Source organism: Lissotriton helveticus, chromosome 10 (genome assembly GCF_964261635.1).
Source record: "Lissotriton helveticus chromosome 10, aLisHel1.1, whole genome shotgun sequence".
Lineage (NCBI taxonomy): Eukaryota > Metazoa > Chordata > Amphibia > Caudata > Salamandridae > Lissotriton > Lissotriton helveticus.
The window spans coordinates 269,016,184-269,088,272 of NC_136071.1; positions in this window are offsets into that span (position 1 = coordinate 269,016,184).

A 72,089-nucleotide genomic window follows, 5' to 3' on the forward strand; every position below is an offset into this window, starting at 1 on the left:
GTATGTGTCTAAATACATCGAGGCAGCGGACGGTCTGGACCCTTCTCAATCTGTGTTCAGACCAAATCACAGCACCGAATCAGCTCTTCTCTCCGTGAACGATACTATCCGGATGGCACAGGAATGAGGAGGATCCATGATTCTGGTGCTGTTGAATTTGTCCGCTGCCTTTGACACGGTGTCACATGGCATTCTCATCAGTCGTCTGAAGAGGGTAGGGATAGGCGGAACTGCTCTGGCATGGCTAGGAAGTTTCATCACTGGCCGCTCACAAAGTGTTCGACTGGGCTCCCATTTTTCCATCTCTAGGGAGCTCACCAAGGGTGTTCCACAGGGCTCATGCCTAAGCCCCACATTGTTTAATGTGTATGTGGCCCCTTTGGCTGAAATTGTGAGAGAATATGGGTTCACACCAATATGATACGCAGACGACACTCAGCTGCTGTTTCCTTTTCAGACAATGACGCCAGCAGTTAAAAACTCTTTTGCTGCAGGGATGAGAGCTGTATCCCTTTGGATGACCTCCAATTGCCTGCAATGCAATGTGAGCAAGACGGAGGTCATGCTTTTTGGAGAGGCCCCGCTCTTATGGTCACCAGAGTGGTGGCCTCCCGAATTAGGCTCTGTCCCCAGTCCTAAAGAGATAGTAAAGAACTTGGGAGTTCGACTTGATCAATCACTGACACTCAAAGATCAGGTTAATCAGGTAACTGGATCTTGTTTTGGGGTCATTGGCCTTCTGAGAAGGGTGTTTCCCTATCTAGCCGACAGCTGCAGGAAAACTCTAGTCCAGGCATTGGTAATTAGTAGACTGGACTACTGTAATGGGCTGCTTATTTCTGCCATTGAGGAACAACTTGGTAGACTACAGGTAGCCCAAAATACAGCTGCTAGACTGATCTTGAATGTTCCATCTAGATCCCCCTCCCGTCCCCTGCTGAACAGGCTACATTGGTTGCCTGTTCGCCAGAGGGTGAAATTCAAGATATGCTGTATAATTCATAAATGTCTGTCTGCTGCTGGTTCTAAGTACCTATCAGAAATGTTTAGACCTTATGAGCCAGGTCGTTCTCTGCACTCCCAGACCCAATCTTTGCTCCAAGTACCACAGATCAAAAAGGAAAGACATGGAGGCCGAGCTCTCTCTTATAGAGGCCCTACCTTCTGGAACTCCCTGCCTCTCACCCTTAGGCAAAATCCTAATTTGACCACCTTTAGGAAATGCTTAAAGACTCACCTGTTTCTGACCATGTAGATACCCTTCCCTGCCTGACGGTATTTTATTTGGAATCAGCTTTGGTAAGAACACAAGCGCAGAGATACCCCTCGGGGGTCGAATTCCTGCGCTATATAAGCAAATAAATAAATAAATAAATGAGGGGTGGCGGTTGGAGGGGGGTTTGAGGTGGGTTGAGGGGGCGAAGGGGGTTTGAGAGCTTGCAAAATAGGTCCACCCTTGCTGGTCACAGCCATCTCGCCTCAGCTGCTTGAGGTTTGTCCAGTCCGTGCTTAGCTTTCCAGGTTCAGGTAGAAGACGTAAACTTGTGATCGTTGTTATTTTTTTTTTTTTTTACAATATTTGCTTTCAAACTACATTTATAATATTTTTCTTGGCTAGTTTTGGTGTCAGTGTGGCTAGCGGTACCTTACAGGTCAGGGAATAACCATGGATATTTTGCACCCAGGGCTCAGCTAGAGCCACTCCATAGTTACACTTCTTGAAAATGTGTTAATTCATCTTAAACATTTTGTCGAGGTATTCTGCTTCCACAGAGATGCACAAGGTTTTGTAACAAAATAATAATGGGTTTTTTTTGCTTAAAAGAAACCATTTCTGAGACTCTTAAGATCACTAAATAAGACATTTTTGAAGTTCTTCCAGTGTTCATGTTCCAGGCTTACAATGTCCACACTTGTTTTGACCCACTCAGACGCCAACATTCTCTGCAATTCTACCATATATGAACACCTGCTTGTAAGACCATGCCCCCAGTCATGGCATGGAGTCAAAATGAGTTTTTCTATTGCAACAATGCCATGAAACTTGCTCACAATGGTTTAGCTGTTGCATTACTCTGTCTAGTTTTAAAGGCAGTATTTATTCTCTGCAACCATGTTTAGAAATATTTACCCCGATAACCAGTATGTAAGTTTTGGCAGCACCAGAGCCTCACTGTCAGATTTACGTTGTCGAATTATAAATACTCTAAAATAAATATCTATATGAATACTCGAGGATCTACCAACTTCTTCAGTCCGTGTATCAAAGGAGGAGGAACATTGATAGGCTAGACAGTTTAAGTTAAAATTGGAGTGGTTGGTAGAGTGGATAAAAAGGTTGACAGATGCCAAAAATATTTAAAGTAAATGTAACAAAGATTGTTGCAGATTAACATTTATGCCACAAAGTTATTCTTTTAAATGGTAATTAAAACTTCGAAAGAAAAAAAATAGGATTAATATCGGAAATTAAATGAATACAGAGAAAGAGAGGAAGAAAAGTGGATCTCTTGAAAACATAGAAGTGAGTCAAATAATTAAGACAAAGAGTAATTGAATGCCTCCAATTTGAATTAAAATAAAGAAGGAAAAGCTGTAGTGAATTACTTCAAAGAAAATTAGAGGGGGGGGGGAATAAAGAAAAACATTAATGAATGCACAGAAAAAGTAAAGAGATACAAAGACCGAAGGGAGTGAGTGGAAGAGGTAAGTAAGTCTGGCACAAGGCAAGTTGGAAAAGGACAAATACACAAGAATAGTAAAAAATTTCAGAATTTTGAAAAATTACGATCTGTAAAGCGTATTTATGGAGCCTAAAAGAGAAATAGAGACAGAAAGATGGACAAGTTAATTGGGAGAAGGGATGATGTGACGAAGTGAGACAAAAAAAGCAAATGACATTGGAAAAAGTGCGTGAACACAAAAAGGGTGAAGGTAAACAGATGACGACGAAAAAATACTTATGAAACAGTGAATGACAGAAATATATGTGAAGAATGTGTGAATGTGTATACAAAATAAATACAAATATAAGCTAACCGAAAATGGAGCAAGCAGGTAAAAAGTGAAAAAATGAGAAATTATAAAAGGGGAGCAAGGAGAGAAAAGTCTCACTTGGACGCTGTACATAAATTTTTTTCTGGCCGCAACGGTGCATACTTTGGAAAGAAAAAAAACCCTATCACTGTGTAAACAACAGATGCCGGAGGAAGGGTGTTGTTCTTTATTTGTCCATTGGCCTTGAAAGGAAACAGCCCTTAGGAAGACTGCATTTTAAAGATAGCGCACAAGAGCTATTTCTATGTGAACACCTTTTCTACTTTCATTAAATATCTACATGTCCTGGTTTTAAATACTGTGATTCTTGCATTGTGGGCTACAACGTCTACTTAGTGGTGACATATTAATAATTAAAAGGAAGTTTTAGACCTTTCAAAATGATTTTTTGACAGGTCGAATTCCAGTTTTTACACTGTTCCCATCAGGTAGGCCTGACGTCATGATTACACTGCCACTGTAGTGAATTACACACTAGTGCAATTAACTTCAAGGCCATGAGTGCAATTGGTACTATATAAAGACTTTTAAGGACTTAGGCAAGCCAAATAATGCCAATTATGAGTATGCCAATTTAACCATCTTAAAACTTGAAGTACAGGCAGGCACTTTTGTAATGCGGAGCAGGGGTAAAGTGCACAGAGTTCTCCAGCCAGCAAAAACAGATAGGGCAAACATCTTGGGGTACACCAAACAAAATATGGCCATTTCCTAGATTGAAAGAGGATATGCTACGTTAACCAGCCATTCATTTTTTTGTTTCTCTGAGGGAGGTAAATTAACTAAAAATAAAGTCAACCCTGAGAATTACAGAAAACAATTCACAGTAAATACCTCTTTTATGTTATTTATTTGAGGGTTTTATATAGCGCGAACAAGACCCTTGCGGGTATCAGAGCGCTTTACAAGGAAGATGTTGGACACAGGTACATGCGTAGAAAAATAGAAATATATGTGATTCCGATAACAGGAAGTAAATTCTGATAATTTGGTTTATAAAACCAAATTGGTCTGAGTTCAGTCTTTGAGTGTGTTACATAATATCTTGCCTGAGTGTGTACAATAAATACTTCGCATTACCCTCTGATAATGCCTTACTGCTCACCCACACTACTGCAAATAGAGAGTAAGGTATTATCTACTTTTACCTCTGCCTACCTTTGGGGTTCCCCTTGACTCTCTGCACTCTATACATCACTTTGGTATGGTATATACAGAACCAGCTTCCTACAAAATCTACCACTAGTTGTTATGTTCTAAGATCTGGAAACACCATCCTCTGATAATCCGAAAGCATTTGGTCTTTTAAGAATACCAAGCTGAGCATGCACAAGGAACAGGCACTCTGCAGCAGACACAATTTTGCTTTTGTTTTCCTGCCACTGCAACTCCACAAGAGTAAAATAAAAAGAGACAGAAGAATTTTAAAAAACACATTTGCGGCCTCAAAGCACTTCCTCCAGTCCCTCACTGTACCACCTGACTTCCGCAGAGTAGGATAAAAACATTATTTTTTCTGTATAAACACGTATAAATTGCACACACTCCACAAACAATATCCTTATAAGACGTCATCCCTTTTGTCTTAAGCCCAGCAGAAGACAAACTACATGGGCAATCGCTGGGGGACCAAGCCCAGATAGGATTCTCAGCATATCATTTCTACAGTTCTTGTCACATTTAAAAACAGGGAACAAACAGGAAGATGCTGGATATAGTATGCATTTTATGACGCCCAGTAGGGCTCGGCAGGTCTTACATTCACACCATTTAAATTACTTTTTTTTTTGTATAGGGGTGAGTTTATCCTCACATGTAACGACTGGGACAAGGTCATAGGAGACTACGTGATGGTTGTACTGTTAGATTCACATACTCACTACCCTATCCCTTGAACCCACTGAGGTGGGGCCACTGTTAGAGTACCCCTCATTGCCTGCCAATTTTTTCATACTTTATATTCTCTTGAAAAAGTTTCTATTCACTGAAATCTGGAGCAGCTCAAGATGGCAGAGCTTTGGCTTCACCAAGTACTTTTCTAATGGAACTCAAAGTTTTCAATTCGATATATTGCATGGTAATGTATTATATGCTACACGTCACATATTAAAGAAAACTGTTTATTAACACCTGGCACACAATTTTCAAAAAACACATCTTACTCCTCTACAGCAGCCTTCATTTGTATGATAAAAGATAAACATTGGCACATAAGACCTGAAACAAGTTTGTGAAACATTACCCATGTTCTTCTGCTGTATGCACTGCACACAGCTGATCTTGCATGTGATTGCCTGGGTTATGTGTGGGTGTACAAACAGTTGGGAAGCCCAAAAAGGAAATTGGTCTCTGACCTGAAGATTGGTTATGGTATTTTTTACCTGCCCACATACAGAGAATATAAGGAGGATAGTATAGGTTATGGAAAAGTAATACTACAGTGCATGAAAGCATAAAATCAATCGTGTCTGCAAGTTCCCACACCCAGCAGATGTTGTTGGAGGCCAACAAGTCAGATTGCAATGCTCCTACCTCTCCTCTGCCCAGTGTAGCATGGGGTCCCACTTGTTCGTCTGAAATTCCACTAATATATATACACATATATCACTGTAAAAATGAAGGTTTAAAGTCACTTTATAGTTAGATGTTGAAATGAGAGCTAACATTTAGAAAATGAAAAAAACACTAGAATTAGTCAATCATATTTTAGTGAACTAACTATATGTCCCCTGTCATGAACTGCTAATTACCTCACATATTACATCATCCATGACATGCTAAATGGCATCATTAATGTCCTCATAAAATATGCATATCACATATTTAGCAATGTATACATTTTAAAAAACATTTTAATTTTAATTTAAGATATAATTTATATATTATACTTTTATAATACATATATATATATATAAATTATTCAAGGTAAATAAAACTACCTATGTGAAACTATGTGTATTATGACTAAAATATTTATTTAAAAATTCTGCAAATAATTTAATTTTTAAAAATAAAATGCATAAACATTTAACAAATACAATTCAAATCAGAACTAAAAAGAGACAAATATAAACCAGAAATCAAATGTATTGAGTACAATCCCTTAAACATTGTTGAACATGCAGAAGTAGGGTAATTAAAAACATATTGTTCTAAACCCAGAGCCACTGCCATTAAAGAATGTGTTAAAATAAAGTGAGCCACATCTAACTAAGGGGGATATTCTCAAGAACGTGTGATATGTACTGCAAAATTAGCTTAACGCAACTCTTCATATCGCAGTCCATTGTGGGAAAATTACGCCGCGTTAAATCAGTATCCACAACACGGAGGTACTATGCAATAGGCCCACGATAACGCGTCAAATGACCGCATTAAAGTCAATGTGACGCGCAAAAATGCGAAACACAAATGCAAAAATAGTAGCGATGAGGCCAATCGTGATACAAACATCAGCATTAACCAGTGACAGGCCTGCGATTACCATGGGTCATGCGTGGAAATGCCCCATAAAAGCAAAGTAAACCATACGGTGAGATGACAACGTACAAGCACAACCCCACAGCTGTGACATAGAACAAATGACCATTGTCCTACATCAGATAGGCATTACCTCACAAACAGGCAGAATGCACATTGACATGCATTCTGTACGCAACCTGCGCCAATGCGGAAACATACATGGGACGCACTGTGAGACCGCATCGCCTCTTCACATAGCAGTGCAACAAACTAACACTCCCTGCACACCCATGTGTAATTTCCATAACCAAACAATAATGAAAGCATGGACTAATGTAGGGGCAGTGAGTCCCCCTCACTTACATGTTGCCCATGTCGTGGGACTTGAGTCACAGGGTGCATCCCTGCATCATGGTGGCACAAATGAGAGCCCAAAAGAAGCCCTGTTGTCATTTGCAGGCCACAAATGACAGCCAAAATAGAATGAATTGGGACACATGTGAAACCCCGAAGAGTGGAATACCGTTCCAACTGTGACACACAGATTTGGCAGGTCCAATACGTGACACCCTAAATAGCCTCACTGCACAAAGGTGACACACCCACCATCCATTACTAATTTCAAAAATTGCAATCTCTACATGTCCGCCCCACACTTGTCTGAGTGATGTGCCTGTACAGATGAGTGACATGCACGCCGGGAATGTTTTTGGAATGCATTTATTTGTACATGCTGTGCCTGTGGTCATTCATCATACTGGCCCCTGATTGCCAAGGACCGTCACAATGTGACGTCAACATGAGAAGAAATTGTCAATGATGGTGTTCCTACGGGCTATTCCTGCTGCTGCTGCAGTGGGGTGTGGTCCACCTGCCTCATCTTCATCATTGTCGTCCGGTGAATCTGGCACTCGTATCCATGGGGCTTTGCTGCGTACACATATGTTGTGCAACACACAACATGCAATGATCATCTTGCACACGATGTCTGGGCTGCAAAGGAGCCTTCCACCTGTGATGTCCAGGCACCTGAAACGTGACTTCAACATACCAAATGTGTGCTCCACGATGCCCCTGGTGCGTTTGTGGGCCAAATTGTACTGCCTCTGGGCCTGTGTGTTCAGGGCTTGGAGGGGTGTCATCATCCCAGCGCAGATTGCATATCCTTGGTCACCTGTGACAGTGCAGAGAGACAGGACAATGCACTGCATGATGTGTTGGCAGGCTCACTGGTTCATTAGTGTGTGATATGTGTGACGTAGTGATTCTTGTATGACATGAACTGCCTGTTGCAAATGAGCGGCATCAATGTGTATTATGTAGCCTGACTGCTGCTCCTCCCTCCCCTCGAGCATAGTCGCTAGTGTGCGTAGCGCTGTTACATCACTTGCACCACTTCGGCACACCATTGTCATGCCTATTTGTGCATGTCCGCAAGCCTGACTATTACACAGTGATGTGCACTGAAGGTGGCCGGCCACATGTGTGTAGGCCCATTATAAGGACAGGACTGACACAGATTTAGATCACCTACCTGGCTGAACTCGCCATGCGGTTGTGGGTAGACATTTAGCGCATGCAGCGCTGATAGCGACGCACAAAATAGTTGGCATGTGTGATCCCTGACCCCGAGCCACATAGCAACATCATCAATTGTGGAACAGGTGGCGCAGACACTACAACAGAGACACACACATCAGTCACTTCCTTGGCAAGGCCCAAACTGAACCACACCCAGATCCACATGTGGAAGAGCCACACCCCTACACTGTACTGCTATATGCCTGTCCACTCCGCCTACTCTCACAGGGAGTTATGACATGGCTACATGTCCCAGGTCTAACCCGCTGCCTGCGGTAACATGGTTGCGCACCCTGTACACAGCACAATGTAATGTGGAATGGCCTGTGGCCCTCGTGCTTACATAATGACCGCACAGACACACTGAGTGAGTTTGTGGACTGACTACTGGCACGTGCGCCCGGTCCCTTTTATTGCCAGGGTCACTTGTCCAGTGACGCCTGTGCTGGACGGGTGTTGGGTAGTGTAAGTCACCCCTCAGGGGTTGGTTGGTGCTGGCAACAACCACAACAGTGATCAAGCAATCAGCAGTACAGTCTGCAAACGGCAAGGGTCCATGACTTGAGCTGCACAGAGTCAGTGGCCCAGGATGCACTGCGGCCGCCACTGGCACACCGCCATGGGACGGTGACTTGCGCTGCACTGAGGTGGAGCCGCACGAGCTGTGCGGTTCCTCGTCGGTGTCCAATGTGAATGTCGGGGAGGGTTGAGGGGGACAGTGGAAGGTGTCCTCCTGTGCATGATGCAGAGGGAAGAAGCAAGCAGAAACAGGCAAATGGCAGAGTGGAATGCTACAGACTACTCTTTACCACCATGTCAGTATAAGCTACATGATGATGAAGATAATCCCCAGCCCATGGACTCAGATGCCACCAAAGTGCAACCAGAGATTGTCCATGAATTTCGCGCCACATGCTTAGTGGCACCAGAGCTGGAAGGGTATGCGGTCTGCGATGAGACCCAAACAATGACATGAACACTGTCATGAAGAAAGCAAAACTCAGTTCTGAATGTGTGACCTAGTTGACCGCAGTGTAGGCCAGAGGCAGAGGTCAGTGCGGGTCAACCGCTGTCCAGCCATCTCCTCCTAGATTTCTAACACACGATGTTGGAATGGCATGTGGAACAGATTTGTGGCTGACGGAGGTAGTGGCACCAGAGTGGAGCGAGTGTTTAGCCAGCGACGATGCTGTGTCCTGCCTGGTACAGACTGAATTGGATAGGTGTGAGAACTGAAAGACCGCAGTGTAGGCCAAAGGCTGAAGACAGCAAGGGCCCACAGACACGTGTGGTTGGAATGCTATGCACGGCGTGGGTGGCACCACATCAATGGGGGAATGGTGATTTAAACACAGCCATAGTAAAATGTTCTCCGCCATTGTGTAATCAAGACACAATGTGTGACCTACATGTCCGCTGTGTCAGCTGGTGGAGTACGTCAATGAGAAAGGAGTACTGTCGGACTTGCTTGCGGAGGCCGTGATGGTCTGAGGAGGCTGCCAGGGTCACAGGCCTCGGGCTTGGAGCTTGCGCCGGCACGTGGTGGGCCCTCTACGACACACGCTGGTGTCGGCAGGTGGGCATTGAGGCTTGGATGCGCCGGTGCAGGCAAGATGGTTTCTGGCACCAGCAGCACAGTGTGCATCAGGCACACAGAATCGCAGGCAACACCGCTCATGGCGTCGGCTTCGTGGCAGGGTGAGAGGTGTCGCTCTGGCAGAGACATTGGGCATCCTGGAAGAGAACCACACCCAGAGTTACGTGCTTTTTATTCACAACCCTACGCTGGCCTGCCGTACGCCTGGCCAGCCCACTCCGCACACGCTTACAGGAGGGGACGTCACAAAAGCTACATTTCTGTGATCTCCCACACTGGTAGGAGTGACATGGTTGCGTCCACTGTCCACTACACTCCATACACCAGCGGTGTATGTAGACATGGATATGTGTGTGGTCGGCATACTGCTGTTGGTCCATCACATCCACACCACACTTGGCATAGTGTATATTTTCATTCATTGGTCACTTGCCTCCTTCACACATGCCCGGTTCCCACCTATCCCCACAATCTGCTATTGTGTGGCTGAGGTGCCATGCCGTTGATGGCTTGTGTACATGGCTAGCCCAGGTTCCCACAGTAAGTTGTGCTGTCGTGTCAGGTGGGTGGACATGTTGTATGTGACTTTGTGACGTGTGCATTCCCAGAGTTGTGAGTAGCATGCTTGTGGAGTTGAGGTGTGTTCATTTGGTACTTACCAATGAGCAGTGCATTTCCATAGGTGCCAACCTGGAAGCGCTGGTTGATGATGGACTGTTGGAAGATGTAGGAATCATACACACTGCCTGGGTAGTTGGCGTCAACGTTGGTGAAGAGTCCCCGGTGGTCCACTATTGCCTGAACATTGATGGAATGCGTGTGCTAACTGTTGCGGTGATTGTGTGCAGTGTCGGCAGGGGGCACAGTAGGACAAGTGTGCAGTCAATTGCCCCCAACATGTGCAGGAATCCATCTATGGTGTAAAAGCCTTGCTTGGTCTCCAGCTGTTCCTGCGCAGTGTGGGGGAAGTATAGGTACTGGGGTACCAAGCTTATGATGGCATCCAGAACAGGTTTGAGGAACTTTGATAGGGCTAGCTGTGAGACTCCTCCAACTCTGACGGTTGTTGGTTGGAAGGTACCAGAGGCCAACAGGTTCAGCACGGCCAGCAGCTTTGTCTGAGGTGGAATGTTGGTCATTAGCTGTGTTGGTACCATCAGCCTGTGGGCAATGATGTTCAGGATGCGGAGGATGGTTGTCCTTTTGAGCCTGTAGTGGACAATGACATACTCTGGTGCTAAGTCTGTGAGGCTGGTGCGTTTTCTGAAGGTCTGCTGTCTGTGTCTGTGCTGCCTCTGTGGTGGTCCGGGGGAGGGGGGACGTCCGGGGGTGTGGCAGTCCTGGGTGTGGTGGCGGTGGGAGTTGTGGCCCAGTGGGATCTCCAAGCTGCATGATCAGTAGCATCTGTTGGTCTTCTAGTGTGGCTGTGAGCTGGGCTCCTATTCCTGGTGCAGGCTGTCGTCCGACTTTACACCAGGTCAGAGCAGGTGTTAAATCCCTGCTGCTAACACGCCTTATCGCATGTTTTGTGATCTGGCTGGTCGTTGAGAATGTTGCGGAGTAGTGCTGTTGCGTTTTTTTGCACGGGAACGCTTACTCTGCATCTCATTAGCGATAGTTGCCGGGGTCATCTGTGGCGATGTTTATTGCGGCTGCTAACGCAGGTAAGCCATAGCCATCCCGGACGGATACAAGATCACCCGGAGGGATAGCGTCAACCAGACCGGAGGAGGCATCGCCATCGTCCACAGGAACACCATCCGAATCACGACCAACTCCGATGACACCCTCACCGCCGCCGAGCACCTTCACTTCCAGATACACACCGACCCCAAGACCACCCTCAGAGGCACTCTCATCTATAGACCCCCGGTCCCACGCACACAATTCAGCGAAGCCATCGCAGACTTCATCGGCCCACACGCCCTCACCTCCTCTGACTACATCCTCCTAGGGGCCCTTAACTTCCACCTAGAGAACAACAAGGACAGCAACACCACCACCCTGCTAGACAACCTCGCCAACCTCGGACTCAAGCAACTGGTGAACACCCCCACCCACTACGCCGGCCACACGCTCGACCCCGTCTTCTCCTCCAGCAAGCACATCTCCTTCAGCCACTCCACCGGACTCCGCTGGACTGATCACAGCTGCGTCCACTTCAGCTTCAGGAGAACCACGACCCACCACCACCCGCAACAGGTTCCCTGCAGGAGCTGGAGCAAAATGACCGCCGACCAGCTCACCACCTCCCTCAGCCAGAACCCTCCAGCCAGCACAACGGACCCCAACGAAGCAGCCCACAACCTCACACAGTGGCTCACCAACTGCGCCGACAACCTCGCACCTCTGAAGAACCCTCCCAGCAGACCCGGCAGCAAGAGAACCTTGTGGTTCACCAACTAACTCAAAACCTCCAAGAAAAACTGCCGCACCCTCGAGAAAGCCTGGCGCCACGACCAGACTACAGAGAACATGACTGCCCTCAAGAACGCCACCCGCACACACCACCAGCTGATCCCCACCACCAAAAGAACAACATACAAAGAACGCCTGGACAACAACACCCACACCAGCAAGGAACTCTTCAGCATCGTCAAAGAGCTCTCCAACCCCAGCGCCAGAAACAATGACATCACACCATCGCAAGACTTCTGCGACTCGCTCGCCTCCTTCTTCCACCGCAAGCTCGCCGACATACACAACAGCTTCGGTCACCGACCACGCACCCAACTACCGAACCAACGCTCCCCACCACCACCCTCAGCAACTGGACCCCGGTCAGCACCGAAGACACCACCCGCACGATGAACACCATCCACTCCGGATCCCCAACAGACCCCTGCCCCCACCACATCTACAACAAGGCCGACTCCATCATCGCACCCCAACTCCGGAACATCATCAACATCTCCTTCAACACCGCCACCTTCCCGGAGAGCTGGAAGCATGCCGAGCTCAGCGCCCTCCTGAAGAAACCGACAGCGGACCCCACCGACCTCAAGAACTTCCGCCCCATCTCGCTCCTCCCTTTTCCTGCCAAAGTCATCGAGAAGACCATCAACAAACAGCTTGCCGCCTTCCTTGAGACAAACGGATCCCTCCACCCCTCACAGTCCAGTTTCCGAGCCAAGCACAGCACCGAGACCGCCCTCATCGCAGCCACCGACGACATCAGATCCCTGCTTGACAACGGGGAAACAGCTGCCCTCATCCTCCTGAACCTCTCTGCAGCGTTCGACACTGTCTGCCACCGCATTCTAATACAGTGCCTCAGCAACATCGGAATCCAAGAGAAGGCACTGGAGTGGATCATCTCGTTCCTCGCCGGAAGAACACAGAGAGTCCGCCTCCCCCCGTTCAGATCCGCGGCCACCGAAGTCATCTGCGGCGTACCACAAGGATCCTCGCTCAGCCCCACCCTCTTCAACGTCTACATGAGCCCCCTCGCAGCCATCGCACGCCAACACAACCTTAACAACATCTCCTATGCCGACGACACCCAGATGATCCTCTCCCTCACCAACGACCCCACCACCGCCAGAGCCAGCCTACACGAAGGAATGAAAGACGTCGCTGAGTGGATGAAGAACAGCCGCCTGAAGCCGAACTCAGACAAGACTTAAGTCCTAATCCTTAGATCATCCCCCTCCGCCTGGGACGACTCCTGGTGGCCCCCTGCCCTGGGCACCACCCCCAAGCCAACGGACCACGCACCCAACCTGGGCTTCATCCTGGACTCCTCCCTCTTGATGACCAAACAAGTCAACGCCGTCTCGTCATCCTGTTTCAACACCCTGCGCATGCTCCGAAAGATCTTCTGATGGATTCCCACCGAAACCAGAAAGACTGTCAACCAGGCACTCGTCACCAGCCGACTGGACTATGGGAACACCCTCTACGCTGGAACCACAGCCAAACTACAGAAAAGACTCCAGCGCATACAGAACGCCTCCGCACGACTCGTCCTGAACATCCCCTGCCACAACCACATCTCCGCCCACCTGAGAGACCTGCACTGGCTCCCTGTCAGAAAGAGGATCACGTTCAGACTCCTCACCCACGCACACAAGGCTCTCCACGACCTGGGCCCCAAGTACCTCAACAACCGCCTCTCTTTCTACACGTCCACCCGCCAGCTGCGATTGACCAGCCTTGCCCTCGCCACCGTACCACGCATTCGCAGAGCCACCGCCGGTGGAAGATCCTTCTACCTGGCGGCTAAGACATGGAACTCCCTCCCCATCCACCTACAACTGACCCAGGACCATCTCTCCTTCAGGAAGCAACTCAAGACCTGGCTTTTCGAGCAGTAACGGACCCCTCCCCCCTAGCGCCTTGAGACCCTACCGGGTGAGTAGCGCGCTATATAAATTATTCTGATTGACTGATTGATTGATAAACTGGTGAGATGAGCTGGTAGCACCAGCTTGTGAATGGGGCGTTAGTTTTATTGCAACTTTGGCTGCGATAAAGTGCTGATAACTCGCCAATAGCTCCTTGAGAATATGCCCCTAAATTTGATAAATGGGGTGCTAATTGCTATTCTAACTCAAGTGCTACAATAATTTTTAAAAGTGCATACAATAAAGAGGGTGTAGTTTATCATTCCAACTTAAATCTCACAAACATCCAATAAACTGCATGAATGCAGGTCAGAGATTTACTAATCAAAACAAAAACAGGGGAAGGAACATAGATAAAAAAAGGTAGTGTAGTGTATTTTTGTAAAGCGCACAGCTGCCCCAGCGGGGCGTCCCGGCGCTGTATAACGCTGTGGAACCCTTCCTGGCTCTCCCTGTGAGATGCCTCTCCTGGGCACCCCCAAGGTGAAGCCAGGCATCCCAGTGTTGTAGGGGCCTTTGTGGAGATTAAGCAAGCTATTGCCCAGAGTTGCAGCGTGGGACCCATGATTAGAGTAGGCGCTGATGCGAGAATTATCAAGTCCGCGGACATTGAGCCCAAGACCCTGCCGCGTCAGGACTTGAACCCTGGTCCCGGGCCCGATCTCTGCTTCAGAGTCTGCCGCTCTAACCAGTGAGCCACACTTCTCCACTCTCTAACCAGTGAGCCACACTTCTCCACTGATTTATTCCAACTCCAGTCCTACATACAATGGGGAAAGTTCTCAAATCTGAGGAGTGAGATTTACTATTCTAATTCTAATTCTTCTAAAATCGGGATGAGTGCATAAACAAAAGGAATGGTATTAACTATTCTAACTCCAGTCCAAGAATAATTTGAGAAAGTACATACATTAAATGGGGATTAGATTTGAAAATTCTAATTCCAGCCTTACAAACATTGGGAAAGTGAATTAGTTGAAAGGGCAACTCCAACTCAACAATAAATAAAAAATTAAATAGTTTAAAAACTATAAAGCTGACAATACTATTCTCACTGCACGCTCACAAACTTTGGAGAAAGTGCATCAATGGGGGTATGCTTGCCATTTAATATTCTACATCACTACAACTAAGATCATGTATACTGTATAAGTTTTGGGGGAGGATGAAATGTATTACCTGTAGTCTAAGACAGTAAACATTATTTACATTTTCAAAAAAGTGTTGCTGGTGTTGATACAAAGTATGTTAAACGTACAGCTTTTTAAAATATAATTTATTATTTATGGTTCGCATATTATATATTTTAAACAAAATACCCTAAATATATTGCATAGTAAAATAAACGAACCTACAATCAAAGTACAAATGGTATAAGTAATTTAGCACATAAATAATGTAAAAATATTAATTTAAGAACATGTTAATGCTTAAAAATCTCAAAGAAATGTACTCCAATGTTATAACTTAATAGGAATTAAGACCACAACTATTTAAAACAACTTTACGATTATTAAGTAAAAAGAGCATCAAAATGCAACACACCAAAGCACCTAGTAGCCCACTTAACCCAAATTTAAACCAGGGGTCTCTAACCCCTTCTGTAGTGAGAGCTACTTCTACTCAAGGAAAGTCCTTCCAACTACTAACAAATGTTATGACTATAAACTGGTGATCACTTACGTTGGCTTTACACTCAGATCACCCTAAGCAGGCTAGTGACCACTCAAGCATGTCAAGTGAGGTAAACAGCGAAAATGTGAGGGAAAGGCTTAGCAAAATTTAGGCCTCCACATGACTAGTGAAACAACAGCCAAAGCATCACCTTCCTTCTAGCACAAAGAACATAATCGCAACAATACATCTCCCCAACCCAGCTTCAATTATCATTCGGTTATCAATTATAAATATGTTTTTCAATAAAATACTACTTTCCATTTTGAAAAAGCAAATTCAATTTTCCAGAGGAAAAGCCTTTCCTGAAAGAACATAATTGTGCCTTCAAAATACCAATTTACATTTTTACAAAACAAACAGACCCTAAACATCAGTTTGTTATTTTCAACTCAAATGTACAAATGCCTCACATGGACTGGTTCTGCTTCAAATGCCCAGGTAGTACAGTCATTGGCCATGGATACTCACTATATCAACAAGGACGATTGTAATATGCCAATAATGCCCAGCAATACACCGGAGCCACTGTTGTGCCAAGGTAGATCACTATGATGGCCAGGATATCCACCATAAATAGGTCTGGCCATTATTATGTGAAGGAGTGCCATCATTATATCACAGATGGCTAAAAGTAGGCCAGGCTTTCCGGCGATGGCTGCCAGTATACCACAACAACACTAAGAATGCCCAGATCATTATTATGCCATTGTCACTACTATGCCGTAAACAAACACAATTGTGACACAGATAAACACCTTATGATTGGAGGTAGCCTATACTTTTGGTGGTCCTTGATATCAGGTATAGTTTCCAGGAAGTGATCCTGTTTATTAGAGAGGGACACATTGTCACACACACCTAATTGTGCTCACATGTAAACACACACAGACATTCAAATACGCATGATGGTTTTAATTGTCTCAGCTCTGGTTCCATACTCTGCTCTCATCAGCTCTTTGGCATCCAGCTAACACATTTTCACTCTGGTGTCTGCAGTCCCGCACTTTAGTGAGTCAGCACTGGTTCCTGCTCAGGCCACTACTGCAACTATTCTATCATGGCCCTTTGGTCACATACATGGTTTGAGAGCAGGACCTAAGACATGGTCAGTCGTCTTGTAACTTATCTCTTCAGAGTGGAGACAGTGTGTCATGTGGTACACAACATAGGCTGATACAGTGTGTGTTGGACTGTTATCGTGAGGATCTGCCATTGGTTTGGCTGGCAGCCACTCTAATGGTCTAGAAATGAGCAGTGCTGTCTTCTTTAAAATGCAGAGTTATTCCGATCTAGGAACTAGGCTTGGCTTCAGCATCTAAAGAGCCCAGTATTCCACTTGGCATATTGTTGAGGTTATTTTGGTCTGCTATGTCAGCTAGTGGGCTTATGAACTTGCCCCACAGGTCCCAGGCCATCGAACAGTTCCAGAACATATGTGCCAAGTCAGCATCAAGCTCTCTACACTGTGGACAAGTCGAAGCAGATCTGAATATTCTGTGGAGTTTCACCAGGGTGAGATAAACCCTGTGTAGAGTGTTGTGTATAGATTGAAATGTAGTGTTACAATAAGCTTTGTGCAGGTGTAGGAGTGCTCTATCTTATTCTTTCTGTTTCAATTCCCAACCTATGTCCCTCTGCTTATTCCTGCAGAATGCCAATAAGGTTCCTGTAAAGTGCAGAATAGGGCAAGCATTAGCCAAGTTATCAGGCAACGGCACTCACCTATAGAGTGCAAGGTATGTAAGAGTGGGTACCAATCAGGTTCTGTGTCGACGATTTGAGACAGCTGGCCCAGTTCGGCCACCAACCAGACATGAGCTAGGAAAGGTCCTGCTGGGAGATCATTGTTGTCTCTCATTTGCGCAAAGGGCATTGAATCACCACCCTAGAAAAGTTCCCCCTAACTCCCCATGCAGGCTGTCCCCCATGTCTCATCCCTTCTCTCCCAATCAATTCCCTACACTGTTAGATAGATCCTAGTTGATTCCCAGGCATGTATTGGGACATATTCAGCATAAGGCACAGACTACTGTGGAAGCTACCACTGTAAGATAATTAGAACTTTTTTGCTTTCTTGCTGCATTCCTCTCATTAAGAAAAGATAGGTAAGCAGGGGACGAGCCTATTTGAAGGGTTTTTGAACAAGATGTTCCCACCAATAGAATTAGGTCTTCGACCTGAGAGGTCAATAGGGTTACTTGCGATTTCAGTTCGCAAACCTTGGTCTGCAGAATGGGCACCAGATTATATGTTTGGCTATCGTCGTTACTGGCTTGTGTGCAAGTATTAGTAGACACTTTGGGCCATATTATCAAGGGGGTTTATCTCTGCTTTTTTGGCTTTCAAAGCCAAGAAAGCGGAGATAAAATTATCTCCCTATTACCTAGCTGTCGCTAACACCAGTTAGCGACAGCTAGTAGGAGATAGCGACCATCTTGGGCCCCGCTTTGCATGTCAGTGATATTTATCACTAATGACATGCAAAGTGGGCGTGCCAAGATGTTAGCGACTGGATACAGTCGCTAACATCGCTATCTCCTATTACCAACTTTTGGAGATATTCGCGCTAAGCGCGAATATCTCCAAAAGCTAACACCTGCCCCTGAGCAGTTCTTAGCCATGTTATCCAATGGTAGGTGGATAACATGGCTAAGAGCATTAGCTAGGTAATGCATGAATATCGCTGACTTTTCAGCGATATTCATGCATTTCGGCCGATTTTTATCGCTTAGGAGATAAACCTTGATAATATCAAGGCTCCTAAGCGATAAAAATCGCTGCAGCTCGGCGATAAAAATGTCGCCGCTAAACCAACATAGTGATAATTATCGCTAGTTGTTGGTAATATGCCCCTTTATCTTTACAGGAAATCGGTAAGGGACAGGATTCTAGAGAGTCCCCTGCCTCGATCAAATTTCCAAGCAATTCCAGTTCAGTGGCAGGGGAAGCCAATGCAATAAATCTGTCATCACAAATTATTGTTAGAGACAATTGGATCAGAGTTTTCTCAGAGTTTACCAAAAGTAGAGCAGATGTCGAATTAGCCTGGAATATTAAAGTTCCTTTAGTTTTCCTTTTCTGCCTCTTTAAAAAAATAGAAGGATATTTCTTCACAACTACAGAAGAGTGGATACCTGACCCTCCGTTCTCCCTCCGAAGGATTCTACTTCTTCACTAAGATCATCAATGTCTTTTATTGTTACGTTATTTGCTGAGTCACTCTTTGCTGGTAACAGGGCTGATTTGCTGCTTTTCTCCCTCTCTCCCTGTAATGAATCCATCGCTTTTCATTTCCCCATATCTGTAGTGTGCCCTCTAGTCTATGAGCGCGTACGCGATGACGCGTCACGCTATAGACTGGAGCGCGAGGCGGGCGCATGCGCAAGAGAGCTTGGTGAAAGGCGCGAACGGGGATAACGGCAGTTGGCGACCGGAGCAAGTGCAGAACAGACGCTCGGCGCCCTAATGCTCATAATGCTTTGTGATAAGTTCGAATAAAGAAGTTATACCCTTACAGAGGCTCAGTGCATAGTGTGGGGGCAAGGAAGCGACATTACATTGGCGACGAGGCTGGGACCACGAACACCATCGAGCACAGTGGCCAGGAGCAGGCACCCTCCAACAGCCCCACACCAACCAGAAGGACAGAACAGCAACTAGGATGAGCAGAGGGCGTGGCAGCAGCGCAACAGCACGAGTATAATCGACAATACAGCTCAATCACCCAGGTCAGTGCTGTGCTAGGGAACGGAGCTCACAGCTAGCACCCTGGCATCCAAAGGCACCACCCCCAAGACAGAGGAAGGGGCGCAGACTGACAACCCCACGCAGGCTATAAGGGACAACACCCCAGGTAGTCCAAGAGGGCAAGGTGACACGGCAGGGAGTGCAGGAGCATCCGGTGTACCCGTCCAACACAGTGCCCAGGCAGTTGACCCCAGAGGCGAGGCCAAGATGGCGAATCAAGCGTCGGCCCTGATGGCCCCCGTCCCATTCCTGCCCAGACCGGAGGAACCACAGTTAAAATGGGAGGATTGGAAGGAATACTTTCAAAACTACATTGAGGCACTTGAGGATGAAAATGAAGGGGCATTCACCCCGGAAAGAAGAAAGAGACTGTTACTCCACAACCTGGGCCCGGAAGGGGTGAGAGTGTTCAAAAACCTGGTGCCCAAGGAAAGGGGCGCGACGGAGACAGATGTCTTCAAAAATGCACTAGATGACTTGGACTGCCATTACCGTCCAGCAGTTTGTGTCTCCATAGACCGGTATAATTTCCAACAGAGGAAGCAGGAGGCAGGCGAATCGATTGATGACTATGTGGCAGCGCTCCGACGTCTGGCCATCACGTGCCAGTACGGTGCTCTACAGGATGAGTACATCAAAGACCAGATCGTCATGCATACCACCAGCAGGGCTGTCCAAGACAAACTATGGGCGCAGAACGAGACATCACTCAAAGAAGTTGTTGCGATGGTCAAAAAGGCAGAAATGTCAAAACGCGGCGCTGATGCTGCCAAGCGAGAGGGCGCACCGAGACAGATGATTAACAAGATCGACGAGGCGTCCCAGCCCAGTAAACCCAGAGGGACGTATGGAGACCAGAGGAAGGATTCGAGATGGACAGGGAAACAGACGGTCCGCCCCGGCTCAGACAACAGGTTTGCGTGTTACAGATGCGGCAGCACGGCGCATTCGGCCCAGGATAAACGCTGTCCCGCGTTCCGCGCCAGATGCGCGTTTTGTGGCCTGGTCGGCCATTTTGAAAAGGTATGCCGCAAGAAGGGGAAGAAGTCCACGGTCAAATGCGTCGATTCAGCCACAGCGGACATCAGCGAGGAAGACGACCTGGAAGATGAAGATTTGGTGCTATGCATCGAGGACCAGGTGCTGGAAGTGGCGGGGAAGCGAAGAGATAAGCCTCGCACGGACATGCTGATAGGGGGAGTGAAGGTACATGTGGCTGTCGATTCAGGATCTCCCTGGACCATCGTGCAAAGATCCATATGGGAAGAAGACTTCGCGCCAGTGGTGGGGCCAGACCTATGGCCGCCGGACATCAAACCCATCTCGTATACCGAGAACGCCATTCCACTGGTGGGGTGCCGAGACTTCACATTTGAATTCAGAGGCATGTCAGCTACGTGCACCCTGTACGTGGCGGAGAAGGGCCCATCAGTGCTGGGATGGAGAGACGCAGGGGATCTAGGAATCATACTCAACCCAGGCGGGAAAGAGCAGATACTATTGACGGACGAGTGGCCCCTCACGAGAGATGAAGACTGGAAATCTGCATACCCCAAGGTTTTTGATGGCACAGTCGGTAAACTGGACAAGTTCGTCCACAGAATGGTCCTCAAGGAGGGAGCAGTACCAGTGGTACACAAAGTCAGGAACATACCCATATCCACTAGCGGAGCGGTACAACAAGAACTCCTGAGGCTGGAGGAGCAAGGCATCATAGAGCCGGTGGACAGTGCGGAGTGGCTATCCCCCTTGGTGGTGGTCAAGAAACCCAATGGACAGGTTCGTCTCTGCGTTGACCTCCGCGAGCTCAACAAAAATCTCATTGTGGAGAGATTTCCCCTGCCCAGAATCGAGGAGATGCTCGCTAGGACAAAAGGTGTAACACACTTCTCCACCATAGATCTCACGTCAGCATACTATCAGATTGAGCTGCATCCTTCGAGTAGGAAGTACACCGCCTTCATTACACCCTTTGGGTGCTACCAGTTCCGGAGGATGCCCTTTGGCCTGGCATCTGCAGCGGCTGTATTTCAGAAGCTGATGCATCGGCTGTTCAAGGACATCTTGGGGGTACAGTACTTTCAGGATGACATCCTGGTGATGGGCTCCTCCAAAGGAGATCACGACAGCAAGCTGCATAGAGTCCTGGGAGTGCTGCAAAACAGGGGGTTAACTGCGGAATGGAGCAAATGCAAGATCGGAACTCACTCAGTGACATACTTAGGTCATGAGATCGGCACACTTGGAATATCACCCAAGGAACAAAACGTGAAGGCCATCAGGAATGCCAAAGCTCCTAGCACCAAGGAGGAAGTGCGGTCATTCCTAGGAATGGCCGAGTATTATAGCAAGTTTGTGAGGCACTTCGCCACCAGGACATACAGAATGAGGCAACTCATCAGAGACAAGACAAAGTTTGAGTGGGACTCAGAAGCGCAATTGGAATTTGACACGATAAAGGACTGCATCAGCCATGCTGTTCCACTGCAAGGGTATGTCCCCACGGGCAAGACCATAGTGACGACAGATGCCAGCGATAAGGGCTTAGGGGTGGTTCTGGCACAGGTGAGGGAAGATGGATCTACCGAAACCATCAGCTTTGCTTCACGCGCGCTGTCCCCGACGGAACAAAGGTACAGCGTCATTGAAAAAGAGATGTTGGCGGTCACCTGGGCTATGGGCAAGTTCCGGCAGTTCGTTTGGGGCACAAGATTTAAGCTTCAAACCGATCATAAACCCCTGATCAAGGTCTTGACGTCCTCGGGCCATGAGACAGCGACCCCGAGAATAGCAAAAATGACTCTGAAGCTACTCGATTACACCTATGATGTGGAGTACCTACCAGGAACGCAAAACAGGGTTGCAGATTACCTCAGCAGAGCTGCGGCGATGGAAGAGGCGCCGGAGGAAGCCCCGGACAGGGAAGAGATGGTGGCCAGCATGGAGGACCATGAGACGACGATAAGTAGCCAGGAATGGGCGGCAGCCTATGAGCAGGACGTGGAAAAGGTAGAGATAAAGAGACATTTGACGTCGGGCTGGCCTGAAAAAAGGAAGCTCACTGAAGGAGTACGGAGGTTCTACGAAATGAGAGATGAACTGTCCCTAAGTGACTCGGGAATTTTCATTTACAGAGGTGAGAGGGTCGTGCCACCAGATTCACTGATACCCAGATTGTTAACACAACTGCACGAAGGACACCTGGGTATTGTGAAGACCAAGGCACGTGTCAAACAAATGTATTGGTGGCCAGGCATGGATATCCACATAGAAAGGCAAGTGAGGGAGTGTGGACAGTGCCAAGGAGCGGACAAAGTGCTAAGACCACTCCGACCAGCCTTGGGGAAGTTTGACACTCCGCAGAGCCCCTGGGAGAACGTGGCCATCGACATACTAGGGCCTGTCCTGGACAGCAAAGGTGTGAACAAGTATTTATGTGTGGTAATAGACAAGTATTCCAAATGGCCTGAAGTGGACATTCAAGAGTCCATGGATACGGACACGATACTGAAATTCCTGACGACGGTGTTCCTAAGAGAAGGAATCCCCAAATATATCCTCAGTGACAATGGGCCGCAGTTTGTCTCTGACAAATGGGTTAGGTTTATGAGGAGGAACGGGATTGAGTCAAAACACACGGCCGTCTATCACCCAGCATGCAATGGCCAAGTGGAGCGGTTCAACCGCGTGCTAATGGGCTCCATACAGGCAGCCATCACGCAGGGAAAGGACTGGGAGACCGAAGTGATGAGTATGCTGTGGGCCTACAGGATCACCCCCACGGCCGTGGGATACAGTCCATTCCAAGTGCTAAGAGGACGACATCCATTCACTCGGGACAACGTAGTGTGGAGGGAGAAGACCATCACCAGCAAATGGTCCCCCGCGGTGGTTCAGCACAACTTGGAGAAGGCCCAGAAGATTTATGCCGCACACTATGACAAACATCGCAATGCGAAAGGGACAGAGCTGGAAGAAGGAGAATGGGTCAGGGTCAAACTCCCTACCCTACAAAAGAAAGGTGAAAGCAAGTACAGCCAGCCTTTACTGGTCAAGGAGGTGCGAGGCAGGGCAGCCCTCCTCAGCGACGGCAGGGTGTGGTCCCAAGACCGCATGGCCAGAGTCAACAAGATAGTTGTGTGGCCCAAGCCCGAGGAGATAGAGATACAAGTGGATTCCCAAGATGCCAGACCCCAAACAGAGCACAACGCTGAAGTCCTGCCAGATGGAGCAGGAGAGGACAGTGAGGCGGAAAATCCCAGCACAGAGTCTACCGCCAGAGACACTACACCGGCCGGTGTAGTGCATAGTGGAGATCAGAGAGATGGAGAGAGATCACGAGGAGAGAGAGAGGTGGAAGAGAACATGCAGGTAAGACACACCCGTAGTGGCAGGGCAGTCACGGTGCCCTCTCGATATAGAGACTTTGAAATGAGTGGACACTAGCCACAGGCATGGCCAAACCTGAGTGCCCTCCAGAGACACATTTGGGGACTATGGACACACAGTGAGAGTTGGGAAAGGTTGTTTTGTTTTTTGTAAAAAAAGGGGAGATATGTAGTGTGCGCTCTAGTCTATGAGCGCGTACGCGATGACTCGTCACGCTATAGACTGGAGCGCGAGGCGGGCGCATGCGCAAGAGAGCTTGGTGAAAGGCGCGAACGGGGATAACGGCAGTTGGCGACCGGAGCAAGTGCAGAACAGACGCTCGGCGCCCTAATGCTCATAATGCTTTGTGATAAGTTCGAATAAAGAAGTTATACACTTACAGAGGCTCAGTGCATAGTGTGGGGGCAAGGAAGCGACATTACAATATCCAAGTCCTGCAAAGCGTCATAAAAAAAGGCATGTAGATATTTGATTTGCAGCTATAAATACGAATTCCTCACATGAAGTCCAGAGAAGCCAAACTCAAAAGGTCTGGATATAGTACATAAAAGTTATCTCCAAGGAAAAATCCCTCTAAACCAGCAGCAACAATTCTTACCACAATGAATAGATGGTCAACAGTAGGCAATGCCAGATGAAAGGGGGTGGCCCGCCCCTGCTCTTCCTGGCACTGACTGGAGCAGACGGGCCCGCTCTTGGCCTGGTCTTTGCCCAGGCCACAACTGTGCACATCCTTCACTGCGAGAAACTTCTGTAGTTATTTTAATGCCACCCCGGCACTAGGTAAACAAAGCAGCAGCTTTGGGAGATAGGGGATTTTGTTTCCCACCCCAGAGAAGTCGAGGAAGAAGCAGCGGCAACAGGAGATGCTGGGGGAAGCCTCTGCATTTTTATGGCACTCCAGCACCAGGAAACCAATGCGGCAGGAGGGAGAATTCGGGGATGTATTCTCCCACCCCAGCATAGTTGACACAGCAGCAGTGGCAACAGGAGATGAGGCACCCGCAGCAGTCAACGGAGACCTGAAAACAAAGGCTTCAAGGAGAGACTTGGGGACAAGTCTGGGTGAGCCCCAAGGGGGGGCACAAGCCATGAGGACTCCTAGGCCAAGGGGACGCAGTGAGGGGTCACAGCCCTGGGCGTGGAGCTTAGGGCTAGAGGGTTTTGGCTGGCTGACCACAGGAGGTTGTGGCTCTCACGGTTGTGAGTCGGTTCTGCAGAGCTGGGAAAAACAAGCAGGGACACTCTGATCATGAATCACATCGGTCCTGGCTGGCTGAGATCATGCTGCATGGCTATGTAAACAAGGAAAACAGAACTCCCAACTCCCATATCCAGGGCAGCTGACCAAACAAGCAACATACATTCCCATTGTTGGGGATCTCTGGGTTGTGTATCCGTGTCCATACCAGCCCTTCATGAGAGTAGCAGGGGGTGCCCGACCTCTTGCGGCTAGCTTGTATATAGCCAGAAGACATCAGGCTACTAACGAAAGGAAAAAGGGGGTTTCAACCCATTCCTTTTTAATCATGGATTCAGGACTAAAAAAGTCACCTATAGTAGTTCCACCAGGCCTATTGTACAATCAAATCTTGCCCAGTTGACTGTCAGGCATGGGCAGTCGCTATGTTCTTCATCATCAGGGGTCGACAAGCATGTGCACCCATGTTCCAGCAGGGGTAGTAGGCAATCTCCGCACAGGGTCCCCCCTGCACCTTACCTTTAGTGTGATCACACCATATTACCCGCAGTCTGTGGTGTGACGTCCGACAGGACCATTCAAGCAGCGCTCCCAGTTGAGGTGCTGAAGTTTGCTTCAGAGAGTGTTTCATCGAGATTCTAGTCTGACAAGGAGTGTCTCTCTGCCCATAAGTTGGTAGCAGTCAACAGTGCTTTCATCTGTACCTTTCGGGCCTAGCCTTGGGTTGGGGGCCAGCCAGTGGCTGCTGGTGACATTTGAAAGTGGTAGGGCGTAAAGGTCCAGAATAAGTGTTGTTTTGTTTTTGGGGAGAAAACTTTCAAGAAACCAGTGGCAAATGGTACATTTTAAAGTCAAATTTGAGAAAGAAAGGTTTATAAAGCAATTGTGAAAGTGCAGTGATGAAATATTTAAACACATCAAACCTGCCTCATATCTTACTGCCTTAAATATGTTAGACAGTTACTGTAGTGAGCCACTTGTATGAATTGACGCAAGTACTGTGGAAAGGAAACTATGAATACGTTGCACATAAGCAATCTGAAGATTCGCCAGCTATCTCTTCACGATAAATTGCATTTTGACGCCACTGCAGGGCTGGGTACAGTTCTCTACCAAGAGGCACATGCAGTGTGTATGAAGAAGGTAGTGTCGCATCCTACCACCTAACAGGCTTTTGCAATGAACCTCCTTTCACATGCCCCTTAAAGGAAAGGTGCTTTCAGCTGTAGCAGGCAAACACAACATGGTAACTACAGCGGCAGAAGCATTCATTCGGGCTCTGTCCCCCCAGCCAGGGGTCACCCACGCCTGCACTGCCGATGTTTGCTAAATCATAACTATGTAAGCGGAAAGTAAACACACAGCTCTGAATACTGCACAAGTCTTACTTGAATGTTGTGACACGCAATGCCCTCGGCTCGAAAGCAGCATTCACTGAACGTTTTGGTTTATAAATTGCATAATGATAACACGCTTCCAGTATTTGGTGATGTGACCTGCTTTATGTCGTACATGCAGGTTTACAACAAATGCCTAAACCAGATGAGCTATCCTGCTCGGATTCGTAGCCATGACATGCCGGTTTAGCACCACACTCTGCAACAGGCATGTAAACACTCTGAGCTGTCTTATGAAGATTAAACGGGGGGGGGCGGGGGAGGGGCTTGCTGATTACAAACAGATCTCCGCAGTTCTTTACTACTTATTTTTCCAAAGAGCCCTCGCTGCGTGGCGGTGTACTATCAGCTTCCTTCTACCCGAGCCCACACCCCTCCCCTCCCTCTTAGTTCAAGCTAGCTGTATTCTCTGTAGTAGCCCCCACCTTCTCGTCTCATCCAGCACAACGTTAGATTCGGATTGAAGTGCCCTACAATACTGGTAACACAGGCCCCTCTGTGTGCTTCTAAGAATTTTCCAAAAGTATGCGCGCTAAATTAACAAGAATGGACGAGCAGTTAGCGCCTCGAAGCTGCAGCACACAGGGTGCGATCAGGGAGCCTGGGGACTACAAATATATATATAAAATAAACTTACCGTAACCGTCCGTAGAGACTCCATCCCGATTCCCGCCGTCCTGGTTCAAGACCTGCACGTCATCAGGAAGGCGGCGCGGCAGGCAGCCTCCTTCTGCACTTTTTCATTGGTGCGGCCGGCTGCCCCAGGCTACGTCATTTTCTCTCTGTATGCTGCTGCTGCAGCATACAGAGAGAACAGGGGAGAGTTACTCGTGGGCAGGGGGGAGTGGCTTGGGGGAGTGGCTTTCCCACTGTTGGTAATACTGTCTGTTTGGGCGGCCTCAGGCTGCCCAAACAGTCAGTATTAACAACAGTGGGCAAGCCACTCCCCCAAGCCACTCCCCGCTGCCCTCGAGTAACACACCCACTCTAAACGAGGAAGTTCTGCTTTCTCCCCGAGCGAGAAGGCAGAAACAATGGTACTTAATAACTACCATTTGTTTCTGCCTTCTCGCACGGCGAGAAAGCAGGGGGGGCGGCGCCCAAACGTCCCCATGGAGGATCCGCCACTGATTCTCATGCACTCCAACTCCTCTTTGAATCACGATTACCACTAACAGTTGGTAGATCGTGCTTCAAGAAGGAAGGATGCACTCAACTGTTGTTTTCTATTGAGATTGAAATAAACCTTAATTTACCTCAAGACGTTTCCAGCACTATATTATTTTTCCCTTTTCAGACACAGAGTTGGTTGCGCCAAAATGGGCGGAGCCCGTGATGATGCCCTGGGCATTCCGAAGCCTTCCATCGTGGTATCAAGACACCGTTCTCGAACGGAGACTGGCTGTCCCACCCTGAGAGAGGCACCCCGGACTCGGAGATTGCACCAGCACATCATTGGAGACACCAGTGGTGGCAGGTGAGCAGTGAAGCCTCGGTGTGCAGGATCTGCAATTGAGCACAGTGCGGGGGAAGGGGCTGGGGTGCAACAGCTGGGTGCACAGGTGCAGGCAAGCGATGTTGCTGTAGATAATAATGTAATCTCTGGCCTCATTCATATCTCTGTTTCATTTTAAGGACTTGTTGGACCGCACTCTTTCTCGCGGACCCCAGCTTCCCAGACACACGGGTGACGGGAGGTGAACAGTGAGGGCTGGGTGCAGTAGGCCGACGCTCTGTCTCCTCCTCCCTCTTTTCTTTTGACTCTCCCTCCCCTTCTTCCTTCCACCCACTCGCTCTCTGTCCCATTCTCACTTTCTTCCTTTCATTCTGTCTAACTTTCTTTTTCTCTTGGACATGGCACACATACTTATGTTTCTTTTTTGTCTTGCTGGTTTTGTACGCTGCATCCAGAGGAGTCCCACCCACTTATTTCATGTTATACTGCTGTTTGTTCGAATAAAGTTGCGTTTCCATTTATTTGTGTTCCTTTAATAAAGGTCATTTTTTTGACCAATAAATAAGTGAGTGTATGAGCCTTCTTTTTCTGACAACATGTGTCTGTAATTTATTGTGAAAATCGGCGGTTGATAGGAGGTTATGACGGAAAACATTCATCATTTTGCGGTGCATCTACCAAATATAAAGCAAGAGACTATTACATAAATGAAGCCTGGGTAATTCTACAACTGCAAGGGTTCTATGAGTGTATCACTTTATAACACCATGAGTACTGCCCGTGTGATTACAGAACCTATAGGGCACTGCCTAGGGCCACCAAGGCTTCAGGGACTGGCGAGGCCCACCCTGCATATTTAAGTAAAGCCCCGGAGGGTGGCGTCCCTGAGATGAGTAGAAACAGCTTCACGAAGAAAACGAGTCTTCAGCAGAACGCAAGGAAGCTCAAAATATTGGTGAGTGCTGCCTTCTTTTTTCCTCCTCCCGCTCATCGACAAATGTATTTAGTGAAGAGGCAGACAGCAGTGGATCTGATAAGTAGATTTATTGCAGGAAAACAAGACTGCTTAAATAGCCACCGACAGGAGCAGACAGCAAGTCAACCGTCTTCTCCAACACCGTGTACAAACTCCCCAAGATTCCCCTCATGACAGCCCTACATTCTCACATTACATACTTACAGTCACAGTGTTGCAGGAAGCTGTTTATTCACACAACGCATTTTGGCTGCCCAGCAGCCTTGGTCACATGTGCATACATCAACACTAGGGTGTCCTTAAAAATGCATGGTAGAAATAACGAGAGGGACACAATGAAGTCTAATGTGTCAGCCATATTGGAACATGGATCTAAAACAGACCATGAGAGTGATACATGCCATGGTGACTGTATATAATGTCAGTTGTTAAAGTGACAAAGCCAAAAACACAAACAAAGATACGGACAGATAGCCTAGTGATGAATTCATCACAATTGGCACCCTCATGGTGAAGGCTGGCTGTCCGGTGCAAAGTGCCCCAAATGGTAGCAATGCTACTGCTCACCTGGACCAACGCACATCAACGGGCAGGCCCATAGGCATGGTGCCTGAATGTCGTCGCGTTCAAAGGCAATTCCCATAAGGTATGGGTAGGTCTGGAGTGAATGATATAGTGGCGAATGGCAAAATGATTACTAAAAATGAGTGTGTCATGGGTGCCGGACAAGTGTCCCCACTCACGGAAAACAATTACTGCATAATGCATCAAGTTCCACTAAATTAAGCAACTGAGAAAGAAATATTGCATGAAACTTATCTGTGATGGAATCCCAGAAGTGAGGATGAAGAAAAGGGTTGTGGAGCCCGTGCAGGTGAATTTGTGGTGAAAGGTACCTTCCTTTCCTCCTACAAAGAAGAAAAAACACAAAAGAAAATTAGCATCATTGTGCAAAGTTAAAAACACTTAATGTACACGTTTAATTCTCATTACAGATGAAGAGTACGGTTAGGTATAGAGGTAAAGAAATCATTCCTCTTTGAGGTGAACTGCCCAGGGCAAGGAGCTAGACCTTGATATCAGGGACATGGATATCCTAGTGACTCTGTTGCAATTGAAACAGGAACCAGAACACATAGGACCAGAGATCACTGAAATCTCATTGTTAGAGGAACTGGGCATAACACACAATGTAGTAGCCAGCTTATTTTCAAACGACATTCCACTTTCTATCCCAACCTCTCACATGACAACATCAAAACCTTTCATGAGGTAGTCACCATGTCTTTCTTAGAGCTATGTCACAAATCTGGTCACAAGAACAGGCCTCCCAACAATCTTACCTTTACACAAAGACAGGCACTAGTCTCCATATCCGAGAACAGTGAGATTGTCATACATTCAGCTGACAAGGGGGGCAACATTGTTTTACTTGCTAAAGAAATGTACACCTCAGAGGCAATGATGCAACTTTGTGACAACTGGTTTTATGTTCCCATCTCTAGAGAGGAGTACACTGACAGCATCACCATCATATGGGACAAGTTGATTGAGTGGAGGGACCAGGGCATACTTATACAGTCAGTCACACACCTACTAAATCATCCATTCAGACAGTTATACACCCACTCATTCTTCAATACACCTTGGCCCATATGTATATAAAACATATTTAAACTTTACAGAAACACACAGTCACTGGATGATGTCATCAGTGATGTCATCAGTCAAAAGGGGGTGGTGATGGACGGAGCATCTGAACCAATCAAACACTCACACCCAGTAAAAAGATCTGGGTTTGATCCATCACCGTTCTTTAGCCCACTCTGCCACCCCAGTTCATGCTCAGACGTGAGTCCCTTGCTCACTTTTCCACTGGATTCAAGCAAGCCGGGCTGAAGATGGCTGGAATGCCAGAAACCGGTGCTCGGAAGCTTGTTTCCGGTCCAGGGAAAGCATGGCTTGGCAGTTCGGGCTGGACTGTTCCCATGAGGCACAGGGTCAGACTGATTTGCATATAGCCATGTCTGAACTGGGGTGGCAGAGTGGGCTAAAGAACGGTGATGGATCAAACCCAGATCTTTTGACTGGGTGTGAGTGTTTGATTGGTTCAGATGCTCCGTCCATCACCACCCCCTTTTGTACCGCTTTGGCCACATAAGTGTGGCAGGGTATGCTCAGACGTGAGTCCCTTGCTCACTTTGCCACTGGATTCAAGCAAGCCGGGCTGAAGACGGCTGGAATGCCAGAAACCGGTCCTCGGAAGCTTGTTTCCGGTCCAGGGAAGGCATGGCTTGGCAGTTCGGGCTGGACTGTTCCCATGAGGCACAGGGTCAGACTGATTTGCATATAGCCATGTCTGAACTGGGGTGGCAGAGTGGGCTAAAGAACGGTGATGGATCAAACCCAGATCTTTTGACTGGGTGTGAGTGTTTGATTGGTTCAGATGCTCCGTCCATCACCACCCCCTTTTGTATGATTAAGTGTGAGCAGGCATGAAACGCGTCAGGCTGTTGAACTCCAGGCAAGATTTCCTGTTAAACTGCGCTACAACTTCCATCAATAAACATGATTTTATACCTACCTGCCTGTGGTAAATGATGATCAGCATGAAGGGCAAGAGGTCGTTTTGGAAGTTATGAGGTGCAACGCGGTGTGAGCAGGACCTTTCCTCACCACTGGGGTTTTACCAACTTTAAATTGATCTCAATGTAAAAGCAACTCACTGGAGTGTACCATCGGCACTACAGCCACCACAAGGCTCAGCGAGAGACAACGCCCACTGGGCAGGTGGCAGGATTTAAATAGCAGTACCGAATGCCTTGCGCTGCTATTGAACTTTGTCTATGATTAAGTGCGAGCCGGCATGAAACGGGTCAGGCTGTTGAAATTCAGGCAAGATTTCCTGGTAAACTGTGCTCTAGCTCCCATCAATAAATGTGATTTTATACCTACCTGGTCTGGCTCCCCCAAATGGGTAACTCTTCTTGGTTGGATGTATAACAGCTGTCCAGGTTTGTGGGAGAAGCCAAGCCGCACCAATGTGGTCCAGTGGTGACGTCACATGATGATCTGCATGAAGGGCAAGAGGTTGTTTTGGAAGTTATGAGGTGCAACGCTGTGAGAACAGGACTCTTTCCTCACCCACTGGGGTTTTAACGACTATGAACTTATCGCAATGTGAAAGCAACTCACTGGAGTGTACAAACGGCACTACAGCTACCATAAGGCTTAGCAAGAGCTGACACCCACTTGGGCAGGTGGCAGAATTTAAATAGGAGTACCAGAATGCCTTGCGCTGCAATTGAAATGTTTCCTCTGATTAAGTGCAAGCAGGCATGAAACGCGTAGGGCTGTTTAACTTCAAGCAAGATTTCCTGTTAAACTGCGCTGCAGCTCCCATCATGAAATGTGATTTTATACCTACCTGCGTGTGGCTCCTCCGAACGGGTAACTCTACTGGGTTGGATATATATATATACTAACCCCATACATATACTTCATACCGAAGGTCCATAAAAATCTTACCGAACCGCCAGGAAGACCAATTATTTCGGCGTGTGGAGGACCTTTGGAGAATTTATCGAAATATATAGATTCTTTTTTTCAGGCACACATGAAATCTTTGAACTCATATGTCCAGGATACAAGTGACTTTTTGCGGAAATTAAATGACATAGAGTGGAAATCACACTATCTTCTGGTAACATTGGATGTAAGTTCCTTATATACATGTATTAAACACAGAGATGGCCTCCGAGCTTGTGAATATTATCTTAGCAGAAGGCCAATGGAACTCTCCAATCACACAAGAATGCTTCTGGAAATGCTAACATTTTGTTTGGAAAATAATTATTTTATGTTTAATGATCAATTTTTCCAACAGGTTCAGGGTGTAGCCATGGGGGCCAGTTTCTCCCCAAGTTATGCGTGCCTCTTTATGGGGTGGTGGGAGGAACTGGTCCTCAGGCGGAAGTATTTGCATTATTGCACATCCAATATAGTCTCTTGGCTTCGTTTTATTGATGATCTTTTTATTGTGTGGCATGGATCTGAGGACAGTGTTTTAAATTTTATTCAGGAAATAAATGTAAATGATCTTAATTTGAATTTTACTTCTAGCATTAGTAAGGAATCGGTGACATTTTTAGATGTGCAGGTTTTTAAAAAAAATAATGTTCTTAGTACTACCCTTTTTAGAAAACTAACAGCTGGAAATACGCTGTTGCATGCGACAAGTGCCCATCCGCAACACTTGATCAAATCAATCCCATATGGTGAAATGCTTCGCATTCGCCGTATTTGTAGTGATGATAGTGATATGATCAAGAAGCAACAAGAGAGTTTAATCAGATTTGTGGAAAGAGGCTACAGCACTAGAACAGTGGAAACCGCTATTAGAAAGTCCCGACAAAAAGCTAGAAGTGATCTCCTCAAGTACATTCCCAAGGACAAAAGAACCCAGAGTGTAGATACTAATACAGTTCGGTTAGTTCTGACTTATTCCAAACAAGAAAGGGAATTAAGAAATATAGTCAGACACAATTGGCATTTTATACAAGATGACCCTACTATTGGTGAATTGATGCCCGCCAACCCGTCGATAACATATCGTAAAGGTATGAGCCTGGGCACAATTCTAACCAAGAAAAGTCAGGAATGCCTGAAGAAAGAGCCCAGTCGACCCACAAGTAGGGGATTCTACAAATGCTTTTCATGTAAAGCGTGCCAACATGGGGTGAACACTAAACAATATACTACGGTCATCCCAAAGGCAACTCGAGAAATTAAACAACTTCTTACATGTAAAACCGAATATTGTATATATATTTTAGAATGTGAATGTCATTTTAAGTATGTTGGCAGCACAAAGTTGCAGGTTCATAAAAGAATCCTGCAACATTTGCGTGCAATAACTAATAAAGATCAAAATTATCCAGTTGCTAGGCACTTTGAGGCATGTCATAACAGTAAGCCCCAAGGCCTAAAATATTATGCAATTGAGTCTATCCCAGTGACAAAGAGAGGAGGGGATAGGGAGGCCAACATGCGAAGAACTGAAACAAATTACATTCTGGAATTCGATTCTAAGTGGCCTGGTGGTCTGAACACTACGGAGGACCTCCACACATATTTATAAAGAGAGGCCCCTTGGGAGTTCAGAAAGGAAGATCAGGCATGTATCGTTCCACATTTTGTTAGGGACAAGCTTTAAGATTAGGATACTGAATTGCGAGATTTGCACATATTTGGTACCGAATGTATATTTATTTCCCCCTTTTCTTTTAAAACCATTAGAGGATTTGGAAAATATACTTGTGTACAATAATTCACAATGGGTGATCTATAGTTAATATAAGCCAACTTCTAAACATTAGGGTAGTTTTATCCATATGTATTTTAGATTGCTTGGTTTTATTATGTCACCGATATCCTTTTTATACATTGGGCTTGTTCTTACATTGTGGTTTTATTCTTTTATCTGTTTTTACCATTAGTCATGGTTCTGTATAGATGAATTGAATAGTGATATATAGCCAATCAAATTAAATACTGTACTAATTTCCTGTCAAAAAACTGTCCCTTAACATAGACTAAGATGAGACTGGTTCCTCTTCCCCAAAAGTCCCATAGTAACAATGGACAAAGAATAGAAACATCATTAGTGTTAACATAATACTTTTGGGTGTTTCATTAATTCTTTTATAAAAGCATGAGTCACTTTACCTTTATTGTACTGTTGCACTAAGCCACCTTAATTTGATCATAGAAGGGGATCCTTCGATATATACTATAATCTGTATGATCATCAATTTGATATATTGTACTTTTAGGTGTCAGATGAGCTATTGTATATATGTATACATATATTTTCTTTGAGTGAAATTTAATTTTGGTATCAAGTGACCCATATCATGCTTGTATAATCTCCTGTGCACTTTATCATGAGTAATTTTTTCTTTAGTATGATTATATAATTTAGACACGTTATGGTGAGCACGTTTGTTTTTTAGGTATCTCTTTTTAAACACATGTCATATAGATTTAGTACAAGATATTATGCTACGGGATATAGATTATATATGTAGATAATATAAGAGCAACGGGAACAGTGGGTTGCTACTGTCCGTAATATGAGCTTATCTTGATGGTAGTGAATTATCAACTGTCTTTTGTGCAAATTATTTACTGTATTCATACAGATAGAAACTGTGACAGTGTTATTCAAATCTAGCAAGGGTATTCATACTGTTAGTATTTTTTCTATGTCTATTTTTGACATGTGATGCACTAGCACTTTAAAATGGGCTGAGAATAATGTATCGTCATGTGACCAAGGCCGCAGGGACGGCCGAAATGCGTCATGACTGAGCTGTTTGTTGGTCTATAAACGGTATACTGCAAAAAAGATGGTCCATGCCTTGTTATTCACTGCAATGGTGGAGCGCTGCAAGGTATTGCAGATATATATATATATATATATATATTCATTCACTGAAAAAAACATACGTTTCAGGGGCGCTATAGTTAGTTGGACATTTCACTCGTACAAAACCATGGAAATTCCCCGTTATAGTTAGTTCAGCTAACTATAACTCGTGCGCCTGCAATGCACTGCTGATGACGTCACATATTACATTACTCATGACATGGTCAGTGACATCACTCATTACATCTCTGATGACATCTCAAATGACAGGTGGAACTGACGTCAGCAAGCCGACGAGGTCCTCTTATGGCTCCAATGGCGTCATACGGTGTCGCAAGTGGAGCTGTGCTTTTATGACGTCCTCGTCGACGTGGGAGAGCTAGGAAAGAATTTCCATGGAATGCTGGTGCAAGGGATATTCACCTAAGTGTTCAGGCTAGTCCTTTAGGAGCAACTGTTTATGTTGCCACTCCAGAAACCGAAACCAGTGATCCGAGGGCGAAGGCCCTGCAGATGGCACATGAGGTGGGGTGCCCAGTCGTGTGCACCGGTAGAGCAGTGAAGTGCCAAGCACCACAACCCACAAAAAAGGTAACAAGGGCACTGAATAACACAGCATCTTCTCTTTGTATATGGCAGGAACAACAAAGTTAAAATGCCCTAGTACCAATATGTAGAATTAGTGCTACAACGGTCTTCATGAGGACCTGCAATGCCGCTTCTGCCTCCCGTACCCTAGAGGTGGCACATGGGTCACACGGTACGGTCATACTGCGGTGGGACGCACACTTGCTGACCTTTCATGGCACTGCTCCACACTACAGGGAGGACGCTTGCCATTAGCTATGTTTTCTAATGATGTGTCGCGCCGGCCGCGTCCAACAACAGAACTCCTTTAGATCCAAACAGACTCTTCCACTCTCTCACCGGAAGTGACACCAGGCCACCCGGACACTTTCACAATACAACAGCCTGGAATGCACTTTTCGGTAAAAAAAAACACATTCCTTCCTCCTAATTATTCAAATAAAGTCTCACTGGAGAACAGGGGCCAGCTTCGATCGGTAAACAGCCGTTACAATGACTTTTTTACTTCACAATACCATTACAACGCGTGCATTACCACGCATGTGTTGTACATCACAAAGTCTCAAAGTCAAAACGAGCTTTATTCGATTATCGGCATATAAAATCAAAAAAGCAGGCAATACAATCATCTCATTACAATTCTAAAAAACATAAAAATATAGACAAATTCATAAAAGCATTTGATTCGCTACTGTTTTTTCTACTGTGTAAACAGTTTTGGCAGTTAGCCTTAGTGCCGAGACAGTGCCTGACAATATATAAACTGCTCGTGTATGTCCCCACAGCTTCTAGACATTTGTAATTTTCCTCACTCTCAAAACACTTTTCAGGAAACCCATCATCGTTGCAATTTAATAGTAACTATCCAACATCTGTAGTAGAGCTGGATGACATTGTCTGCAGCCCCCCTCATTTAATAAGAGTTTAATCCATCTACGTCTTTCGTTTGCATAGAATTTGCAGAATAGGATTACATGGATCGTAGTTTGCGAAGAAACATTGGGCCCGATGTAGGTAGCCCTTTACCGATCGGAATCGGCCGAAAATACCGATTTTCGGCCGTTTCCGATCGGTAAAGGGCTATGGAGATGTAGGGGCACATTTTCGGTAATTTTACCGATTCGTTATCATTACCGAGTCGGTAAATTTACCGAGTCGGTATTATTTACCGATTCGGTAATGATAACGATTCGGTAAAATTACCGAAAATGCAATGTAGGTAGCCTATGTTCCGGCAGCACATGGCTTACAGAATCGGTATTTTACCATGGAATACAAATCCATGGTAAAAAACCGATTCCTGTGTACATGCACATCTGTGCATGTACACATGTGCCATGTGACAGACAGACGTGCCCTTAGGGCATGTCTGTGTGCCACATTGCACACATGGCCGTTTTGGGGGTGCTAGAGGGTGTCAAAGTGACACCCCCTGCACCCTTGTGAATTCTTTAAATACCGATTCGGTAAATACCGAATCGGTAATGCCTAATCATTCCTATGGGCGTCAAAGCCCATAGGAAAGAATGGGCATTACCGATTCGGTATTTACCGAATCGGTAATTAATGAATTGTTAAGGATTCGGTAACGAATCCAGATGTTGGGACCTACATCCCATTTACCGATTTTAAAATACCGAATCGGTAAGATTCGGTATTTCAAAATCGGTAAATGGGATTTACCTACATCGGGCCCATTGTCACATGGACACAGGCCTAGATCCCTTGACCAGTTATTCATGTCAGGGTAACTGACCAGCCGATGAAAAGACCCAAATCTAAAGCGTGTTAACACGTCTCTATCATACTCCCCTATGCAGCACAATAGATACGGTTGAAGAGTACATGTTATTGTAATTATTAAGTGCTGGACCACTGTGGATTTGTTCATTTCCAGGGCTAACCGGTTGTACTCCAAGAAATTCATGCAATCATTTTTAAACTCCCTCCGGTTAATTGAATTCATCGTTTCTGGTTGGGAGAAATACTCTGGGTGCCCTATGTCTTACATAAAATGTTTCATGTATCTTAACCACATAATCTTGTTCGCATGGTCTAAAATCATCGCAGCGGTTAAGATTTCCTTTTTAACCCTGTGCTGGTAGAGGTCCAAATTCTGTGCCAAAGCAGCACAGGTTGTGCCTTAATCAGATCTGAAATGTATGGGACACCTAGCTCGCTATGGCAATTAAAAATTGAGAGACTCGCAGGAGCTGCCAATATGAATTTAAAAAAGTGTTTTCACCTTGCTGAATTGATGTACAATCGTGGGGTCCCCATATATCTAAGCATGGGCGTAAAATCCGTTCCGCTCGCGGATTTTGCGGATTTTCGGTAAATTCGCAATCCGCGAACTCTCGCGAACTTGCCGAAAATTCGTAAAATCCGTGCGAAGCGGATTTTTTGCTTGGTCGCACTTGCCAACTAGAATACTATACAATTTCGCGGGAGTAAACACTTGCGAACACGTAGATGCGGCGGGCAGCGACAATCTCGCAATTGCGAGAATGCAAAATTTGCAATTTCGCACAAGAAATCCACCAGCAGGCAGCATAAACCTTGAAAATTATTATTTTTATCAGAATAACTCCTCAGGTTGACATTTGCCTGCACTTTTTCTTTGCAAGGAGTCCATATGGTGGGTGGGGGTGAGAGGAAGGAAGTGCCCCAGAGTCTCCAACTTCCTGTTCCTGTCCACCAGGCTCCTCCCAGTGCTTTCTTCATGTGCTGGTCACTTTGATTTGGATCTTGACCTGGAAGGATTACTTTTTGTGGATGCTGCTGGATATTTGGATTTTTGCAAAACTGAAAGCACTCAGCAGGTGCAAAAGTTCAATCTTATCATTAGCAACCATTCACTGTAGTGCTTCCTGAGGGGCCCCTCCAGAGTTCATTTGCCTACTTGCAACTATTCTATGACCCTGCTCTGACCCTCACAGCAGGCTCAGAGAATAGCTACAAGTATACAACAAAGGTCCTGTTAAAAAAATTCCACTGCAACAGAAAGCAATTACAGACAAAACTGAAAGCACTCAGCAGGTGCAAAAGTTTAATCTTATCATTAGTAACCATTCCCTGTAGTGCTTCCTGAGGGGCCCCTTCAGAGTTCACAACACAAAGGTCCTGTGAAGAAAAAATTGCACTGCAACAGAAAGCAAATTACAGATAAGGAAGCAGGTGCCAGCAAGACTGGAAGTTTAAATTCAGTGACACATTAATCAACCCCAAATTAATTCATGTCAGTTGAAGCAGGGCAGGTGTGCTTGCTTTTTTTCACCCCTATAATCTACAGTGATAAACCAACCAGAGGGTGGCAGTGATGTACCAGAGGGTGGCAGTGGTGAAACAGAGGGTGCTGTGAACCTGTGATGATGAACCAGATGTAGAAACAACATAGTCGCGGCCGTTGCGAGCCGACAAGTAAGTTCGCAATTCCGAACTGGCACAGAACCCTCGCGAACTGGCAGAAATCCTTGCGAACACAAAAAAAAAGAAAATCCGCAAATTCGCGAGAGTTCGTGGATTTTGCGGATTGCGAATCCGTAAATACGCAAGTTCGCGGATTGCCAATTCGTAAAATCCGCCCATGCTTACATATATCTGCCCCAAAGATAGCTATACTCACGCATTTGGCATTGTAAATCTTCAGAAGTATTTCTGGTGGTCTTTTTCCCAATTTTTTTGAAAACGTCATCAATGCCGCTATAGACTTCATGAACAGGAGACTCCTGGGTTTAATTGCTTGTATCCAGGTCCCAGTATGATTAAATAAGATACCCAGGTATGTAAATGATTTTATAGATGCTACTCTACTGCCCCCAGCTTGGAAACTTCAGCATTTTTGTTTGCCTCTCCCGCAGGCCATAATAAAGTCATTACTACGCATTTTTTTAGTACACATGGTCATTTACCACGCATACCTTTACAACAAATTTTGTTGTAAAGGTATGTATGGTAAATGACCATGCATTCTAAAAAACATGTAGACAATCCATGTCGTTGTAAGGAAGCAGAGGCTGTTCCGTTTCCTCACAACGATGTGCACCGCCCCTCAGAGACAACGTGAAGCAGGAACCATGAGGAGAGAGGAACCACGAGGAGTGAGAGGTAAGGGGGATTGGGCATGGGGTCGGGGTTTCTTTTCTAGGGTGTAGTGTAGTGCAGTGGTGTTTGGGTAGTGTAGGGGCTTGCAAATAACAAGGACCCCCTGAAAATTGGATCAAATTCCTGGGTCAGGGTTAAACATGTAATAGTAAGTAACAGGCCCAGGCAATTTATAACGCAAGGCAATGTATACAGGTGAATGACAAAAGTGGACTACAAATTATAAAAAATCATACATTTTAATACATTTCATAAAAATTGAGTTAAAAAACAATTGTACAAATGTTCAAAACTGCATATTAAACAAATGTCATATTATACAAATCAATACCAAAAATGACAGTTTTCTTCGCCGCGTTTCGACACAAGGGTGTCTTCCTCAGGAAAGTAACATCAACAACGATCAATCTAAAATTAAATTAACAATTTAAAAAAAAAAGAATGTAATATATGTGCACATAATATAAATTCATAGTTGATTACTAGTACATTGCCTAAGACGAAGATACTTTTTTGATATACCGCTATCACATGCTTAACTTTATAAACCATGGTGAAGGTCCTAAAGAAGGAAGGTAAAGAAGGCAAAGAAAACGGAATATGCAGCACAATAGATTCGAAGAAAAAGAAATCTGCTGAGATCCTAATGGTTATGAGACATGACAGGTCTGACTATCGTTTTTCATAAAAACTTATTTTTAGTGGAAACAAGTGAGTGATTACTAACTAAAAGTTATAATGGGCCTGGTGGTGCTTCCTGCTGTTTTTATATAACCATTTATCAAACTATTAGATACGGTAAACCCATCATCCTTGGTTGATATTGAAGCGTGCCACGATATTGTAATTTGATGACATCTCCAAAACCTAATACTTAAACAGGGAATGAAAGCTATACCTTTTATCAGGCGTATTGGTAGTGTTTTTTATGGGGGGACAACAAGCTCACGGTGGAGAGAATTCGTATGTATGGCTCCTTACCTGCTGTGTGAGCCAGAAAGTTAGAAGGGTTTCTATTGTATCCGTTTTCTTATTAAAATAATATGCCAATAGCTTGGATAGCCACATGGATAGCCACGTAACTAAAAAGAGAGGAACAGACCAATGGAAGTCATATATTAAAACTTCTCCTTCTTATGGTTGATCGAGATGTATTAGATAAATATGGGTAAAAATGGTTACCTGATATTTTTCAATAACTCGACACACGTAAAAAAATCTATGCTCTATCGGCGGTCACGTATAAATTGCCACGTGTATGGTGGGATATCGGCTAGAGGCCACGTTGAAGCAGCTGCAAATGATCAAGCAAATACATTGTGTTCGATCCCTTCATTGCATCTAAAAAATCATGGCGGCCTATATATACTTTATGAAAGGCAAAAATTACCTTATGGACTTTAGTATGCTTCTTAAATTCGTGCACATTAATAGTGACGGGGGTACTGTGAAAAAACGAGCCGTAGAAGGAACTGCCGGTTCTTGTTTGTTGAGCAAACTGGCTGTGGTTTATCTTTACTTCTTTGAATGCTTTTAAAAATGACAAACACTTACTTAAATAAGTTTTTATAAAAAACGATAGTCAGACCTGTCATGTCCCATAACCATTAGAATCTTAGCTGATTTCTTTTTCTTCTAATCTATTGTGCTGTATATTCCGCTTTCTTTGCCTTCTTTACCTTCCTTTCTTTAGGACCTTCACCATGGTTTATAAAGTTAAGCATGTGATAGCGGTACATCAAAAAAGTATCTTTGTCTTAACCCCTTCCACGCTCATGACGAGCTGGGCTCGTCATGAGGTAGCCTCCTCGCACGCTCATGACGAGCCCAGCTCGTCATGAAACATGGGAATCAACAAATCTCAGCACAGGAGGGGAATACCATCAGCATTGATGTGGTTAAGCAATGTACTAGTAATCAACTATGAATTTTTATTATGTGCACATATATTACATTCTTTTTTTTTTAAATTGTTAATTTAATTTTAGATTGATCGTTGTTGATGGTACTTTCCTGAGGAAGACACCCTCGTGTCGAAATGCGTCGAAGAAAACCGTCATTTTTTGTATTGATTTGTATAATATGACATATGTTTAATATGCAGTTTTGAACATTTGTACAATGTTTTTTTAACTCAATATTTATGAAATGTATTAAAATTTATGATTTTTGTCATTTGTAGTCCACCTTTGTCATTCACCTGTATACATTGCCTTGCGTTATAAATTGCCTGGGCCTATTACTTACTATTACATGGGTAGTGTAGGGGGTCATGCTGGGGGTAGTGTTTTAGGGTTTAGGGTAGTGCAGTGGTGTTTGGGTAGTGTAGGGGGTCGTGAAGGGGGTAATGTTTTAGGGTTTAGGGTAGTGCAGTAGTGTAGGGGGTCATGCTGGGGTAGTGTTTTAGGATTTAGGGTAGTGCAGTGGTGTTTGTGTAGTGTAGGGGGTAGTGCTGGGGGTAGTGTTTTAGGGTTTAGGGTAGTGCAGTGGTGTTTCTGTTGTGAGGGGGTCGTGCTGGGGGTAGTGTTTTAGGGTTTAGAGTAGTGCAGTGTTTTTTGTATAGTGTAGGGGGGTTTAGGGTAGAGCAGTGGTGTTTATGTAGTGTAGGGGGTCATACTGGGGGTAGTGTTTTAGGGTTTAGGGTAGTGCAGTGGTGTTTGTGTAGTGTAGGGGGTAGTGTTTTAGGGTTTAAAGTAGTGCAGTGTTTTTGTATAGTGTAGGGGGTTTAGGGTAGAGCAGTGGTGTTTATGTAGTTTAGGGGGTCATGCTGGGGGTCGTATTTTAGGGTATAGGGTAGAACAGTGGTGTTTGGGTAGTTTAGGGGGTCATGCTGGGGTTTGAGTGTTAGGGTTTAGGGTAGTGTAGTGGTGTTTGGGCAGTGTAGGGGTCGTGCTGGGGGTAGTGTTTTAGGGTTTAGGGTTGTGCAGTGGTGTTTGGGTAGTGTAGGGAGTCGTGCTGGGGTAGTGTTTTAGGCTTTAGGGTAGTCCAGTCCAGTGTTGTTTGTGTAGTGTAGGGAGTCATGTTGGGGGTAGTGTTTTAGGGTTTAGGGTAGTACAGTTGTGTTTGGGTAGTGTAGGGTTCATGCTGGGGGTAGTGTTTAAGGGTTTAGGATAGTGCAGTGGTGTTTGTGTAGTGTAGAGGGCCATGCTGGGGTTAGTGTTTTAGGGTTTAGGGTAGTGCAGTGGTGTTTGTGTAGTGTCGGGGTCATGCTGTGGGTAGTGTTTTAGGGTTTAGGGTAGTGCCGTCATGTTTGTGTAAGGTAGGGGGTCGTGTTTTGGGGTATAGGGTAGTGCAGTGGTGTTTGGGTAGTGTAGGGGTCATGCTGGGGTTAGTTTTTTAGGGTTTAGGGTAGTGCAGTGGTGTTTGGGTAGTGTAGGGGTCATGCTGGGGTTAGTGTTTTAGGGTTTAGGGTAGTGCAGTGGTGTTTGTGTAGTGTGGGAGGTCATGCTGGGGGTAGATTTAGAGTTTAGTGTAATGCAGTGGTATTTGGGTAGTGTAGGGAGTCGTGCTGGGGGTAATGTTTTAGGGTTTAGGGTAGTTCAGTGGTGTTTGTTTAGTTTATTTCATTTTATTTGCGGGTTTTATATAGTGCGAACAAGACCCTTGCGAGTATCAGACCGGTTTGCAAGTCAAATGTAACAAACAAGATGTGGCAAACAAAGATATAGGTGAAACAGCTATACATAGCTTATACATGTACAAATAAGCTAGCGTGAAAAACAAAATGACAACTATGGATCACAAAGACATAGTTAGTTATAATATACAGTACAGCTAGCTAAAAGGACAGAGTTCACGTGAATTTAGCCATGAGGATCACTTTTGCTTCTTTTTTGAAGGAGGCAGAGGACGTGTTCGTTCTTGTTTCAGTGGGCAAAGCGTTCCAGATCCTGGGAGCAATACCAGAGAATGAACGGATATAGGTTTTTTTCTTGGCAAAACGTTGTGGTTTTAGAAGAAGTGTCTTGGCACTCCTGGAGGCTCTTCTAACTGCAGAGAGCTCCAGTTTCTGAGCTAGGTAGTATGGGGAATTGTGGTGTAGGGCCTTGTGCGTCATACAAGCGATTTTAAGATGAATTCTAGCTTCAAATGGTAGCCAGTTGAGGGCTCTCAGGTCAGGGGATATGTCTGAGTTTCTCTTTGATCCCATGAAGAGTCTCGCAGCTGAGTTGATAGTGGCTCTTAGTGGGGCTATCGAGGACCTTGGGAGGCCGCATAAGGTTACAGCCCCATATTCCACTCCAGGTATTACTAGGGCTTGAACTGCTTGTTTGAAACCAAAGCTTGTAGAAAGGTTTTCAGTTTTCGCAGGGTCTTCAGGTGGAAGTTGGCTCCTTTTGTGGAAGCGCTCATATGCTTCTGCATCTTTAAGTTGCTGTCAAGCGTTATCCCTAGCAATTTCCCCGAGTCGACAATGAGAGGTTGTCCTTTGAGAGCTCTTAAGTGCTTCAGCCAATCCAGGATAGTGAGAGTTTTGTTAGGGGGAGCGATTAGGAGGAATTCCGTTTTGAGGGAGTTTAGTTTTAAATGGTTTTCGGCCAGCCATGTTTGGGTTTTTTGTAGTGTGGAGTTGAGTGATTTGATGTCATCAAGTGAGTGGATCTTGATGTAGATTTGGGGGTCGTCTGCATACATATGGAAGGGAATCTTGGCGAGGCTGAGAAGATCGGTAAGAGGTTCCATAAAAAGGTTGAAAAGGGTTGGTGAGAGGGAGGAACCTTGTGGAACTCCTAATGTGACTGGCATGGGGTTGGACAGGGATTGGTTGACCTTGAATCTTTGGGATCTGTTTTGGAGGAAGGAGGTGAACCAGTTTAATACAGTACCAGACATTCCCATTCTGTGTTTTTTGGAGTTCAAACAGATTGTCGTGTTAGACGGTGTCAAATACTGATGATAGGTCGAGTAGGATAAGTAAGCAAGCTTCATTTTTGTCTAGGATTTTTAGAGCGTAGTCAATTACATGTATCATGGCTGATTCAGTACTGTGACCTGCTCAGAAGCCTGATTGAAATTGGTTACGCTGGTTGAATTGATCAATGTGACTGTGCAGCTGCATGTTAACACATGTTTCCAGGAGTTTGGATAGCATAGGTATGATAGAAATCGGACGATAGTTATTTAGGTCCGAGGGGTCAGCAGTTATTTCTTTAGGATAGGCTACACCTGACCTGTTTTCAGGATGTCTGGAATGTATCCATGAAGGAGGGACGTAGTTATGATCTTGGTCCAGAGAGGTAATAACAGGGGAATGAAGTCTTTTAAGTAATTAGCTGGGAGCGGGTCTGTGAAATGATTGAAGGGTTTCAGAGAGGTTAGGGTCTTCAATATGGAATCTCCACTGTAAGTGTTGAAGTGGAACCAAGTTGCGTTGTTTTCGAGTTTGAATTTTGGGAGGATGTTAGTTTGTGCACCAGCTAGGGGCACAGATGAGGTCTGAGATGGATAAGAGGTACTTGAGTAAATCTGATTTTATGGATTCTTTTTTAGAAGCGAAGAAGGAGGCAAATTCTTCACAATTGGGTAGATTAAGAGGGATGACGTTTGGGAGACTGGGTATGGTCTTGATTTGGGATTTGATAAGATCAAAAATCTTTTTGGGGCGGTTTTTGGCTCGGTCTCGTTTAGTCCTGAAGAAGTCGGTTTTAGATTTTCAGATTTTTCTAAAATAGGAGTTTCTGGCGATTCTTAGAAGCTTGAGGTGGTCAGCTGAGGGTGCGGCTCTCCAACGACGTTCGATTAATCTGAGAGAGCGGCTGTCTTCATTTAACCTCCCATCATACCTAGGTTTTGAGTCTTTTGTGGAAGTTCTTTTTCAGTTGAAGCGGGGCTATGTTATCTAGAAGGTTGTTCATGGAGTAAAAGTAGTGATTGGTCAGCCCCTGGACATTGTTTAGGTCTTCCGGGGGACATAAGAAGGGTTGAGTTAGTTGATGCTATAGGGTTAGAGCCGACGTTTTTCAGCTTTCTCTTCCAGATCTTAGTTCTCAGGGGTTGTGTTGGGAGATGTTTAACCTCTTCCAAGACTTGGAAAGTAATAATGTGATGGTCAGACCAGTTGTAGGGGCGAATCGAGTCGAGCTGTGTGTAGTCCACATTAGAGATTACTAGGTCGAGAATTGCGCATTTGTCATATGTAGGGCTGTTACATATTTGGTTGAGATTAAGGTCGGTGAGGAAGGCTTTGAGGCTGTTTACCCCAGGGTCGTTCTGGTCATCCCAGTGGAGGTTAAAGTCCCCCTGGAATATTTACTTATTTTGTTGGCTGTCATTTGACGCTAGAATATCTATCAATTGCTCTATGACTGTGAGGTTATCTCCAGGAGGGAGGTAGAAAGTGTGAAAAGAACAGATTTGTTTGTTATTACTGGTGATGTTTAAGCAGAGGTATTCACATGAAGAAAAAGTGGGGGCATTGGAGTTGGACACTGTTAGGCTGCTCTGATGTATGCAGGCTATCCCACCTCCTGGCCTGTCCGTTCTGTCGAGTCTGGTGATGTTATAGTTGGGGGGTAGCAAGATGTCCATGATGGGTGTAGATGTTTCATTTAGCCAAGTTTCCGCCAGGATCAGAATGTTAGGTTCGTGAGTGAGTAGTAAGTCAGCTATCTCAGCTGCATGTCTGGATGCAGATCTGCAGTTTATGAGAATACTAGATGTACTGTCTTCGTTGAACCTCTTTCAGTTAGAATTTGTAGTGCGGAATCCATCGACCCTCCGTTAGTAGGAATGACTAAAATCAATCTTTTTGAAGACAAGATCGATAGGATTAATAGTTAAGGGGCAATAAATATATTTCAAGAGTACACAAGTATTGGGGGGATATAATATTAATCAAGGAAAAGAGAACTTCTGTTTTTTAATGCCTTAACTAGGATACTCTCTGCAGATCTTCAGCTTCAGTATAATACTCAGCTTCAAATCTGGGGTGTTTGTTACAAATATTTTTCTGAAATATTTCAGTTGAATTATAAAATGATGCTCCATAAAACAAGTACTCTATTAGCAAGATAGGCTCTTCTCCCCCTGACACTGATTGGTACAGTATCTCTAATTAAGATGTTCATTTTACTAATATTTGTATTCCTTTTTCTAATCTCCCCATTAAACTTAATAAGGAATTGTTTACAGAAATAGATTCCTCCATTATCAAATTCTTGTGTAATAGCAAAACCCAGATGGGCAAAATTCTCAATTTTGAAGCAAGATAAAACCCAGGGCGGGCTTGCATTACCCATTTTTAGGGCTCGCAAGTGAAGCGAGCGAAAGCCCTTTTATTAGGGTTTCAAAAATGGACCTTGAAATTCCACATAGCTCGTGCATGTGCATTTCAAGGTCCATTGTGATTGGGCTTTGCATGCGTGCTGTTTTATAACAGAACACGCAATAGGCCATAGGCGGTCACGTTAGCTCCGCCTATGGCCTATTGGTGTCTGTTACGCGCACCAAAGCCCATATGTCTTCAATTATGGCGGCCAGACACGACCGCCATAATTGAAGACAGATGCTGGCAGTGGCGCACGCGCGTACACCATTCGCGGCCATTTTTTTTTTTGATCCAATTCACGGTGAGCAACTAAATTAAACAAGCCTTTTTTTATACTGATATCACAATCTTTCCTGACAAATACACCGAGGCTTAACTCTGCAGGTGTTACGCATATTAACAAAACAAAGGGGTCTCGGGAACCCCACAGTCACAAGTCAGTCACAGACGGGCTTTTCCACACATCGACAAACATTTTGCATTTTTGATTACCCGTGTGGTGCCGGCGGTGCAAGTAGCGGTATAGTGCTGTGAAATGGTTTGGAGAGGGATAGAAGGCTAGTGATTTTTCAAATCCTCACATCACACAACAGACGACTGTACGAAAAATCACTAACATGACGCCCCCATCTGAGCACTTTTACTGCACCCCATTGGCATCTTCACAATCATGCCATATGACCCCACGCCCGGAGTAACAAAACACGCAAAAAGACCGTGGCGCAGCACTGGCCAGCACCTCCTCTGCTGAAACGAATGATGTGGTGGGAGCTCGAGCAACGAGCTGAGAGAAACCGGCAAAAGCCATATTAAAAGCTTGACATGGTTTGAGATGCGACGCAGAGTAGTTATCTATCAGTAGCATTGATCAGAGGTTAATTCAAACGTTCACTTTAACGCTTTTTATCAACCTTGTCAAAACCCCCTGTAGAATGTATAAATGCTGCGAAAATTAACTGTTTCTTTTTTAACACTTGTTTGTCCAATACCACCTACAAAGCTTTCAAGAGAGGTTAATTGGGCTAACAAATAAAAACAACCTGTTCTATTGTCAGGATTGTCTGCTGAACCACTAAGGTCTGCAGAAATGACGGCAGGCATTTGGGAAAAACACATATTTCTAATTCCGGTCTAGCTCGGGGACTACAGCAACTGCAGCTTCACTCCTAGATCTATCTCTCACATTTAACAAAACTAGTAACATTTTGCAAAATTCATACAAAAGCCATCCTGTCCTGACATTTTATTAACTGTCGAAGAGTTTATTGCCAGGGTAACCTCAAATGGGGTGCTCGAAGCACTCACTCCCTAGTGCCACCTAATGAGACCCTTGGTAATCAGACCATCCAGGTACCTTTTAGATTAATGTTTTTTCACAAATTCAGGTCTATTGCGTCAGGCAGCAATTCATGGCTGTCTCACTTTATCCTTCTCTCTCAATCTTCTTTTTAGGTCTCGCCTGAGCCAATGCGCTTGCGCATTTCTCCGGCGAGATTATTGTAAGCGGAAAAGAAAAGTCTACCAAAACGGCTGCGGATCGCATACAGTTCATATGATCTATGCGTGTGCACACCATCGCCAGCCACAAAACACACCAACATTTGTCTGTGCCTCGGCATCAGACTTCAAAGGAAGCCGCTCCCCCGCCCCTCCCTCCCCCATCAGAGTTCAAAGGAATGCACTCCTGAACTTGCTGGCCTTGCTCTCGTGAGCCTTTATTTACTTGTTTTCATGGTCTGTTCTTCATCCAGCTCTCTCTCTCCTTACCTCTGTTTCTTCCCCTCTCTCTCGCTTTCAACCTTGTTGTTTCACATTGTTTGCACTTGCTCTTCTCTTCCATACAGGCTCACTTCTGTTGCTCGCTGCTTTTGCTCCTATGAATTTTGGCCTATCTCCAACCTCCTCCCTCGCTGATTTTGGATCTTGGCTCCCTCCTCCACTTTCCTCTCTCCCTCGTCTCTCTCACGCTTACTATTACTGTCTCCTATTCATTCATCTTCCTCATCCAATTTACCACCCTCTCTTCATCTCGCACACATACTTCCATTCTTGGCTAAGAAAATCATTGCAGTATTGATCTGTGCCTACTCGTCTCTCTTCATAACACATCCCATGCTTTGTTAATCAATGTTATATACATAACAAGGGTTTTGTTTACAGGTCTATTAAGAGGATACTTCACTCGGGGACACCACCACATCACACAGGGGCACCACCAAATCACGCGGGGACACCACTGCATCACTCGGGGGGCACCAACACATCACTCCGGGGCACCACCACATCACTCGGGGGCACCACCACATCACTCGGGGGCACCACCACATCACTCGGGGCACCACCACATCACTCGGGGACACCACCACATCACTCAGGGACACCACCATATCACTCAGGGACACCACCACATCACTCGGGGACACCACCACATCACTCGGGAACACCACCACATCACTCTGGAACACCACCACATCACTCGGGAACACCACCACATCACTCGGGTACACCACCACATCACTCGGGGACACTACCACATCACTCAGGGACACCACCACATCACTCGGGGCAATACCACATCACTCGGGGCACCACCACATCACTAAGGGACACCACCAGATCACTCAGGGGCACCACCACATCACTCAGGGACACCAACCCATCACTCAAGGGCACCACTCAGTGGCACCACTCAGGGGCATCACTCAGGGGCACCACCACATCACTCAGGGACACCACCACATCACTCAGGGACACCACCACATCACTCAGGCACACCATCACATCATTCAGGAACACCACCACATCACTCAGGAACACCATCACATCACTCAGGGGCACCACCACATCACTCAGGAACACCAACACATCACTCAGGGGCACAGCCACATCACTCAGGGACACCACCACATCTCTCAGGAACACCACCACATCACTCAGGGACACCACCACATCACTCAGGGACACAACACCACCACTCAGGGACACCACTACATCACTCAGGGGCACCACCACATCACTCACGGGTACCACCCAGGGGCACCACCACATCACTCAGGGACACACCCACACCACTCATCGACATCAACACACCACTCAGGGGCACCACCACATCACTCAGGGGCACCACCACATCACTCAGGGACACCACCACATCACTCAGGGACACCACCACGTCTCTCAGGGACACCACCACATCACTCAGGGACACCACATTATCACTCAGGGACACCACCACATCACTCATGGACACCACTACATCACTCAGGGACACCACCACATTACTCAGGGGCACCACCACATCACTCAGGGGCACCACTCATCGACATCAACACACCACTCAGGGACACCACCACATCACTCAGGGGCACCACCACATCACTCAGGGATACCACCACATCACTCAGGGACACCACCACATCACTCAGGAACACCACCACATCACTCATCGACACCAACACATCATTCATCGACACCAACACATCACTCAGGGGCACCACCACATCACTCAGGGGCACCACTCAGGGGCACCACCACATCACTCAGGGACACCACCACATCACTCAGGGGCACCACCACATCATTCAGGGGCAGCACCACCTCACTAAGGCGCACCACCACATCACTCAGGGGCACCACTCAATGGCAACACCAAATCCCTCAGGGACACCATCACATCTCCCAGGGACACCACCACATCACTCAGGGGCACCACCACATCACTCAGGGTCACCACTCAGAGACACCACCACATCACTCAGGGACACCACCACATCACTCAGGGACACCGCCACATCACTCGGGGACACCACCACATCACTCGGGGACACCGCCACATCACTCAGGGACACCGCCACATCACTCGGGGACACTACCACATTACTCATGGACACCACCACATCTCTCAGGGGCACCACCACATCACTCAGGGGCACCACTCAGGGGCACCACCACATCACTCACGGACACCACCACATCACTCAGGGACACCACTACATCACTCAGGGGCACCATCACATCACTTAGGGGTACCACCACATCTCTCAGGGGCACCACCACATCACTCAGTGACACTACCACATCACTCAGGAACACTACCACATCACTCAGGTACACCACCACATCTCTCAGGGGCACCACTCAGGGGCACCACCACATCACTCAGGGACACCACCACATCACTCAGATGCACCACCACATCACTCAGGGACACCCCCACATCACTCAGTGACACCACCACATCATTCAGGGACACCACCACATCACTCAGGGGCACCACTCAGGGGCACCACCACATCACTCAGGGACACCACCACATCACTCAGGGACACCACCACATCACTCTGGGACACCACCACATCACTCGGGGACACCACCACATCACTCGGGGATACCACCACATCACTCTGGAACACCACCACATCACTCTGGAACACCACTACATCACTCGGAAACACCACCATATCACTCAGGAACACCACCACATCGCTCGGGGACACCACCACATCACTCGGGGACACCACCACATCACTCGGGGACACCACCATATCACTCAGGGACACCACCACATCACTCAGGGACACCTCCACATCACTCAGGGACACCACCACATCACTCAGGGGCACCACCACATCACTCAGGGACACCACCACATCACTCATTTGTACTTTTTACCATGCAACACTACTAGACATTAGAGTTAACAGAGGCAAGAACCCCAGAGGTTTTGACAATTATTTATTAACCCGTATGGTGCAAGAATTGGAAATTCATATTCCAGCAATATTAAAGACAAACAAGCTACCTAGAAAAGACAAGCTATAAGGTGCTTTCTGAAACCGAGAATTGCTTAAAGGGTTTATTTTAGGGAAAGACAGGTTCCAATCTGTCATAGATTTGTCCAACAACAGGACTATTCATTTTTAGGTACATCTTCATCAACCAGTGCTCCAATTTTGGCATGCCAGGGTTTTTAGGGTAATAGTGGATTTTTATGTTAGACATAGTATGATAATTTGGGAGGAAATTGAGCGCCCGTCTTGGGGTAGTTTGCCACCGCTAGTGGCACATTTTCTGCAGATTACCAGGTTTTTGCCATTAATTATCAGGACATATGCGAAGCGACCTAGGCTCTCATTCAGCTCATAGTAAAGACTTAGCTTACATGGATTAGAAATTTGTTCAGAGGTCTGAGGAGATACCCTGATTCGTTTGAAGTTCTGTAGAATAATGTGATATAGGTTTTTTCACGTGTTTGCATGTGCGGTTGTATTGCAGGCCCTTTTTGCGCTTTCCGAATGTATACACTTCATTATGCTTATTCTGTACGACGCAGCAAAAATTTAAGGGTCTGCTATTTCAACTTTTCTATGCATTTTTAAGATAATTAATGTTCTGGTACTGTTTTGCGTGCTTTTTCTTGCAGTTTTATATTGTATGCACATTAAAATGTCTATTCTTCATGGATGAAATTAAAATCGATCTGATTTCCTATGGTGAAGGTCAAAGCAGAGGTCTGTCTTTTTGATTTAGCACTTTTGTACTTTATTCCTTAGTTTTTTAATTGGTGCTTATTATTCCACTCTATTCATTAGCAGTGTTGTCTCTGTACTGGGACTGTTTACATATCCGTATTTCTGATAGAGTTCCCATAGTTGGGTGGGAGCGCTCTTATTAGGGTTAGTTGCATCTATTATTACTGTGTTATAGACATAAGAATTGGTTATGTGAAGGTATGTCAAGAGACTACACTAAGAATCTGGTTCCCCTCCATATCGAGGGTTTACATCTGCTAATTTTCAGACTTAGCCATGTAATCCAATGGGAGGTGGATTACATGGCTGAAATCACCCTGCCTTATCAGCAAGGTTCGCTGGTAGCACGGTGATTATCGCTGGATTTCCAGCGATAGTCACACTGTTTTACAGCTAACGCATGGATTCCTAATGCTTGAGCGATAAGCTTTGCTAATAGCACGCTATCTCCGCGAAGCAATCCAGCGTTAGCCTGCGATAATTATCGCAGGATATTGCTAATATGCCCCCGGGACTCTTGGTTTTAGGAGGAACCAGGTCCAGAGAGGCATGTCTCCCCGTTGTAGCTATCAATCGAGTACCCCAGTAGGGCACCAGTATGATTGATGGCATTAGAAGGTACCAGTGTGGAATGTAACTTCCTCTAATATCTAGTTATTTTTCATTAGAGATGGACCAGTCATCCTTTAAAGGGGGGGCAGAGGCATCCGCCAACAGTTCAGTAAAGTGCGGTACTGCACCCATTTGCAGATGCCTCGTAAGCACCAGGGTACTAAGTGGAATCGCCGCTAAGGGTGCCTCTGGGGGAAAACTGACAGTATGCAACCTCTTTGTAGTGCAAAGTCAGCGTGCATCGCGGCTGATTCTTTGCCTCTGTCCCAGGGGCGGCTCCTCTGCTATGGTGAAGGAACGTCTTCCTCCCCTGTCAGCCGCAGCAGCTGCAAAACTTCAAAAATAAACTGAAAATAAAGCAGATTTGTTATGGTTTTAGTTTTCTTTCCTGGCCTACTCTTGGGGGTGGGGCCTAATCCATGATCCTCATGGCAGAGGAATGGTAGGTGCACTGCTATCAGTGCGCATGTGTGTTTGGCCAGCAATCTCAGGACTGTCTCCAACTGGAACTGCGTTGCCGGTTTGGAGACAGCAGGCACCTGGTCCTAGTCACTCTGGGAGCACAAATAGAGGATGCTCAGGCCAATCCCGACACTACTTTCATGCTGCCAGCAGCATTAAAGCAGCATTAGGATTGGCTACAGGGGAGTCTGGGAGCCTGTGCTGCAGTGGAGCCAGAAGAACAGCGATGCGGCACGGGGTTTTGGGTGTTTTGGTATTGTTGTCTACTATCCCCAACTTCCCCCTCGGCCACTTTGACCCAACATCAGCAGTGACTTCTCTGTGCCTGTGACTCTAATGAGGCACAGGTACAAAGGCAAATGTTCCCTCATTTGCATGGGGTCACACCTGTCTTATAGCCCCCGGAGCACTAAATTTGACTCGAAAGACCTACGAGATAGTATTACCTATCTCCGGGGAGAGACATCTGAGTCTTAATTGAAACATATGTGGGCTACCCAGTACCCTTTTACACTATTTCTGCTTTTAGAAACACAAATATTATTTCCTAAGTCTGGTTAAATTAAAAACCGCATAATAGAAACTCTTATAAGAAAGAAACAAAGAAAGAAGAAAGAAAAATGTCCTAATAAATACACTGGTACGCAGTGCACCCATGTTTTTTTCATTACCAGCCCTCATAAGAATGACTCACGTCTTTTGCCACATTTGAGCTACTGCTGGGATGCAATGCAAAGACGAGACTTGCCGTCAGCACTCCAGGCAGACAGCACGAATGTTCCAGAGCTATATTAAGCGATGTATTTCTTCCATTACCTATTTATAGTTCATTACAATCACACGTGCTGGTCTGAACGCATGCCCAGTTGTTCAATGGTTACCTCCATAGCCCCTTGATGGTAAGGTTACCATAGGAACCAATGATGAGGCCCGATACACAAACTCCTGTCACTTTCTGCAAGCACTAAGGCTGCTGTATTATGCCCTGGGAAATAGCGTCATAAATATCTACTTTCAAAATATTATACTTGGCAGACAATTGTAGGCAGTGCTTTAAGTGGGATGAAAAAACCGAGGGGTCTATCAAAGGGGTGTAGACAATATAATTAAGGGCATGGTTAAAAACACTTATGCTAACAATCTGTGCTTAGCATAGTGTGCCGCCCGACTGGTATTTTGCTGCTTCTGTCATTGCAACCAGATACATAATACTAGTAACATTACACCAACAACAAGCCGGGACTGTCTATTGGATTTGTTAATGGTTGTTAGTTGCATAAGATACATGAGCAACGACTATGGCTTCGTTCTATATAATATTGAAAATGCCTTAGTTATTGTGGGAGAGAACGTGGCATAATGGCTAGAGCTTTCAACCTGGGAGCTTGAAAAGCAGGTTAGTGCCTCAGTTTCGGCTCAACATACTCTGATTCAAAATATGAACATGTTATTGTGTAATGTAACTGGTGCGCACCTTCGAGTCGAGTTCTAAAATTGTGAAACAGTGAAAGAAAAACTGTAAAGGGGTCTCTTTGATGTTACATCAAAGGCATGAAGGGTGGTACTGCTGCAGAGTTAAGATTTTTTTTTGTTTTCACCCTGAGGGTGAAGGCAATAATTAAGAGCCTGACAGGGGCCAGTCTCAGCACCTGCTTTTTAGAACTGCTGGGGCTCAGCACCGGCAGGACCCGTCCCACTTAAAACCCTGATGGTAGGCGAATAGAGAAAGTAAATACCTATATGGAGTATTCACCCTCTTAAGAACGCGTACCTTAGCTTCCACTTGTTCTCAAAAGCAAAAAATAGTTTGGGACCTTTTAAATTGCTTTATGCTATACCATGCAAAGGCATTGACATGCCCCTCACGAAAAAGACAGAATCATTGGATCACAACAAAAAGTTGCACATCAGAAGCAATTAATTGGACAGTTCCTATGCTAGAACTAGGAGGTCAGTGTTTTGCATTTGTTTGTTGTGCGTTTGCCAGCACGAAATTGGAGGTAATTAGGCATGGCGAAGGATTGCTTTTGTAATGCTCATTTTCTGTTGCCAGGAAAGGGAAGATGAGAGAAGTGAATGGGGGATGAACGTGTGCCAAACGTACAAAAAGATGTATGAGCAGCAGGAACATTCGAATAATCACCTTGATAAAAAGAGCGGGTTGACAAGATTGGGTCTAATGTAGGATCAAGATTTGGAAGCCTGGAGAAAGTTGGCTGTAGGTAACCTGGATTTGGTGTAGTCAAGGCCCTCCTACTCGGATTTACAGATGCATGGGGTACTGAGAATTTAGGGGGATTGAGGAAATTAAAGGCAATTATCAAGTAGACTCAATGGGTCCCTTTTGAAATGAGGAATTATTGGGGATTTGGCAAATTAAAAGCAAAACTATAATCAGCTCCACAGTATGAAGGATTTAACTAAGAAACAATGGCTCCTGCAGACTAATAGTGTCCAGAACACACTGGAATGTGGTTTCATGCTTCACATCGTTATTGGTCTAACTAGCCTTATTTTCCCTATCACACAGTGCCCGGCTGGGTCACCCGGTGAGTAATTTTTCCTTCACTTAAACGCACTGTGACACTTCTCACACCAGACAGTGCCTAACAACCTTCAGGTAATTCGCATCTTATGCCCCTCTTACCATTCCTGCAATACTGTCCATCATCAGCTTAGTACTGACATTATCACTTCATTTCCTTAGGTATCCCTACCATTGTAGGTCCAGAAGAGACCCTTCATTGCACACAGGGTTGAAATGCCGTCGACAATTAGAAAAGCGAACCAAAACATAGCACTTTTTATTGTATGAGGTGTTGATTACAAAATGTATACCTGATAATGTTCGCTTTTGTGTTTTAAAGAAAACCATGTACATATGTCACAGAATATGTCACCTTTTTATAGGTTCCTTATACTTTCACTTGAAAACCTTTCACCAATATGTTTGATTTCTTATTGAATGTTAGAAATACTAAAACTGTATTTTGATGTTATTTCAACTTATTATATTAACAAAATTGCTTACCGCAAACGATTTTCTGTGTATGTTTGGTCGCTCTTTCTCAGATATCAAAAAATAACTCTTATAATTGCCATTGCGCAGTCTTTCCTATTATTATAAAGTAGTTATTAGTCCGCAGGAGCCATTGTTTCTTAGTTAAATACTTCACATACCCAGGCTCCGTGCGAGTAGGGTTCCCTTGTTCCTTGTTCTATCCACAGTGTGAAGGGGCATGAAACATTCACCCTAATAACACACTGTGCCAATGGAACCAAGATATACATGGCTGATGATCCCTTATAAGGACAAAGGCGGTACAGGGTAACTTGTGTTGCAGTTTAGGGAGGTGCTGGCCTGTCAGTTAAGGCTTGACTGTTCTCATTGGAACAGGGTCAAGTCTGATTTACATATGGCTGGGTCAAAATTGATGTGGCATGGTGTGCAAAATAATATTAGACCAGGATGCGGCACAAATGATTAACTCAAGCCTTTCATCCATCACTTTCTTATATACTACACTGTGTTACCCTAAGTGCGACAGGCATGCCTAGAAGTGGGTCCCATGCACACTGTGGCACTGGATATAAAACCTAACTGATGAGCTCTTTTAAGGGCTGTTAGAAATGAGGTCTCTAGTTGGCAGTGGTTTTCACCCTGTCCAAGTAAGGACCCACACTGTAGTGAGGGTAAGTGTAGTACACACTAAGGTTACCTGTGTTCACCTTCAGGTAGCTTGGCACAGAATAGTCAGGCTAAATTAGAGAGGCAATGTTTAAAATATTTGTGCATGCATAGTAACACAGTGAAAACACCACAAGAGTACTCCACACCATAACCAATGCTTTTCTGAGTAAAACAAGACCAGAACAACAAAAATACAACATAAACAAGTCAAGATACGAATCTTTCAATATTAAATGCAATTAAAGTGCCTAGAAAACAATAGCTCCAACTGGGGCTATCTGGTTGTGCTTGACCAAGACAAATCCACAAGTTGACTCAGAATTTAAAGGAGTGCGGGCTGGCTAGACAAGTCTCATGGACCACGCTACAGTACCTTGGATGAATCACAACGTAAAAGGCGGTGTGATACACATTGGAGGAGAGGCGTCGCAAAGGTAGACGATGTGTCGGTTACTTACTGTTCCGCAGGGGGGCGATGTGTTGTGCAAAAGAGGTGAGGGGTCACTATGGCAAAATGATGCATTATTCCTGGAGGCAGTGCAGTGTTGTTGAGATGCTAATGCCCAGGGACGATGCGGGGCTCAAGGGAGGTGATGGATTGGTTCGGGTGTGAGACCTCGGTTCCTGGAAGCAACGCGGTGTCAGTGATGCGTTGATCTCACAGCAAGTTTATAGAGTCTACCGCATGGACTTAGGTGAAGCAGTGCTCAAGGTTCACGCAGCGGCTGTACTTTGGAGGTGCTGCAGTACCTTCGGGGCTTGCGTTGTAAGTCGCCTTTGTTGCGTCAAGCACTCAGCAAGCTGAGACCATGCTTAGGCACGGGCAGTAGTCATACATCGATTTTGCAGGCATGCTCCAGTTCCGAAGTGCTGAATGGAGCTTGATGCATCGACTTCTTGTTTGTAGTGCCAGAATCACCTAGAAATGTCCAGGACTGTGTTTGGCACCATTTGGCTGGTCAGCACTCAGAGTAGACAAGCCCAGGTGCTGTTAGCAAGATGCAGACAAAGTTTTTGATGACCCTGAGAATTTCCAACAGGAGGCAAGCCCAGCTCACACCCATGGAGAAACTTTAGAAAGCAGAATGCAGAGAGGAAAGTCCAGTCCTCTCATTCCAAAGTAAGAAGCAGCAGACAGCAGGCCAACACAGCAAAGCAAGCAGCAAAGTGGCAGTCCAACGGCTCTTCTTCCTGGCAGAATGTTCTCAGTCCAGAAGTTCTCTAGTGTTATGGTGTCAGAGGTCCAGTACGTATACACATATTGGCCTTTAAAGTAGGGAAACTTCAAAGAAAGGTTCCAGACACACTACAGGGGGTATACCGTTCTTTGTGTCAGGGCAGGCACAGCCCTACTGAGGTGCAAGTGTCAGTTGTTTCCACCACTCTAGCTCAGGCAGACCCATCAGCCTGGTGATAGACCATCGGGATGTGAAGGGCACACCTTGGCTTCCTTTGTGTGTGACTGTCTAGAGTGAATTCACAAAGCCAACTGTTGTCCAACCCTGACGTGTATCCCACTGAGAGGAAGAGGCATCAAATGGATAAAGTAAGAAAAGGTCAACTTTCTAAAAGTGGCATTTTTAGACCTCCAATTTAAAAACCAACTTCACTAAAAGATGTGTTTTTAAATTGTGAGTGCAGAGACACCAAAATCCAATTTTCTATCAGAGAGTTTAGCAGTTTTTCACTACCAGGACATGTAAAACTTAAAAGCACATGTCCCACCTTTTAAATGCACAGCACCCTGTCTTTGAGGCTACCTAGGGTCTTCCTTAGGGGTGCCTTGCATGTAGTAAAATGGAAGGTTGGGGCCCAGCAAGCAGGTGTACTTGCCAGATTGACTTGGCAGTTCAAAACTGCCCGCACAGGCTCAGCAGTGGCAGGCTGGAGACACGATTGGAGGGCTACTCATGTGGATGGCACAATCAATGTTGCAGACCCATTAGTAGTATTTGGTATCTTGGCACACGTTGTACATTGAACTAGGGTCTTACAAGTAAATAAAATGTGCCCATCATGGAGAAACCAAATGCCATTACATATTAGACACATGTACTTTAGCTGTGGTCAGCAGTGGTAAAGTGCCCAGAGTCCAAACACCAGCACAAATGAAGTCCAGCACTCAATCAAAAACGGGAGGCCAGAAGCAAAAAGTCAGAGAAAACCACGCCAAAAGATGCCAAATCTAACAAGGGCAACACGGGTCCTGGGTTGCTTGTGCTCCAGTACAGGGAGTTGGCAGTTTGGGATGGGAAATTCCCATTGAAGCAGGTTCAAGACTGATTTGCTTATGGCTGGGCCCAAACTGAGGTGATATGGTGTGCAAAATGATGATGAATAGGGATTCGGCCAAAGTAATTACCACTGGGTGAGATTAATTAAAAGTATTCCATCCATTACTTTTTTGTGTACAACAGTTTATTTTCCAGCACGAAAGTGGGGGTTATATAGCACGAAACGGATTGTTTTGGTTGTAATGCTGATTTCTGCTGCAGAAAAGAGGAGTTGGGAAAAGTGAAAGTGGAGAGGCACGTGTCAAAAGTACAAAAAGATATATGAGTGGTGGGAACATTCCCAAAACCAACATGGCAAAAAGGACAGCAAGATTGGGCCTAGGTGGTACAAGATGTGGAAGCTTTGAAAAGGCACACAGGAGCCGGTTGCAAGTGAGCTGGATTCAGCATTGTTTAATCCCTCCAACACAATTTTCTGATACAAGGGTTACTGAGAATTTCGGGGAGGTTGCAAAATCAAAGGCAATTTCTAAGTGTGCTCTAAGGGTCTCTTTAAAAATGAGGAATGATCGGGGATTTGGCAAATTCGAAGTGACCCAGCAATCAACCCCTAAAGTGTGAAGGGGTTTCACACATTCACCCTAATAAAAAATGATGTAGAGGAAATTGTCATGAAAACTTTATTGCTTTTACATTAGTGTTTTCACAAGTAGGCATCTGCTATATGTTTGTCTACAGAGCCCCATTACACAGAGAGAGATCAATGTAATTAATGAAACTCAACTGAAACAGAACAATACGTTGGCTTCCCTTGTGCCTAGACCTTGTGACTTTGCTCATGGTCACATTTGATGCCTGGATGTTTATGTTTGGATTTCCGTTTCTTCATCTAACCAAAATGGTGATAACCTCTGGGCTGTGGAATTGATGTGTATAGCTAATGCTGGTATTCGGGAGATTCCTGGTCATCACCATGTACGGAAAACTGAGATAGAGTTTTTTAAGTTGTAACGTTGGCTAGGTGGTGATGAATTCATAGATGGCACTTTCCCTTGGCATTTGATTGAGATTTATTTGCCTTAACAGAGGTATAGTGCTTTAATATTTAGAAGTGAAATCATTGGGAGGTTATTTAAAGTTTGGCAGAGTTCACCTGGGTGAGTGGACTTCTTTGCATTGATAGTGCACCCGCTCTGTCAAGCTCACAGTTCTCTGACACATTTAGAGGTGGGGAACTACAGAGTTTGCACTGGTGGAGTCTCGTCTAGCTGTGCCAGTGCACACCCATGACCTGGTAGTGAATCCTCCAATGGGTGACTAAATCTTAACTACGCTCAGCTCACCATTATGGGGCTGGTGGTCTCCACTGGATTTTCCTGCCAAGGACCTCTACGCGTGCTATGGTGGTCCTGGGCAGGGTAATCAATTAAGGATTCAATGCACAGGGAGAAATCTCTTGGTGCGTCTGGGCCATTGATCATTTGTCTTTAAAAATGAACTCCAGCTTCTGGAGTTTGTTTTTAAAAAACAAAGAGAAATGGCAAGTGTGTTAGTGGTATTAGATGCTGGCTTGGTTTATATCCTATTTTAAGAAAGTATGATGACGAACGTCTTAGATAGGACACCTTATCCCTGTGGGATTTTGAAGGGATGATCTTTGTCACTTTACAGTTTTTGATTTCTGTATAAATCCACTTTTGTATAATATTTTAAATGAGAGATTGTATTTTCACTCATTTACTGTTTGTGAACAATGCTGTGTAACAGCTCTTTTTTGTGTCTGCCAAAGTGATGCTTTTTGATGGCTGAAAATGCTTGTCAATAACTTTTTTTGCTGCAAGCTCTAATCCACTGGTGTGACTAGTTGAAAATCAATTTACTTTTTTTACTTAGATTATCACTTAGATTTGCTAGTGAAGCCAGTAACAATAAACTTATGTTAGAGAAATAAATTACTGATGTTGTAAAACCACATAGTTTCCAAAGTTTTGAATACAAGGAAAAATATAATGTGAATCCACCTGAATATCAACCATTACCATGCATGGCTTTTCCGTGTATGCCTTCACCCAGGGGGCATTACAATGTGTTGACCATCATAGCGCATTGTAGTACCTTCACTCTCCACTACTCTTTTAAATGTACCCTTACTACCTGATATCCTTACCCATCCCTAAACACTAAAAATAAAATACCCTTTCTACCCCATACCCTTACCCATTCCTGAACCTTCAAACCCCCTTACGACCAATACTCTTACCCAGCCCTGAACCCTACAAATCTCTTATTACCCCATACCCTTATCTATCCTGAACCATATAAAACCCTTACTACCCTGTACCTTCCACATCCATAAACTGTAAACACCCCCTTTTAGCCCATTCCCTTACCTATTACTAAACCCTAAAAAACTCTTTAAAACCCTTACTATCCACACTCATACACACTTCTGAGCACTAAAACCCCTTAAAACCCTTATCACCCTAAAGCCTTCCCCATTCTCACATCACTCAACCAAAAACCACCCGCCCTCTCATCGGACCCAAACCAAGCTGCCATCAAATTCAAACAATGGATCACTCACAGCGCTGACGAATTAGCACCCTTGAAAAACAATCACACCAAACAAGACAGCAAAAAGGCCCCCTGGTTCAACGATGACCTTAAGAAATCCAAAAACTATGCCGCACTCTCGAGAAAACATGGAGAAAAAACCCAACCGCCGACAACATGACCACCTTCAAGACAGCCACCCGCAAACACCACCAGCTGATCCGATCCACCAAGAAATCAGCACTCAAGAATCGACTCGACAACAATGCCCATAACAACAAGGACCTATTTAACATCGTCAAAGAATTTACCAACCCCACCGCAGCCTCAAACGACATCACTCCCTCCCAAGACCTCTGCGATTCGTTATCCTCCTTCTTCTACAACAAAATTGCCGACATACATAACAGCTTTGAAAACACTCCCAACGAACAAGACTCCCCGCCCACCCCAGAACCTAAACCGCCCTCTAACAATCTCAGCGCCTGGAACCCAATCACCACCGAAGACACCATCCGCCTAATGAATTCCATCCACTCTGGCTCGCCAACCGATCCATGTCCCCACCACATCTTCAACAAAGCAGACTCCATCATCGCACCCCATCTCCGTGATGTCATCAACTGCTCCTTCAACTCTGATACCTTCCCAGAAAGCTGGAAACATGCCGAAGTCAGCGCCGTCCTGAAGAAACCCACAGCAGACCCCTCTGAACTCAAAAACTACCGCCCAATATCCCTCCTCCCTTTCCCCGCAAAAGTCATTGAGAAAGCAGTCAACAGCCAACTCGCCGCTTTCCTCGAATCCAACAACTCCCTCGACCCCTCACAGAACGGCTTTCGAGCCAAACACAGCACCGAAACCGCCTTCATCGCAGCCACAGACGATATCCGAACACTTCTGGACAACGGAGAAACAGTGGCCCTCATTCTACTCGACCTCTCCGCCGCCTTCGACACAGTCTGTCATAGCACCCTCATACAACGCCTCAACAACATCGGAATACAAGGAAAAGCACTGGACTGGATCATCTCGTTCCTCGCCGGAAGAACCCAGAGAGTAAGACTCCCGCCATTCAAATCAGAGGCCACCGAAGTCATCTGCGGTGTACCACAAGGATCATCACTCAGTCCTACCCTCTTCAACGTCTACATGAGTCCACTCGCATCCATCGCGCGTCATCACAACCTTAACATCATCTCCTACGCTGACGACACCCAGCTGATCCTTTCCCTCACCAAAGACCCTAACTCCGCCAAAACCAACCTCCACGAAGGCATGAAAGAAGTAGCCGAATGGATGAAAAACAGCCGCCTAAAACTTAACTCAGACAAAACGGAGCTGCTCATCCTAGGGTCATCCCCCTCTGCCTGGGACGACTCATGGTGGCCTTCAGCTTTGGGCACCGAACCCATTCCCACAGATCACACACGCAACCTGGGCTTCATCCTAGATTCCTCACTCTCGATGATCAGACAAGTCAATGCCGTCTCATCCTCCTGCTTCACTGTACCTCGTATGCTCAAAAAAATCTTCTGTTGGATCCCCTCCGAGACAAGAAAGACTGTCACCCACGCACTAGTAACGAGTCGACTGGACTACGGAAACACCCTCTATGCCGGAATTACAGCCAAATTACAGAAAAAACTCCAACGCATCCAAAACGCATCAGCGAGACTCATCTTGGACATCCCTCGCCAAAATCACATTCCCGGCCACCTGAAAGACCTCCACTGGCTCCCCGTCAACAAGAGAATAACATTCCGTCTCCTCACCCACGCACACAAGGCCCTTTACAAACAAGGGGCCGAATGCCTCAACTCTCGACTATCCTTCTACACACCCACCCGCCAACTAAGATCCTCCAATCTAGGCCTCGCCGCGGTTCCGCGTATCCAAAGATCCACCATGGGAGGTAGATCCTTCTCCTACTTGGCTGCCAAGACCTGGAACTCACTCCCCACCCACCTCCGCCTTACTCAGAACCACATCTCCTTCAGAAAAGAACTTAAAACCTGGCTATTCGATAAATAATGAACTCACCCCCAAGCGCCTTGAGACCCTCTGGGTGAGTAGCGCGCTATATAAATTCTTGAACTTGAACTTGAACTATTCTATAACCCTTAAACCCCAATTTTTTAAATCACATAATAATATTTTAATTTAAAAAATATACCAAAAAGAGCCCTGCATGTTAGTTCCCTACATGCTGCTTTCCTGGGGGAAACTAGGGGTGGGTGGAGTTTTGCCACTCTGCGCTCTGCTTGGAGTGTAGTCTGGCAGAGCGGAGTTTACCAGAGCGCTCCCCCTAGACTTCATCCCCCAATGAGTAGTGCACCAGGAGGTGCATTTGCAGAGTGGCTGAGAAAGGGGTCAGGCCTCCAATGAGGTCTCAGCGATCCCAATGTGTGTAACTAACTTGTGGCAACAATAGGGGTTCCTGACCTCCAACGACCTTTAGCAGCCAAGGGGACATCATGCCCGAGCCAGTTGTGAGCCAGGAGGTGCATTTGCAGAGTGGTTGAGAAGGGGAGTGGGGCCTCCAAAGAGGTCTCGTCGATTCTGCTGTGTGGGACTTACTAATGATAACAGGTTCTTTGCCCCCAATCACTTTCAGCATCCAAGGGGACTTCGTTAGGGTGGGGGGTTGAACCATACTCAGCCCGCTTACGGATCTCCGCACAGACTTTGGCAGAGTTTTTCAGTAACTCTCTGGCATTTTGCTGAGTGAAACTCCGCAAGATTGCCCAGGTCTAGTGGTAATGTCCTGTAGGGGTAAATACTGAATATCACTTCAACCACCTATGCAACCCTCTTTATCTGATAATGGACTACGATAGCTCCTTAAATACTTTAAAAAAACTCTCAGTTGTAGGGTAGCCAACTTTAGCTCGCCTCAGACCCATTTAAATGCCTTGCAATTGTCTCTGCCACCCAACGTATTTTTACTCAGTGTAGCCAAGCAGAAGGCTAGAAACTGCTTCTACCTTCCTTAGACTGAAATCATATCTGCACTTCACAGACCACAGCAGATGTTAGAGAAAAGTGTCAACTCGCTAAGTCTTCACATCTGTTAATTACAATGTTTTGCTAGACAATACTGTGGTAAAAACACATACAGAAAGCACATCTAGAAAAATATGTGCAATCAAACAAATGTGTTAAAGGTTAGAGATCTAAAATAAGAGTATTTTGTTCTTCAAAGCAGTCATTTTGGTCAATCGTCATTGAAAATGTTCTCAAAATGTGATCATTTAGATGTAGATGGCTGTAGCAAATACTCCAATTTCTGAGAAAGTGCCACAGAGCAATATCCACAATAGGCATAGTACAAAGGAAGGAAAAAACTGCTTCTCCAGATTTATCATATCCAGCAGACAGTTTTGTTAAACCATTCAACTTTAGACCAGACCTTAAGGGCTGGTCTGTAAGGTGAGCCGATTTCAGCCAGATTGTCTTCCTGTGTACTTTTTGAAACAGCTCACAACTAACCCAGGTTGTGGGAGGAGCAGAACAACTTCATATTATGAGATTTATAGGAATACATTGCTGGAAATGGTGGGGAATACATTGCTAGAATATTTGTTTTTGTGTCTGATTCAACGTGTTCCCCCTCTTTTATCAAACAAAATCTCTGGGTAAGCACCACATCTTGTAATATCAATAGAGAAAGTAAATTCCATTACTAATCCCATCTGGATTACCAGGTGGACATGTAATAAAACCCAGAGTGCCCGAAACACAAAATGTTCATGCAAGGCAGCACAGCAACTAGATCTGCATTCCTGCATTGCTCATGGGATAAATACGCCGCAGTGCCAATTTCTATGAAGATTGGCCTTTTGCTGCCATCATTTCCAGCAGAGCCTAGAGGTGTGCCTGCATGCTTCCTGGCGTTAGTTATTGACCCAACGCCCAGTCTGGTAATTTTAACAGATTGGGCTTTATGTGAAAACCTATGGGTATTTGTGATGAGCCAACTCGTAACACCTTAGTAAAGTTAACTTAATGCCAAATGAAGTAAAGAAGCACCAAGTATTTTTTGTGTTGCGATAAAGGCACCTTTCTAGCATAAAACCAATGCCTCACCTTCCCTGGGTAGTAAGGAACTGGCGCTTCGCTTTGCTTTTTCGGAGCCTCACCTCCCCTGCACCTTGAACCATCTTTGATGTTTGACATATCCAAGGTACTATGAGCTTAAACAAACACATCCATTGAATTCTATGGACTAAACTTACTTATATTTTGACTTGTGTATGTTGGATTTTTGTCCTTTTTTGATCCTGTTTTATTCAGACAAATATTGGCTATTTTTCTAAACTGGCATGGACTTCTTTTGTAGTGTTTTCACTGTGTTACTGTGTGTGGATACAAATGCTTTACATATTGCCTCAGAGATAAGCCCGACTGCTCATGCCAAGCTAGCAAGAGTGCGAGCAGGGGTTTTCTTAGCTGTGTTCCTCGCTTACCCTGACTAGAGTAAGGGTCCCTATTTGGACAGGGTGCAAACCACTGCAAACTAGAGACTCCATTTCTAACATTGGTGGTCAGTGGTGAGGATAGGACTTGGGTTTGTACTTTGCATACAGTGATTAGTGTACACCATGTCCATATTGCAGACCATTACATACCAGCATACTATTTTATCTCTCTTTCTTTTTTTGCAACTCTTGAGTTTTGGACACAATCATGGTTGGAGACCTATATGGTGCCTCAGCTCCAAACCATCTGCAGGAAGTTCAAGTGTACTTTTTAAGGCCTCACTGGAAAAGAGTAGCTGCAAAAGGTGCTGAGAGCCTGGCTGGTAGCCAGGGAGGCTGGTGAGTACCCAAAGGATGGGAATGATGTTGTGGAGGAGGAGGTACAGAGTCTACATCTGGAATGGCTGGGGATCCAGCATCGCCAGTTGGGCAGATGCGAGCCTGAATGGATGGTGGATAAACTCCTTCCAGAGGTGGCAGCAGTGTTTTCTCCCCCGGTCTGAATCCAGAGGAGCTGGAGAACAGGCGGAGGGAGGGCCAGAAAGCTCAAGTTGAAACTTGAAAAGCTCAGGCTGAAGCAGGAAAGAGAGAACGCTTTGAATATGCTGATAAGGAAACTGCAAATTGAATAAAAATAAATGAACTGAGCACAAGAGAGCTGGGTTTGGATCCAGCATACCCATAGGCTTGGTTTGTAACATCAAGGAGGGGGATGACATACACCAATGGGCATAGATATATGAAGTAGCTCCAGAGGTGCACAGGGTCCCTGAGGAGGATTGGGGAACTGACCCCAGGAGTCATATTCCTGGTGATAAAAGGGACACTCTACTGGCTCTAGAAGGGAATGACAGGGAGAGGTGTACCCCCATGAAGGAAGCCATGGTAGGTGAGTATGGAGTCACCCTAGAGGAAGGTAGGTTGAGTTTGAGGGTCAGTCAGACACAGTCTCAGCAGTTGGGGGAGGATGTGGGGTACTTTTTCAAGGCACTGGATGGTTGCTTGAACACGTGTGAGTACAGTATGATTGCTGAAGAACATATGTACTACTCTGGAGTGGGGGGTGATGAAGTCCAGATGGAGGGGTGAGAGGGGGAGACAGTTCCATTGAGAGAACCAGAGGGGCAAGCGCCAGCTCGGAGGAGGAATGACCTTTGTGACATCACTTTTTGTCTGGGGGGTCATCAGGGTGCTTGTTTCTGGTCCAGGAATGATCTGTCTTGGCAGTTCGGGCTGGACTGTTCCCATGGGGAGCAGGGTCAAGACTAATTTGCATATGGCTGGGTACAAAATGGGGAGGCATAGTGAGCAAAAGAAAGATGGATTCAACCGAGATCTCTTGACTGGGGGTGAGTGATTGAAAAGATTCAACACTCCGTCCATCAGCTTGTGGTGTTTGCTATGTTTGCCCTAAGTAGCCAAGGGTATGCTCAGATGTCCTAGATGTCCTGGCTTGCCAGGCTATGGCTCTGCCTAAATATACTGTCCATGGGCTGGGGGACCAGTTGCGGACAGCACACCTGACCTGTTAGGAGAATTGTACAGGGCGGTTGCCTCAAGCGCCCTGATAGTTCTGGTGTTGTGTGGTTCCCATAAAACATATATAGGATCTGCGCATTTAGACGACATACACTGTAGGATTGGTGTCAGACTGATTCTAGACACCCCCACTGGGTATGTTAGCCCGCATACCAGGTAGCTCACAGTGCCACTAGAAACCCCTCTTAACAGGGAGAGAATAGTTCTTGGCAACTATCGAACATGACAACCCTGATCTCTCAGGATCGAGGAAACAGTGCAATACTTTTCGCTCAGTTACTCATGCTTACTTTGTTTCAGAGAGATACACAGAATAAACGATATGGACTTTTTTCAATAAAAATTTATTGAACAGTTGTCATTCTAGTGTAAAATAGGTGTGTGGAAACAACCACTAGACAGAAACAGATATAAATGATTAGAAGCACTAGGAAAGTAAAAGGATGGTAGATTTCTACCATTATGCTGAAATCATGAATACAGGCAGGTATATAAAATACATGAGAGTAAAATGCACACTCCTATGATGCAATCCTAACTAGATGTACCTAAGTGTACCTAGCATGTGAGTAGGTGTTAAGCCAATAATCCCTCTATGATAAAGTCTACCCCATTCCCTGAAGTGCGAGACTGTGGGACCCTGTCTTGGTCTCGAGTTGGACACCTTGCAAGGGATGTTAGACCACTGCGAACGGGAGTATCTGCCTGCAGGAGCCTCAGCGTTTCGCGTCATTGTGTCGGCATGGAAGTCCTAGTTCTTCTCCTTCTATCTCAGCAAGATGTGATGTTTATATACCCAGAGGTGTCCCCAGGAGTTCTACCTTGCTTTGCCATTGTCAGACTTAGGAAATTAACTTTCTACATAGTTATTATGCAGGAGAAAGTCCTCCTGCTGAGTTTCCAAGAATCCTCATGCATAATGTATGAGTCTTTTAGGGAAAATCACGCATTCTGTGTGCAGTGTTGTATCTAGGTAAAAGGTCAGTCCCTAAGAACCGTTATGTGTGTAACGTAGGTAAAAATATAGGTGAAAGGTTAGATGTTAACTTAGCCTATATTGGGGTACCTATATGGAATATAACACCCACTCCTCATCCGACTGAACGACATAATTAAATTCTAACATACTACTAAGCTGTCTAGGCACTGGTACAGTACGCAAACAACTACAGTAAAAATCATAGTTTTGTTAAATATTTGTAAAAAACTCTAAGAAATGCTAAAAAAAAAAATTGTCACTCAAGCAATAGCTCTAATCTGTCCATATATATAGTTCAAACAACTACAAGCATCGGAAAGCCATGCAGGTCATAAAAAGTGTCAATTGCTTTAGAGTTTCAATTTAAGGTTGATTAAAAAAGGCAAAAAAAAATCCAGCACATGAAAAGCCAAATGTTTATGTGTCCTGGCTGGTAGATGCAACATTGCTGTTGCCTACCTTCACAGACGACGATCCCTGTAACACCTCGCAGATTATGTCAATTGAGCAGAGATGATCTTCTGTACTGCCTGCAGCCAATGCTGGGGTAGCCTGTGTGCCATCCAAGGCCTGGGTGTTAGTGGAGGAGCCGGTATCCTTTCCAACAGGAGCAGAGACATCCTGTGGTGGCTCTAAGAATGCTGCCATCAACATGGGACTATGCTGGGGACACTGCAGACCATGGACTGCTATCGGGTACAGCAAAGCATCAATGCCTGGTTGTGCAACTGATGGAAGTGTCAGACAGAGATCCAACACGCATTCTTCTCTGCAGAACAGGCATCGGAGAACAGGTAAGACACAGTCCATCCAGACCGGTCTAAATGACAGGAACCAAGAGGCGCTTAGTTCCCGTAGGCGAGGTGTGCCCAGATGTTGTACCATGGGGTCACGGTATTTACCCTCCAGCAGTGCTTTTCCATGTCCATGGTGACTGGGACATCCATTGCGTAGATGAAAAATGACAATCAGGAGATCTGCTATTAGAAACAGGATCAGCGGAAGTCCTCCAAAAATGCTCCTAAATACGATGTGTATAAAGTTTGATATAACCCAGAAGACTGTCTGAAAGGTGCTTAACAGTCCAGAACCTGTGGTCTCAAATAAGTGGACTATACCCATCGTATCAGACATGCTAAAGATTCGATTTACCATTTCTGTGAAATGGAGGGGGTAGTTTGTACGTATGAGTGCCTGTATCACAGCTGAGGACCTTGCGATCTGGAGATCAAAAGTCTATCGGGTGGAAGTTAAGGACATGGTTTTCTGTAGAAGCATGGCTTTCATTCTGCTCAGAATATCAAACATTCATAAAGGAAACATTCAACGAGGGTCATAGTGGCACCTCCCTGAATGTGTGTGTCGGTGGAAACAATACTTGCATACAGCAAGTAACCCTGGAGCTCACGGTGACTAGATATACGATGCTTGGAAGCATCCCACAACACCCTTGATCGTTCTGCCTCAAGTAACTCCCATTTAAAAGTAGCTTGAATATCGGGGTAATCACGGCTGCTGGGGTACCTCTTAAGTGACAGGATAGGTTCACCACCGAACCATTACAGGCCCGTGTAGCATGATATCCTGGCATATGAGAGATCCACTTAAAGCGTTCTCGCAGTTTGTACCACTTAAAATATTTTTAGATCCCCACTCCTGCATCAAAATCTGTACAGTAATTCCCAAGATTCCTTCATGAATTCCCTACCCATTTCTTCATATCTGCCTGCCTGTTGTTGTTCGAGGCAATACTGAAACCGGAAAGTTGTGACCGATAGTGTTATATGGCCATGGATTACCCACTCTGTGGATGGCGATTATGGCACAGTAAAAGGTAACTTGTCCACTTTTTCAAAATGTAGCATTGTATATTTTTCTCCTCTTTGTGCCATTGTTATCTGTTTTTGCATCATATTGTACGCAGAAAACAAGGATGTACTGTTGATAAAACGCAAAGGCACCTAACCAGCGCTCAATGATTGCTGCATCCAGCTTAGTAGCATAATGAAATGTAGTTGAGATTGTCCATGCTGTAATATGGACAAATCTTGTTCTAGTACATAAATAGCAGAAGACACAATGTTGTCCAGTGAATAATTCCTGGATGTTAACGTTATCATACCATTGTCAAATATGGCTAATGCCTTCTCTAGGTTAATTATATCTATTTCTCGAAGTCTCTCCGCTCCTTCCTGTTGGGAGATTTTCTGGATTTCAATATAGACAGCATGTAAGAAACGTTTCTGACGTGGCTTTCTGGGAACTAATAGAAACTCCTGTGTGGTAACATCCTCTGTTAGTAAGGATAAGTGCTGTTTCACCTGTGGTAGTGTCGAGGTTTTTAGCCAATAGAGGCATAACTTCCTAACGCTGTATGATATCACCACCCCTGGATGTTCTCTTTGTACATAGCATGGGTCTGGCCTATGGATACTGAACCCTTCTGTGATACCCCTGAATCTTCCTTGACATCTGTTTGTGTCTGCAAGCCAACCCAACCATCCCTTCCAATTGGGGTCTGATCTATTGTATGGTAAAATGTCATCTATTGTAGCCCCTTCTTGTGATGTAAAATTTTCCTCCATATGTGATGGTGTTGGAATCCGAGGTGTATTCCAATCCTTGTTCTTGGCTACTACAATACAGGAAGTCTGATGCATAGTATCATTCATGAAATATCATCTGCGGAAGAATGAGGCATGCTCTAAATAGTACTTCTGTTCCCTGGACTT